A 72,089-nucleotide genomic window follows, 5' to 3' on the forward strand; every position below is an offset into this window, starting at 1 on the left:
GTGGATTGACACAGTGGCTGCAACAATGAGCTCAAGCATAACAACGATTGTAAGGATGGTTCAGGACCGGGCAGTGTTTCATTCTGTTGTGCATAGGGTCGCTATGAATCGGAACCGACTCAATGCCACCTAACAACAAACAACAGGAGGACTAAGATTAAAAAAAAAAAAAAAAACAGTGAATAACAAATGTTGTTGAGGATGTGAAGAAATTAGAACCTTTATAATCCACTGCTGGTGGGAATGCACAATGGTACAACTGGTGTGGAAAACTGCAGCAGTTGCTCCAAAAATTAAAAATATAACTACTGTATGATGCAGTAATTCCATTCCAAGGCGTATACCCAAAAGACTTGAAAGCAGAGACTCAAACAGAGATTTGTACACCAGTTTATTGCATATGGAGTACTGAGTTTCAATTTACGGTAATGGAAAAATAGCATTGATTAAGAAAGGTAGGGTTGCACAGCAAATTATTTTAAGTGCTGTTAATAAGTTGTACACCTGTAAAAAGCTGAATTGGCAAAAGTAGTGTGATAGATACTGTCTTAGTTATTTAGTGCTGCTATAACAGAAATACGACAAGTAGATGACTTTAACAAGCAGAAATTTATTCTCTCATGGTTTAAGAGGCTAGAAGTCCAAATTCAGGGCGTCAGGTGCAGGGGAAGTCTTTCTCTGTCATTTCTGGAGGAAGGTCCTTCTCATCAACTTTCCCCTGGTCTAGGAGCTTCTCAGCACAGAGACCCCAGGTCCAGAGGATGTCTTCTGCTCCTGGCACTACTTTATTGGTGGTATGATGTCCTTCTGTCTCTCTGCTTGATTCTGTCTTTTATATCTCAAAAGAGATTGACTCAAGATACAACCTAACCTTGTAGACTGAGTCCTGCCTCATTAACATAACTGCCTCTAATCCTGCCTCATTAACATTATAGAGGTAGGATTTACAATACACGGGAAAATCACGTCGGATTTCAAAATGGTGTACAATCACACAATATGGGGAATCATGGCCTAGCCAAGTTGATACACATTTTTTGTGGACACAATTCAGCCCATAATAGACATATTTACAACAATGAAAAAAAAAGAGTAGCTGTTGGGGGCCATTTATTTTTCTCCTAGTTTGTTGCATAGTGCTTGGAGTCTTTAAAAGCTTGCAAGCAGCCATCCAAGGCACAACAATTGGTCTCTGTTCTCCTGGAGTAACAGAGGAAAAAGGAGAGTCAGGAATAGGAAGAGAATATGGACTATGTGGCTGTGATCATGAAGGGTGTGTGTCACTTTGGCTGGGCCATGGTTCTCAGTGGTTTGGCAGCTTATGATGTAGTTTGGCAGTCATATAATGATGTGATCACCTCCATGATGGGGTTTGATACAATGTGATCACCTCCATGATAGGATCTGCTGTGAGTAGCTAATGAGTTTAAAGGGAGTTTCCTTGGGGGTGTGGCCTGCATCCAATATAGGTAGACTTTCTGGAAAAGCTTGCTGGCTTTTGCTGTGCTCTGGATCCTGCATTCGGCTCATCAGCATCTGACCTCCAATTCCTGGGACTTGAGCCAGCAGCCTGCTCTTACCTGCCAACCTTAGATTTATCAACTTCCGCAGCCTGTGAGCCAGCAGCCTGCCGTCTGAGCTGTCGATCTTAGGTTCATCAGCCCGTGCAGCTACATGAGTCAGGAGAAGCCTCCAGCCTGACACCTGACCCAAAGTCTTGGGACTTTCCAACCTCTTCAACCATGTGAGCCATTTCCTTGATACAAATCTCTCTCTCTGTATAAACCAAAAAACCAAACCGGACTCATAGCGACCCTATAGGACAGAGTTGAACTGCCCCATAGAATTTCCAAGGAGCACCTGGCGGATTCGAACTGCTGACCTCTTAGTTAGCAGCCATAGCACTTAACCACTATGCCACCAGGGTTTCCTGATGTATATTTATTCTATATATGTATATATATAAAATAAGTGGGAAAGTTAAAAAGTGTAGGTATATTTGACGTCCGCCTCATAGGAAACAGGTTTGTGCTGATTCGTACAGTCAAAGTTAGTTACAAAGTTATTCAAGAAGTCATCACGTCAACATGCTCAGGTACTAACCAAAAGATTGGAGGTTCAATCCACCCAGAGGCACCCTGGAAGAAAGGCCTGGCGATCTGCTTTCGAATTATTAGCCATTGAAAACCCGATGGAGCACAGTTCTATTCTGACACATGTGAGATCGCCATGTGTCTGAATCACCTCCATGAAAACTGGGTAAGGTCTGACAGGCTCTTCAAGTCGGGGGAGGATTGGGAGGAACTCCCTCCCAGCAGGAGACGTTCCAAAGGCAAGTGGTGTAGGGGTGGGGGCAATCAGAGGGGGTAGAGGGCAAAGAAATTCCCAGGGAAGAGGGGAAGCAGAGACGGGGATTACTCTGTCTAGGTGATTCCCCTCAGACTCAGGAAGCAGCTTGGGGTCTGTAGAACTACAGGGTTTTATCTCGTCTATGTGGTTTTTTTTTATGGCTAGCAAATGTTGGGTGCAGTTTCACATGGCATGCAAAGCAGGCAGGTTATAAATGTCTAAAAACATGATTATTTGGGCTACATTTAAAGCAATCGGATCTTTAAAATTTGAGTTTGGTGCTGGCAGGCTTTTGGTTAATGGGCCTCAACCTGCTGTGAAGAAACAAACAACCTGGGGCCAATACCCAGAGGCCATCTTCGACTCACATAACCGTTTATCCCGTGGCCCCATATTGTTTTATAATCTAAGGTGTATCTTATTTTGTAATGTCTGAGTTTGGAAACAAGCAACAGAGCATCTTTAAGACCCTGAATTCTGTAAGAGCACAAACTAAGATTGTACAGCCCATTCACAGCCAGCCTGCCCAATTAGTGGAGGAGAGCCAAGAGAATAGATCAGAAAAGGAGAGAATTTTGATTTATTCAGTCTGTTTAGTCAATATTATGGTTCCTTCGGTGCATGTCTCTAGCTATCTGTAAAAACTGGTGTGTGTTATCTTCTCACATGCAGCAAAGTATGTTGACAAGTACACAGATCCCTCCTTCAATAGCCAGTAAGTAATTTAGAGCTATGTGGTTGTCTAACATCGTGGACTCTACAGTGAGATTTTGCTAAGAGTTCCAGTCCTTGGGATGTTTGTTTAATTTGTTAACTTTTTTGACATAGCTATTTGCAGATTTTAATTGTTGTGTGGTGTCCTGCGCGTATGTTGTTTCTACTGCCCCCAAAATTAGCAGTCCTAAAGTGGCTAGTGCTGGGGGGACATTTGGGAAAGCTCATTTGTGTCATTGGAGAGTTACAGTTAGTCATGGGGGCAAGTACTTCCAACTACTGGAATTTTGAGCCAAACTCAAGTACAGGAAATACTGTCCAGGTTTGGACGAGGAGAAGCTTGTGATAGCAGGAGACATTTGATCCCTTTACAGGCCCACCAGGCTGCCTCTGCTGCCTTTATTCTCTGTGTTGTTTCTACAGAGGTAAGTTTGTGTGAATTAGTGCAATTCCAGGTGGTGTTATTAAAAAGATACAATGTTATAGTCAGGAGATCCTGGGTGGTACAAATGGTTAATGAACATATTTGGCTGCTCTACCCAAAGGTTGGCTGTTTAAGTGCACCCAGTGGCATCTTGGAAGAAGGCTCTAGTGATCTACTTCTGAAAAGTCAGCCCTTGAAAACCTGTGGATCACAGTTCTACTCTGAACACGGGGCCGCCATGGGTCAGAGTTGATTTAACTGCAACTGGTAATAAATAAGCTTGTGTGTTACCCATCTTGCATTCAGCACCTATATACAGGTTTGGTTTATGAGCAATTTATGTTCCTTTTTGCTCAGTGGTTCAAAAGAAAGTTGTTAGTTTAGCAACACACCAAACTGGACCCTGAACTATAGGGCACTCACATATGGAATCCTCAATGGTGGGCCAAGTTATTTCAAAAATAGACATCAGTTGTATTATACACTGGACCCATTTCTATCCCTGTTTATTACAACACTGCTGTGTTTCAGTGGGAGACCACCTGCTCCATTGCTTCCATTCTAGGGGAGACTTCCAGGGCAGCATTTGTCCAGCTTTAATAACCTCAGGGATGGCCCTCTTGCGAGGTGGCAGTGTGACCACACCAATCAGTATCACTCTGTGAAACTGTGTTTTGCACTGTGTGGTGCAAGTATTCCTTTATTTAGTGACATATGTTGACATTATGTCTTTTAAAGAGATGGGGTTGCGATTGATTCAGTATAGTGTATCTCCATAAAACACTGTGTTTTGCTTTGCAGTCCATGTATTTGCTTATTGCTATAAGTTGAGAATATGTTCTTAAAAAGATTAAAATATGTTCTTAAAAAGATTAGTGGGTGTAATATTTTGAAAATGATCAAGGAAAAATTACCACAAGATGGCAGTGTTGTTACCGTTAGTCGTCATTCAGACAATTCCAACTCGTGGCGACCCAAGTGTTACTGAGTAGAACTGCTCCATAGGGTTTTCTTGGCTATGCTCTTAATGGAAGAGTATTTCCCCAGGTCTTTTTTTCCGCAGTACCACTGGGTAACTTTGAACCATTACCTTTATGTTGACAGCCAAGCACAAGCCATTTGTGCCACGTAGGAGCCCTGGTGGCATAGAGGTTAAGAGCTCAGCTGATAATCAGAAGGTCAGCAGTTCGATCCCTCCAGCTGTTCTTTGGAAACCCTATGGGGTAGTTTTACCCTGTCTTATAGGGTCACTATGAGTTGGAATTGACTCGACAGCAATGGTTTCTCCCCCCGCCCCCCGCCCCGGGACCTTATAATTAAGAACAGTAGGTAGCATTTTCATCTTAACTATATTGTCTTCCAATCCATGAACTTGGAATGTCCTTCCATTTATTTAAGTCTTTTTCAATTTCTTTCAACAATGTTGCTCAGTTTTCAGTGTAGGAGTCTTTCATTCCTGTCTTTAAATGTATTCCTAGGTATTATTTTAGATGCTATTGTAAATGAAATTGTCTCCTTAATTCCTTTTCAGAATGCTCATTGCTAATGTATAGAAACATGACTAATTTTTGTGTGTTGAATTGACCTTGTGCCCTGCCCCATTGCTGAATTTGTTTATTAATTCTTATAGCTCTTTTGTGGAATCTTTGCAATTTTCTATATAAAGGATGATATCTGTGAAAAGGAATAGTTTTACTTCTTTCTTCCCTATTTGTATACCTTTTATTTCTCTTTCTTGCCTAGTTGCTCTGATTAGAACTTCCAGTACAATATTGAACAGCAGCGATGAGAACAGGCATCTTTGTCTTGTTCCTGATCTTAGGGAAAAAATTCTCAATCTTTCTCCATTGAGTATGGTGTTAGCTGTAGGTTTTTGGTAAATGTCCATTGTCAGATTGAAGAATTTCCATTCTATTCCTAGCCTATTGAATGTCCATGGATTAGAAGACTTAATATACTTAAGATGTCAGTACAACCCAAAGCAATCTATAAATTCAATGTGCAAAACGATACCCCTGGTGGCACACTGGTTAAGAGCTCAGCTGTTAACCAAAAGGTCAGCAGTTCAAATCCACCAGCCATTCCTTGGAAATACTATGGGCAGTTCTACTCTGTCCTATAGGGTTGCTATAAGTCAAAATCAGTGCAATGGCAAAGAGTTCAGGTTTTTTTTTTTTTTTTTTTCACTAGCCATGGTTTCTTAACTCACACAAAATGATTGGGTGGGACTCCACAAATAAAAACAAAAACCCATTGCTGTCAAGTCAGTTTTGACTCATAGTGACCCTACAAGGTGTGTAAAACTCTTGCTGGGACTGACTGGGATGTGCAAATAAGGTGCTTGTGGCCCACCAAGGGGATTGGTCAGTTTTGCCATCCTGCTAGACTTAAAAACAGCCAGTCCCACAGGTTGAGGGGATACCTCACTACCATCAAGAAGAGCTGGGAGTGGAGTGCTTCCTTTGGACCAAGGTCCCTGCTCTGAGAACCTCCTCGACCCACAGAGAGCTGTAACACTGGAAAGCTACAACATTGGAGGCAGTAGTAGCATGGAACTGGCAGACGGCTGCAGTGGGCTCGCCAACCCACAGAGCAAGAGAGCTGAGCACTTTCAGGCACTTACTGCAGAGGTAAAGAGCTGTAACACTTGCCTGATCAGGGCAGAGGCTAGGTCCAAGGTGGGCCCAGTGGCAGAGGCCTGTCTGTGAGCATGGGTGAGAAGCTGTTCTGACTGAAGAACTATATCCCAAGTTGTTCCTGTTACTTCCAAGTTGATCCTGAATTGTAACCTGTTACTTCCTCGATAAACTACTTAACTGTAAGTATAATCTGTGAATTCTGTGTGGCCATTGAAACGAATCGTCAAACCCAGCAGAGAAGTAGAGAGTGCAGTGGGAGGTATGTCTGGTGTCAGAATAGGTAAAAAGGTTGAAGAATGGAAGTATATCTGACCTCCACCTCATAGGAATCATCTTTGGGATGATAATAATGGTGATTCTCTCTCCTCTCCCTGAAGTTAGACATGGTCTGATGATGCTTCCATTTTACACAATGTAATCCCCATCAAAATTTGAACAGCCTGTTTTGTAGAAATGAAAAAGCCAATCCTCACATTTATTTAAACTCAAAGGGTCCAGCATGCCAAAGCAATTATGAGAAAGAAAAAAGCAGGAGCATGCACATTTATTGATCACAAAACATACCATAAAAGTATATTAATCAAAACAGTCTGGTACTGGCATAACAATAGACATATAAAGCAATGGAATAAAATTGAGCATCTGGAAATAAACCCATACATCTACATCTATGGTCAATTGATTTTTTGACATGAATACTAAGCCCAATCAATGGGGAAAGAGTGGCCTCTTCAATAAATGGTGCTAAGACAACTGGATTTCTACTTGCAAAAGAACAAAGTTGGGCCCTTAACTCACACTGCATGCAAAAATTAACTCAAAGTGGATCAAGGACCTAAATGTAAGAACTAAAACCATAAAACTTTCAGAAGAAAACATAGGGGTAATGCTTTGGGACCTAGTTTTTAACAACGGATTTCTAGATATAACACCAAAAGCACAAGCAACAATGGACAAAATAAATTGGGCATGATCAAAATTAAAAACTTTTGTTCATCAAAAGACTTTACCAACAAGTTGAAGCGACAACATACAAATCTGGATGAAATTTGGGGGGAACCACTTATCTGATAAGAGACTAATACCCAGAATATATAAAGAACTCCTACAACTTAACAACAATAAGACAACCCAATCAAAAAATGTATAAAAGCCTGGAATAAACATTTCACCAAAGAAGAAATACGAATGGTCAGTAAGCACATAAAAGATGCTCGATGTCATTAGTCATTTGATAGATAAACAGGCAGACAGACAGACAGATAGATAGATATCATTGAGTTGACTCCAACTCATGATAGGCTTATGTCCAACAGAATGAAATGTTGCCCAGTCCTGTGTCGTCTTCATGATTACTGGCATGTTTAAGTCCGTTGTTGCAGCTATTGTGCCAGTCCAAGTCTTCGAGGGTTTCCCTACTCTCTACTTTACCAAACATGATGTCTTCCTCTAGCTATTGATCCCTCCTGATGACATGCCCAAAGCACTCAAGTTGACAATATTCTGTTGTGATCCATAAGGTCTTCATTGACTTATTTTTTTACACAAATATGGGTCTCTTCCAGTTGGTTGGCCAGGCAGCTGTCCTCCAAATTTCTTGGCATGGAAGAGTGAGCACCCCCAGTGTGGCATCCATTCATTGAAACATCTCAGTTGGTAATCTGTCAATTCCTGGAGCCTTGTTTTTTGCCAATGCCTTTAGTGCACCTTAGACTTCTTCCTTCAGTATCACTGGTTCTTTTTTGTTGTTGTTAATTTTTATGGTGCTTTAAGTGAAAGTTTACAAATCAAGTCAGCCTCTCATACAAAAATTTATACACATCTTGCTATATACTTCTAATTGCTCTCCCTCTAATGAGACAGCATACCCCTTTCTGCCACTCTCTCTTTTCGTGTCCATTCGGCCAGCTTCTGACCCCCTCCGCCCTCCCTTCTCTCCTCCAGACAGGAGATGCCAACATTTAGCCTCGTATGTCTGCTTGATCCAAGAAGCTCACTCTTCACCAGTATCGTTTTCTATCCCAATGTCCAAGTCCAATCCCCATCTGACAGGTTGGCTTTGGGAATGGTTCCTGTCTTGGTCTATCAGAAGACCTGGGGACCATGACCACCAGGGTCCTTCCAGTCTCAGTCAGACCATTAAGTCTGGTCTTTTTACTAGAATATGGGGTCTGCATCCAACTGCTCTCCTGCTCCCTCAGGGGCTCTCTGTTGTGTTCCCTGTCAGAGCAGTCATCGGTTATAGCTGGGCACTGTCTAGTTCCTCTGGTCTCAGGCTGATGTAGTCTCTGGTTTACGTGGCCCTTTCTGTCTCTTGGGCTCATAATTACTTTGTGTCTTTGCTGTTCATCGTTCTCCTTTGCTCCAGGTGGGTTGAAACCAATTGATGCATCTTAGATGGCCGCTTGCTAGCATCTAAGACCCCAGACGCCACTCTCCAATGTGGGATGCAGAATGTTATCTTAATAGATTTTATTATGCTAATTGACCTAGATGTCTCCTGAAACCTTGGTCCCCAAAATCCCTCCTCTGCTTCACTGGACTTCGAAGCGTTCAGTTTATTCAGGAGACTTCTTTGCTTTTGGTTTAGTCCAGTTGTACCGAACTCTCCTGTATTGTGTGTTGCCTTTCCTTCACCTGAAATAGTTATTAGCTACTATCTAATTAGTGAAAACCACTCTTCATCCTGCCTTCCTTCCCTGCCCTCTCTCGTAACCATCAAAGAATATTTTCTTCCCTGTTTAAACTGTTTCTCCAGTTCTTATAACAGTGGTCTTATACGATATTTGTCCTTTTGCAACTGACTAATTTCATTTAGCATAATGCCTTCCAGATTCCTCCGTGTCATGAAATGCTTTATGGATTCATCATTGTTCTTCATCGATGCATAGTATTCCATTGTGTGAATATACCACAATTTATCCATTCATCCGTTGATGGGAACTTTAGTTGCTTCCATATTTTTGCTATTGTAAACAGTGCTGCAATGAACATGGCTGTGCATATATCTGTTAGTGTAAAGGCTTTTATTTCTCTAGGATGTATTCCAAGGAGTGGGATTGCTGGACCGTATGGTAGTTCTGGAAACCCTGGTGGCTTGGTGGTTAAGTGCTACAGCTGCTAACGAAGAGGTCAGCGGTTCGAATCTGCCAGGTGCTCCTTGGAAATTCTATGGGGCATTTCTACTCTGTCCTATAGGGTTGCTATGAGTCAGAATCGACTCAACGGCAGTGGGTTTGGGTTTTTTGGGTTTATGGTAGTTCTATTTCTAGCTTTTAAGGAAGCACCAAATCAATTTCCAAAGTGGTTGTACCGTTTTACATTCCCACCAGCTGTGTATAAGTGTTCCAGTCTTTCCACAACCTCTCCAACATTTATTATTTTGTGTGTTTTGGAATAATGCCAGCCTTGTTGGAATGAGATGGAATCTCATTGTAGTTTTGATCTGCATTTCCGTAATGGCTAATGATCCTGAGCATTTCCTCATGTATCTGTTCGTGGCCTGAATGTCTTCTTTAGTGAAGTGCATGTTCGTATCTTTAGCCCATTTTTTATTGGGTTATTTGTCTTTTTGTAGTTGACTTTTTGCAGTATCATGTAGATTTTAGAGATCAGGTGCTGATCAGAAATGTCATAGCTAGACTTTTTTCCAGTCTGTAGGTAATCCTTTGACTCTTTTGGTGAAGTCTTTGGATGAGCATAGGCATTTGATTTTTAGGAGCTCCCAATTATCTGGTTTCTCTTCTGCATTGTTAGTAATGTTATATATACTGTTTATGCCATGTGCTGGGACTCCTAGCGTTGTCCCTATTTTTTCTTCCATGTTTTCTTCTTTATTGTTTTAGATTTTATATTTAGGTCTTTGATCCATTTTGAGTTAGTTTTTGTGCATGCTGTAATGTATGGGTCTTCTTTCATTTTTTTTGCAGATGGATATCCAGTTATGCCAGCACCATTTGTTAAAAAGACTGTCTTTTCCCCATTTAACTGACTTTGGGCCTTTGCCAAATATCATCTGCTTATATGTGGATGGATTTATGTCTGTATTCTCAATTCTGTTCCATTGGTCTATGTATCTGTTGTTGTACAAGTACCACACTGTTTTGACTACTGTGGCAGTATAAGAGGTTCTCAAATCAGGCAGAGTGAGGCCTCCAACTTTGTTCTTCTTTTTCAGTAATGCTTTACTTATCTGGGGCCCCTTTCCCTTCCATATGAAGTTGGTGATTTGTTTCTCCATCTCATTAAAAAATGTCGTTGAAATTTGGATTGGAATCGCATTGTATCTATAGATGGCTTTTGGTAGAATAGACATTTTTATAATGTTAAGTCTTCCTATCTGTGAGCAAGGTATGTTTTTCCACTTATGTAGGTCTCTTTTGGTTTCTTGCAGTAGTGTCTTCTAGTTTTCTTTGTATATGTCTTTTACATCTCTGGTAAGATTTATTCCTAAGTATTTTATCTTCTTGGGGACTACTGTAAACAGTATTGATTTGGTGATTTCCTCTTCGATGCTCTTTTTGTTGATGTAGAGGAATCCAACTGATTTTTGTGTTCATCTTTTATCCTGATGCTCTGCTGAACTCTTCTATTAGTTTCGGTAGTTTTCTTGAGGATTCTTCAAGTTTTTCTGTGTACAAGATCATGTCATCTGCAAATAGAGATACTTCGACACGTTCCTTACCAATCTGGATGCCCTTTATTTCTTTATCTAGCCTAATTGCTCTGGCTAGGACCTCCAGCACAATGTTGAATAAGAGTGGTGATAAAGGGCATCCTTGTTCCCAATCTCAAGGGGAATGCTTTCAGACTCTCTCCATTTAAGATGATGTTGGCTATTGGCTTTATATAAAAAAAATAAATGCCCTTTATTCTGTTGAGGAATTTTCTTCTATTCCTATTTTGCTGAGAGTTTTTATCATGAATGAGTGTTGAACTTCGTCAAATGCCTTTTCTGCAACAATTGATACAATCATGTGATTCTTGTCTTTAGTTTTATTAATGTAATGGATTACATTAATTGTTTTTCTAATGTTGAACTAACCCTGCATACCTGGTATGAATTCCACTTAGTCATGGTGAATTTTTTTTTTTTGATATGTTATTGAATTCTATTGGCTAGAATTTTGTTGAGGACTTTCGCATCTAAGTTCCTCAGGGATATAGGTCTGTAATTTTCTTTTGTTGTGGTGTCTTTACCTAGTTTTGGTATCAGGGATATGCTGGCTTCATAGAATAAGTTTGGGAGTATTCCGTCCTTTTCTATGCTCTGAAATACCTTTAGTAGTAGTGGTGTTAAGTCTTCTCTGAAAGTTTGGTGGAACTCTGCAGTGAAGCCGTCCGGGCCAGGGGTTTTTCTGTTGGGAGTTTTTTAACTACCTTTTCAGTCTCTTCTTTTGTTATGGGTTTATTTAGTTGTTCTACCTCTGTTTCAGAAACCCTGGTGGTGGAGTGGTTAAGTGCTACAGCTGCTACCCAAAGGGTGGGCAGTTCAAATCTGCCAGGTGCTCTTTGGAAACTCTATGGGGCAGTTCTACCCTTCCTATAGGGTTGCTATGAGTTGGAAACGACTCGACAGCACTGGGTTTGGTTTTGGTTTTTGGCCTCTATTTGTGTTAGTTTAGGTAGGTAGTGTGTTTCTAGAAATTCATCCATTTCTTCTAGGTTTTCTATTGAAATTTGTTAGAGTACAATTTTTTGTAGTAATCTGGTATGATTCTTTTAATTTCCTTTGGGTCTGTTGTGATATCGCCCACCTCATTTCTTATTTGGGTTATTTGCTTCCTCTCCTGTTTTTCTTTTGTCAGTTTGGCTAATGGCTTATCAATTTTATTAATTTTTTCAAAGAACCAGCTTTTGGTCTTGTTAACTTTTTCAATTGTTTTTCTGTTTTCTATTTCATTTAATTCTGCTCTAATTTTTATTATTTGCTTTCTTCTGGTGCCTGAGGGTTTCTTTTGTTGCTCTCTTTCTATTTGTTCAAGTTGTAGGGATAATTCTTTGATTTTCGTCCTTTCTTCTCTTTGTATGTGTGCATTTATTGATATAAATTGACCTCTGAGCACTGCTTTCGCTGTGTCCCAAAGGTTCTGATAGGAAGTGTTTTCATTCTCATTGGATTCTATGAATTTCTTTATTCCATCCTTAATGTCTTCTGTAATCCAGTCGTTTTTGAGCAGAGCATTGTTCAGTTTCCAAGTGTTTGATTTGTTTTCCCTGCTTTTTCTGTTACTGATTTCTACTTTTATGGCCTTATGGTCAGAGAAGATGCTTTGTAATGTTTTGATGTTTTGGATTCTGTGAAGTCTTGCTTTATGACCTAATGTGTGGTCTATTCTACAGAATATTCCATGTGCACTAGAAAAGAAATTATACTTGGCTGCTGTTGGGTGGAGTGTTCTGTATATGTCTATCAGTTCCAGTTGGTTGATTATGACATTTTGGTCTTCCTTGTCTTTATTGAGCTTCTTTCTGGATGTTCTGTCCTTAACCGAAAGTGTCGTGTTGAAGTCTCCTACTATAACGAGGGAGCTATCTATCTCAATGTTCAATGCTGTTAGAGTTGTTTTATGTATCTTGCAGCCCTGTCATTGGGTACGTAAATATTTAATATGGTTATATTCTCCTGGCATATTGTCCCTTTAATCATTATATAGAGTCCTTCCTTGTCCTTTGTGGTGGATTTAACTTTAAAGTCTATTCTGCCAGAAATTAATATTGCCACCCTTGCTCTTTTTTGATTGTTGTTTGCTTGATATATTTTTTCATCCTTTGAAATTTAGTTTGTTTGTGTCCTCAAGTCTGAGGTGTATCTCTTGTAGACAGCATATAGACAGATCATGTTTTTTAATCCATTCTGCCACTCTCTGTCCATTTACTGGTGCATTTAGTTCATTTACATTTGGCGTAATCGTGGATAGGTATGAGTTTAGTGCTGTCATTCTGATGTCTTTTTTTGTGTGTTGTTGACAGTTTCTTTTTCCCACTTAATTTTTTGTGCTGAGTAGCTTATCTTTATATATTGTCTTTTCCTCTTATTTGATTTTGTTTGTTTCTGCTGAGTCTCTATTTTTTTCTTGTATTTTATTTTGATGAGTAGGATTGTTAGTCTCCTTGTGGTTACCATAATATTTACCCCTGTTTTTCTAAGTTTAAACCCAACTTTTATTTCTTTATATCTCCTTGTCTTCCTCTCCATATGAAAGACGTATGACTACATTTCTTAGTTCCTCTGTATTGTTTCGGTGTTGTCTTCTTTTACATAATGACATTTCTGTTTTCTTGTTTTGAGTGTTTTTTTTAATCTTTATTTTTTGTGATTTCCCTGTCTGGGTTGACATCTGCTTGCTTTGTCCTGTGTTTTAGTCTTGGGTTGATATCTGATATTATTGATCCTCTAACCAGAGAACTCCCTTTAGTATTTCTTGTAGTTTGGGTTTGGTTTTCACAAATTCTCTAATATTTTGTTTATCTGGAAATGCCCTAATTTAGCCTTCATATTTGAGAGACAGTTTTGCTGGGTATATCATTCTTGGCTGGCAAGTTTTCTCCTTCAGTGCTTTATATAAGTCACCCCATTGCCTTCTTGCCTGCATGGTTTCTACCAAGTAGTCCAAGCTTATTCTTATTGGCTCTCCTTTGTAGGTGACTTTTTGTTTATCCCTAGCTGCTCTTACAATTCTCTCTTTATCTTTGGTTTTGGCAGGTTTGACTGTAATATGTCTGGGTGACTTTGTTTTAAGATCTACCTTATGTGGTGTTTGATGAGCATCTTGGATAGATATCTTCTCATCTTTCATGACATCAGGAAAGTTTTCTGCCAAGAAATCTTCAACAATTCTCTCTGTATTTTCTTTTAACCCTCCCTGCTCTGGTACTCCAATCACTCATAGGTTATTTCTCTTGATAGAGTCCCACATGATTCTTAGGGTTTCTTCATTTTTTTTTAATTCTATTATCTGATTTTTCTTCAAATGTTTTGGTGCCAAGTGCTTTTTCTTCAGTCTCACCAGCTCTGCCTTCCACTTGCTCAATTCTGCTCCTCTGACTTTCTATTGAGTTGTCTAATTTTGTAATTTTATTTTTAGTCTTCTGAATTTCAGCTTGCTGTCTATGGATTATTGCAGCTTATTAAATTTTTCATTATATTCTTGAAAAACCTTTTTAATTTCTTCAACTGTTCTATCTGTGTGTTCCTTGGCTTGTTCTGCATATTGCCTGATCTCCTTCCTGATATCTTGAGGGTTCTATATATTAATCTTTTGTATTCTGCATCAGTTAATTCCAGGAAGGCACTTTCATCAAGAAGATCCCTTGATTCTTTGTTTTGAGAGCTTGTTGAAGCGATCATGGTCTGTTCCTTTATGTGATTTGATATTGACTGTTATCTCTGAGCCATCTATAAGTTATTGTATTAGTTTATTTTATGTTTGTTTACTGTATCCTAGCTTCTTTGTTTTGTTTTGATATGCCAAATGGGTTGCTTGAGTAAGCTAGCTTGATTATTTTCACCTTTGAAGCTCTGATGTCCTGTCACTAGGTGGTTAGAGCTGTTATCAGGTCTATCAGTCTAGGAGTCCATTCACTTTTCTTGAATGAATTCAGCTCAGGTGTCCAGGTAGCTGGTCATCAAGTGTGTGGTACGGGCTCTGTCCTACAGTCTTAGAGGGGCAGCAGTGATTGGTGTAGGTACGGGTATCTGATTGCAGCAGGGGATCATGCTCTGAAGAAGGCAGGGGGCTGAGAATTGTCCCCCAGGTGACTGAGGTAAGCACATCCCTCTTCCTTAGAGAGTACAAGTGGGTGGGTTTGCAGACAGACCATGGACACCAAATATTTTTGGTTGTAAGGACTGGGAGGTACCAGTTATCCTTGGACCCCTGTCACAGGTGGCTGGGTGACCTGAGTGGAGCCACCAGTTCTTGGGCCCCTCATGCATGTAGGTGAGGACCCTGTTTAATAGGCAAAGCGGCGTCAATCATTAAACATCCACCTCTCCACTGCACATCTGAAACAATTGCAGTCTGCCAACAAGGGCCTATTCTCCTGAAATAGGCCCGCACAGGTCCATGCAGGGGGGAAAGGTATTCAAAGTCCACAGACTGTTTATGCCTGGACAGGAGCCACTTCTGTCTGGAGCTCCCCAGGTTAGTGGAGCTGGCAAATTATATTTTCTCCCAATTGCCAATTTATTCCTTCTCCAAGGCCTGGAGATTGGCTCCAGGCACTCAACAGGACCTGTCTCGGGCCCAGGGAAATCAACAGCCTCTGAAGCTGGCTTGGGGGTGGGGAGACGTGGTAATAGATACACAAGTATTTAGCTTTTGCTGAGAGCACTGTTCTTCTCTTGCTTGAGTAGGCTGTACAGCTGGCTGCTTCTCCCTGAGGAAACTGAGGCCGAACACTACTACCAACCTGCCACAGCTGCTCCTGGGAACGGTGCCTGAGGGATCTCAGTGATTCAGGTCCGGCAACTCCTCTCCACTTCTGAACCGTCTCTCCCTCCCCCTGCTGCTCAGTCCATTTTCTAACTTTGCCTTTGATGTTCAGGGCTCCTAGCTTGTCATAAATATAATCACTTCACATGTTTTTTGGGGTCTTTGTTGTAAGAAGGGTCAACGGAAGCAGCTGGCTATTCCGCCACCTGGGCCTCACCTCCCCATTGGTTCTTGATCATATGGTACCTCCTGAAATGGCTGACCATCTGTCAATTCTTTTCCTTGGAAAACAAATCCTGTGTATTACTTCCATCTTCCTGTGTCATTCAATATTTTCCCCATAGAATCCTTTGATATTGCAACTGGGGCTTGAAATTTTTTTTTTTTTTTCAGTTTTTTCAGCTTGAGAAATGCCAAATGTGTTCTACCTTTTTGGTTTTCTAACTCCAGGTGTTTGCACATTTCATTATAACACTTTGTCTTCTCTAGCTGCCCTTTGCTTCTTCGCTTCAGCTATTTTATTTCATGATTTCTTCCTTTGGCTTTAACTATTCTATGTTCAAGAGCAAGTTTCAGAGTCTCTTTTGACATCCACTTTGGTCTTTTCTTTCTTTCCAATCTTCTTAATGACCTCTTGCTATCTTTATATATGATGTCCTTGATGTCATTCCACCACTCATCTGGTCTTTGGTCAATGTTTCAAATCTACTCCTGAGATGACCTCCAAATTCAGGTGGGATATATTCAAGGTTGTATTTTGGCTCTTGTGAACTCGTTTTAATTTTCTTCAGCTTCAACTTGAATTTGTACATGAGCAATTGATGGTCTGTTTCACAGTCGGCCCCTGGCATTGTTCCAACTGATGATATTGAACTTCTCCATCATCTCTTTCCACAGATGTAGTTGATTGGATTCCTGTGTATTCTATCTGGTGAGGTCCACATGTACAGTTGCCGTTTGTGTTGTTGAAAAAGGTATTTGCAATGAAGAAGTTGTTGGTCTTGCAAAATTCTATCATGTGATCTCTAGCATCATTTGTATCACCAAGGGCATGTTTTCCAGCTATTGATCCTTCTTTGTTTCCAACTTTTGCATTCCAATCACCAGTAATTATTAATGCATCGTTATTGCATGTTTGATCAATTTCAGACTGCAAAAATTGGCATAAATCTTCAATTTCTTCATCTTTGGCCTTAGCAGTTGGAGCACAAATTTGAATAATAGTCATATTAACTGGTCTTCCATATAGGCATATGGATGTTATCCTATCACTGATAGCATTGTACATCAGGATAGATCTTGAGATGTTCTTTTTGACAATGAATGCAACGCCATTCCTCTTCAATTTTTCATTCCCGGCATAGTAGTCCTATGATTGTCAGATTCAAAATGGCCAATGCCAGTCCATTTCAGCTCACTAATGCCTAGGATATCGATCTTTATGCATTCCATTTCATCTTTGATGATCCCACATTCTGACTATTAATGGATGTTTGCAGCTGTTTCTTCTCATTTTGAGTCTTGCCACATCAGCAAATGAAGTTCCTGAGAACTTGACTCTACCCACATCCTTAAGATCGACTGTACTCTGTGGAGGCATCTCTTCCCCAGTTGTATTTTGAGTGCCTTCCAGCCTGAGGGGCTCATTTTTCAGCACTATATCAGACAATATTCTGCTGGTATTCATAAGGTTTTCACTGTCTAATTCTTTTCAGAAGTAGACCACCAGGTCCTTCTCCTGGTCTGTCTTAGTCTGGAAACTCCACTGAAACTGCCCACTAAGGGTGAACCTGCTGATATTTGAAATATCAGTGGCAAAGCTTCCAGTATTACAGCAATGCACAAGCCTATATAGAATGAGAAATTGACAGACACATGGTGAATAAGAATCTGGTGTTCCAAATATATCCGGAATTCTTGCAACTCAACAACAAAAAGATAACCCTATTAAAAAATGGACAAGGGACTTTGATAGACATTTCTTCAAAGAAGATATACAAACAGCCAATAAGCAATGAAAAAATACTAAACAGCATTAGTCATTAAAAAAAATTGCTGCCAAGTTTATTCTGACTTATAGCGACCCTGTAGGAAAGAGTAACCCATAGGGTTTCCAAGGAGTGGCTGGTGGATTCAAACTGCCAACCTTTTGATTATCAGCTGTAGTGCTCAACCACCACTCCACCAAGGCTCCAAACCACAATGAGAAACCACTTCATTCCCACTAGGATGTAGATTATCCAAAAAAAAAGGAAAATAACAAATTTTGACAGGAACATGAAGAAATTGGAGCCATAGTACATTGCTGGTGGGAATGTGAAATAGTGGAACCACTGTGAAAACAGTTTGGTGGTTCCTCAAAGAGTTAAACAATTACTTATGACCCAGCAATTCCACTCCCAATTATATGCTCAAAAGAATTGGAAGCAGGTGTTCAAACAAAAACTTGTATACACATGTTCATAGCAGCATTATTCACAATCTCCAAATAGTGAAAATAACCACATGCCCATCAGCTGATGTATGGATAAACAAAATGTGGTATATTCATTCAATGGAATATTATTCAGGAATGAATGAAGGAATGAAGTACTGATACGTGTTACCACATATCAAAAATATTATGCTAAGTGAAAGAAACCAAACACAAAAGGTGACATATTGTATGATTACACTTATATGGAATATCCAGAATAGGTAAATTCATGGAGACAAGAAGGCACATTAGTGGTTGCCAGGAGGTGAAGGGAGGGGGTGATAAGAAATGACTGCATAATGGGTACAGTGTTTCCCTTTGGTGTGGTGAAAATATTTCGGAACTAGAGAGGAATGGTGTTTGCACAACATTGTACTAATGGTACTTAATGCCACTGAATTGTACACTTTAAAATGATTAATTTTTTGTAATGTGAATTTTACCTCTATTTTTAAAAATATGCAAAGAATTTCAATAGACATTTCTCAAAAGAAGAAGTACAAATGGTAGGTAAGCACATAGAAAGATGGTCAACATCATTAGTCATCAGAGAAATGAAAAATCAAAAACACAATGAGATACCACTTCATACCTACTAGGATGGCTATAATCAAGAAAACAGATAATAACAAATATTGGCTAGGATGAGGAGAAATCAGAACCCTCACATACTGCCAGTAGAAACGATGGAGTCACTGCAGAAAACAGTCTGACAGTCCCTCAAATTAGTAAACATAAATTTACCATAAGACATAGCAAATCCACTCCTAGGTGTATGTTATGAATTGAATTTGTCCCCCAAAAATATGTGTTGTAAATCCTAACCTCTCTGCCTGTGGTTATAATCTCATTTGGGAATGGATTGTCTTTGTTACGTTAATGAGCCAGGATTAGTGTATGGTGTGTCTTGAGTCAATCTCTTTTGAGATATAAAAGAAATTAAGTAAGTGAGCAGAAGCAGAGATGGGGGAAGACTGATGCCAAGGCACATGGAGATCTCCAACGAACCAGGAAACAGAAACTGAAGTGACAAAGACCCTCTCGCAGAACTGAGAGAATGCCTTCCCCTAGATCCACTGCCCTGAGATCGGACCTCTACCCTCCTAAACTGTGAGAAAATAAATTTCTGTTTGTTAAAGTCATCCATTTGTGGTATTTCTGTTACAGCAGCTCTAGATAACTAAGACAGTATATACACAAGAGAAATGAAAACATATGCCCACAAAAAAATTTACATGAATGTTTATAGCAGCATTATTCATAATAACCAGAAGGTAGAAACCCAAATGTCCATCAACTGATGATTGGATAAACAAAATGTGGTATACTTTTTGTCTTAGTTTCTTAGTGCTTCTATAACAGAAATAGCTCAAGCAGATGGCTTTAAAAAACAGAACTTTATTTCCTCTCAGCTTGGGAGGGCTAGAAGTTTGAATTCAGGGTATTCACTCTAGAGGAAGGCTTTCTCTCTGTCCATTCTTGGGGAAAATAGTTGTCTCTTTAAGCTTCTCCAGTTCCTTGGTGATTTCCACTTGGCATCAATCTATCTCCATTTGTGATTTCTTGCTTCTGTGCCTAATCTGCTCTTTTATATCTCAAGAAGTGATTGGCTGAAGACACACCCTACACTGATACAGCTTCATTAACATAACAAAAAATCCCCATTCCCAAATAAGATTATGTCCACAGGTAATTTGGGGGAAGGGGGGCAACAAAATTCAATCTATAATGTCATATAATGGAATATTATTTGGCAGTAAAAAATGAAGTGCTGATACATGCTACGATGTATATGAACCTCAAAAACATAATGTAATTGAAAACACTTTGCTAAGTGAAATAAGTCAGACGCAAAAGGACAAGTAATTTGATTCCACTTATATGACATATATACCAAAAAAAAAAAAAAAAACAAATCCACTGCCGTCGAGTCGATTCCAACTCATAGCGATCCTATAGAGTAGGTAAATGCATAGATACCAAAGTTTTTTGGTGGTTACCAGGGACTGGGAGGGAGAGGAATGGAGAATTATTGCTGAAGAGGTATTGTGTTTCCATTTGGGGTGATGAAAAACTTTTGGAGATAGTGGTAATGGTTGCACAGCATGGCAAATGTAATTACCGTCACTAAATTCTACACTTAAAAAATGATTGTAATGGCAAATTCTTTGTTATATATATTTTACCACAATAAATTTTTCTTATTTCAAATGAAAGAAAACTATCACAATGGACCACATGTTATATGTTTCCATATATATGAAATGTCCGGAATAGATAAATCTAGGTCTAGGGGCAATGGGGTGATTAGAGGTAGAAGCTAAGGAGAGCAGATTTCTCTGAGGGTAATGAAAATATTAGAAAATTGTGATTATGGAGGCATAAGTCTGTGAATATAGTAATACCCACTGGACTGCAAACTTTTAATGGGTATATTTATGTATTATGTGTATGTGCATATGTATGTATGCACTGTATAGTATGTGAATTATATCTCATTAAGCTGCTTAAAAAACTATACAAAGAGATAGAATAAAAAACAATCTTAATAACATGATCTTATCAACTGACGTAGAAAAAGCATTTGACAAAGTCCAACACCCATTCCTGAAAAAAAGCTCTCAGCAAAATAGGAATAGAAGGAAATCCCCAGAATTTATACAAAGCCAGCAGCCAACATCATTCTAAATGGAGAGAGGCTGAAAATATTCCTCTTGAGAACAGGAACAAGACAAGGGTGCCCTTTATCACCATTCTTATTCAGCATTGTGCTGGAGATCCCAGCAAGAGCAATAAGGCAAGAAAAAGAAATAAAGGACACCCAAATTGGTAAGGAAGAGGTAAAATTATCCCTATTTGCAGATGATATGATCTTATACACAGTAAACCCCAATCAATCCACAAGACAGATACTGGAAGTAATAGAAGATTTCAACAAAGTAGCAGGGTACAAGATTAACATATATAAATCAGTAGGATTCCTCTACACCAACAAAGAGAACTTCAAAAAGGAAATCACCAAATCAATATTATTTACAATAGCCCCCAAGAAGATAAAAGTACTTAAGAATAAATCTAGCCAGGGACGTAAAAGACCTATACAAAGAAAACTACAAAACACTACTGCAAGAAACCAAAACAGACCCACATAAGTGGAAGAACATACCATGCTTATAGATAGGAAGACCCAACATTGTGAAAATGTCAATTCTACCCAAAGGGATTTACAGATACAATTGAACCCTGATTCAAATTCCAACAGCATTTTTTAACAAGATGGAGAAACAAATCACCAACTTTATACAACCCTGGATAAGTAAAGCATTACTGAAGAAGAAGAACAAAGTGGGAGGCCTCACACTACCTGATTTTAGAAGCTATTATACTACCAAGGTAGTCAAAACAGCTTGGTACTGGTATAAATACAGACATATAGATCAATGGAACAGAAAAATAATCCAATGAAAAAATTTTGCAAAGTATATGAACAGACACTTCACCAAAGAAGACATTCAGGCAGCTAACAGTCACATGAGGAAATGGTTATGAATATTAGCCATTAGAGAAGTGCAAATCAAAACTACATTGAGATACCATCTCACTCTGACAATATTGGCACTAGCCCAAAAAACATGAAATAACAAATATTGGAGAGTTGTGGGGAGCTTGGAACACTTATGCACTGCTGGTAGAAATGTAAAACGGTATAGCCACTTTGGAAAATGATACGGTGCTTCCTTAAAAAGCTAGAAATAGAATTACTATACGATTCAGCAATTCTACTCCTAGGAACATACCTTAGAGAAGTATGAGCCATCACACAAATAGACATATGCATATCCATGTTCATTACATTACTATTCACGGTAGCAAAAAGAGGGAGCCCTAATACATGGCATAAATAGGATAAAAACAATAACTAACAATGCACAAACACCAGAAGAGAAACTTAGAGCTCCTAAAAATCAAACACGTTCATCAAAAAACTTCACCAAGAGACTAAAAAGAGAACCTATAAACTAGGAAAAAAAATTTGGCTACAATATATCTGATATATATATATCTGATAACCTAAATTCCCATCTACAGATGAATGAATAAATAAATTATGGCACATACACACAATGAAATACTATGCAACAGTAAAGAACAGTGATGAATCCACGAAACATCTCACAACATGAATGAACCTGGAGGGCATTATGCTGAGTGAAATAAGTCAGTCACAAAAGGGCAAATAATTGTAAGAGACCACTATTATAAGAGCCCAAGAAAAGATTGACACATAGAAAAAAGCATTCTTCGAGGGTTATGAGGGTGGCTAGGGAGGGGGAGTAGAAATCACTAACCACGCAGTAGAAAAGTGTCAACTTTGGTGAAGGGAAGGACAACACAATACAGGGGAAGTCAGCACAAATGGTCTAAAGCAAAAGCATAGAAATTTCCTAGACACACCCAAACACCTTGAGGGACTGAGTAGCTGGGGCTGAGGCCTGGTGACCATAGTCTCCGGAGAGACCTAGGTCAATTGGCATAAAAAAAAGTTCATAGAGAAAGTGTTCTACATCCCACTTTGGTGAGTAGTGTCTGGGATCTTAAAAGCTTGCAAGCAGTCCCATCCCACCCGGAGTAAAGGAGAATGAAGAAGACCAAAGACACAAAGAAAATACTAGCCCAAAGAACTAAAGGACCACATGAACCAGAGACTCCACCAGCCTGAAACCAGAAGAGTTAGATGGCGCCTGGCTACCACCAATGACCACCCTGACAGGGAACACCACGGAAAGTCCTGGACAGAGCAGGAGAAAAATGTAGGACAGAATTCAAATTCGCGTGAAAAGACCAGACTTAATTGTCTGACAGAGACTGGAGGAACCCCCAAAACTATGGCTCCCCGACAATCTGCTAACACAAAACTAAAACCGTTCCCGAAGCCCACTTTTTTAAAATTAATAAACTTTTTTATTGTGCTTTAGGTGAAAGTTTACAGCTCAAGTTAATTTCTAATACAAAAAGTTATACATCCATAGTTATGTGACACTAATTGCAGTCCCTATAATGTGACAGCACAGTCCCACTTTCCAACCTGGGTTTCCTGTGTCCATCCAACCAGCTCCTGTCCCTTTCTGCATTCTCATCTGGCCTCCGAACAGGAGCCACCCATTTGGTCTCATGTATGTGCTTGAACCTTGCAAGAAGTACACTCTTCATAAATATTATTTTATGTTTTATAGTCCAGCCTAATCTTTGTCTGAAGAATGGGCTTCGGGAATGGTTTTAGTTCTGAGTTAACAAAGCAGCCGGGGCCACGGCTTCAAGAGTTTCTCCAGTCTCAGACCATAAGTTTGGTCTTTTTACTTGAATTTGAGTTCTGCATCACACTTTTCTCCTCCTCCATCAGGGACTGTCTGTAGTGTTCCCTGTCAGGGCAGTCACTGTTGGTGGCCAGGCATCATCTAGTTCTTCTGGTCTCAGGCTGATGGAGTCTCTGGTTTATGCGGCCCTTTTGTCTCTTGAGCTAATATTTTCCTTGTGTCTTTGGTGTTCTTCATTCTCCTTTGCTCCAAGTGGGTTGGCACCAATTGATGCATCTTAGATGGCTGCTCTCGAGGCTTTAAGACCCCAGACACCACTCACCAAAGTGGGATGCAGAACATTTTCTTAATAAATTTATTATGCCAATTGACCTAGATATCCCCTGAAACCATGGTCCCCAGACCCCAGCCCCTGCTACTCTGTTCCTATAAGTATTTAGTTATGTTCAGGAAGTTTGTTAGCTTTTGGTTTAGCCCAGTTGTGCTGACTTCCTCTGTATTATGTGTTGTCATTCCCTTTGCCTAAGACGATTCTTGTCTACTATCTAGTTAGTGAATTCCCCTCTCCCCACCCTCATACCATCAAAGAAAACTTCCTTCTATGTTTAAACCTTTTCTTGGGCTCTTATAATAGCAGACTCATACAATTTTTGTCCTTTTGGGACTGACTAATTTCACTCAGCATAACGCCTTCCAGATAGTCATGTTGTGATATGTTTCAAGGATTCATCATTGTTCTTTATCATTGCGTAGTATTCCATTGTGTGTATGTACCATAATTTTTTTACCATTCGTCTGTTGATGGGCACCTAGGTTGCTTCCATCTTTTTGCTATTTTGAACAGTGCTGTAATGAACATGAATGTACATGTCTTTATTCATGTGACAGCTCTTATTTCTCTTGGATGTATCCCAAGGAGTGGGATTGCTGAATCATATGGTACTTCTATTTCTAGCTTTCTAAGGAAGCTCCAAATCGATTTCCAAAGTGGTTGTACCATTTTACCTTCCCACCAGCAGTGTATAAGTGTTCCAGTCTCTGCACAATCTCTCCAACATTTATTATTTTGTGTTTTCTGGATTAATGCCAGCCTTTTTTTTTTGTTGGGGTGAGATGGTATCTCATTGTAGTTTTGGTTTGCATTTCTCTAATGGCTAATGATCGTGAGCTACCCGAAGGTCCTCTTTGGTGAAGTGTCTGTTCATATCCTTTACATGTTTTTTAACAGGGTTTTTTGTCTTTTTGTTGTTGAGGTTTTGCAGTATCTTGTAGATTTTAGAGATTAGGCACTGATCGGATATGTCATAGCTAAAAATTTTTTCCCAGTCTGTACGTTGTCTTTTTACTCTTTTGATGAGCATAAGTGTTTGATTTTTAGGAGCTCCCAATTATTCTGGTGTTTGTGTGTTGTTAGTTATGGTATGTATTCTGTTTGTGCCATGTATTAGGGCTCCTAGTGCTTCCCTATTTTTTCTTCCATGATCTTTATCATTTTAGATTTTATATTTAGGTCTTTGGTCCATTTTGAGTTAGTTTTTGAACATGGTGTGAGGTATGGGTCTTGTTTCATTTTTCATTTTTTTGCAGATGGGTATTCAGTTATCCCAGCACCATTTGTTAAAGAGCCTATCTTTTCTGCTTTTAACAGACTTTGGGCCTTTGTCAAATATTAGCTGCTCATAAGTGGATGAATTTATGTCTGAATTCTCAATTCTGTTCCATTGGTCTATGTGTCTGTTGTTGTACCAGGCTGTTTTGACTACTGTGGCAGTATAATAAGTTCTAAACTCAGGTAGTTGAGGCCTCCCACTTTGTTCTTCTTCTTCAGTGAAGTTGGTGATATGTTTTTCCATTTTGTTTAAAAATGTAGTTGGAATTTGGATCAGGATTCCATTGTATCAGTAGATCGCTTTGGGCACAATTGAATTTTCACAGTGTTGAGTCTTCCTGTCCATAAGCGAGGTATGTTTTTCCACTTATGTAAGTCTCTTTTGGTTTCTTGCAGTACTGTCTTGTAGTTTTCTTTGTATAGGCCTCTTACGTCTCTGGTTAGATTTATTTCTAAGTAATTTATCTTCTTGGGGGCTAGTGTAAATGGTATTGATTTGGTGATTTCCTCTTTGAAGTTCTCTTTGTTGGTGTAGAAGAATCCTACTGATTTTTGTATGTTTATCTTGTATCTTACCACTTTGCTGAAATATTCTATTAGTTCCAGCAGTTTTCTTGTGGATTCTTTGGGGTTTTGTGTGTATAAGATCATGTCATCTGCAAATAGAGATACTCTGGCTTCTTCATTACCAATTTGGATGCCTTTTGCTTTCTTGCCTTATTGCTCTGGCTAGGACCTCCAGCAAAATGTTAAATAAGAGTGGTGATAAAGGACATCCTTGTCTGATTCCCGTTCTCAAGGGGAATGCTTTCAGACTCTGTCCATTAAGGATGATGTTGGTTTTGTATAAATGCCCATTATTATTTTGAGGAATTTCCCTTCTATTCCTATTTTGCTGAGAGTTTTTATCATGAATGGGTGTTGGAGTTTGTCAAATGCCTTCTCTGCCTCAATTGATAAGATCATGTGGTTCTGTCTTTTGTTTTATTTATGCGATGGATTACATTGTTTTTCTAATGTTGAACCATCCCTGCATACCTGGTATGAATCCCACTTGGTCATGGTGAATTATTTTTTTTGATATGTTATTGAATTCTATTGGCTAGAATTTTGTTGCGGACTTTTGCATCTAAGTTCCTTAGGGATATTTTCTTTTGTTGTGGTGTCTTTACCTAGTTTTGGTATCAGGGATATGCTGGCTTCATAGAATAAGTTTGGGAGTATTCCATCCTTTTCTATGCTCTGAAATACATTTAGTAGTAGTGGTGTTAACTCTTCTCTGAAAGTTTGGTAGAACCCTGCAGTGAAGCCGTCCGGGCCAGTGGTTTTTCTGTTGGGAGTTTTTTAATTACTTTTTCAGTCTCTTCTTTTGTTATAGGTTTATTTAGTTTTTCTACCTTGATTTGTGTTAGTTTATGTAGGTAGCGTTTTTCTAGAAATTTGTTCATTTCCTCTAGCTTTTCAAATTTGTTGGAGTACAATTTTTCATAGTATTCTGTTATGATTCTTTTAATTTCAGTTGGGTCTGTTGTGATATTGCCCATCTCATTTCTTATTTGGGTTATTTGCTTCCTCTCCTGTTTTTCTTTTGTCAGTTTGGCCAATGGTTTATCGATTTTGTTGATCTTTTCAGAGAACCAGATTTTGGTCTTGTTAATTTCTTCAATTGTTTTTCTCTTCTCTATTTCATTTATTTCTGCTCTAATTTTTATTACCTGCTTTCTTCTGGTGCCCAAGGGCTTCTTTGCTGCTCTCTTTCTATTTGTTCCGGTCGTAGGGTTAAAGTTTTGATTTTGGCCTTTTTTTCTTTTTGGATGTGTGCATTTATTGCTATAAATTGTCCTCTGAGCACTGCTTTTGCTGTGTCCCAAAGGGTCTGGTAAGATATGTTTTCATTGTCATTTGACTGTATGAATTTCTTTATTCCTTCTTCTATAACCCAGTAGTTTTTGAGCAAGGTGTTGTTCAGTTTCCTTGCATTTGATTTTTTTTTCTTTCTTTTTCTGTTACTGATTTCTATTTTTATAGTCAGAAAAGATGCTTTGTAATATTTTAGTGTTTTGGATTCTAGTAGTCTTGCTTTGTGGCCTAATATGTGGTCTATTCTGGAGAATGTTCCTATGCATTGGAAAAGAAAGAATAATTGGCTGCTGTTAGGTGGAGTGTTCTGTATATGTATGTCTCTGAGATCAAGTTGGTTGATTGTGGCATTTATATCTTCCATGTCTTTATTGAGCTTCTTTCTAGATGTTCTGTCCTTCACCAGAAGTGGTGTGTTGACGTCTCCTACTACTATTATGGAGCTGTCTATTTCTGTTTTCAATGTAGTTCGAGTTGGTTTTATGTATTTTGGAGCTCTGTCATTGGGTCCGTATATATTTATTACGGTTATGTTCTACTGGCATATTGACCTTTTAATCATTGTATAGTGTCCTTCCTCATCCTTTGTGGTGGATCTTGCTTTAAAGTCTATTTTGTCAGAGATTAATATTGGCACTGCTGCTCTTTTTTGATTGCTGGTTGCTTGATTTTTTTTTTTTCATCCTTTGAGTTTTAGTTTGTTGTGTCTTTGAGTCTAAAGTGTGTCTCTTGTAGGAAGCATATAGATGGATCATGTTTTTTTAATCCATTCTGCCACTCTGCCTCTTTATTGGTGCATTTAGTCCATTTACATTCAGTGTAATTATTAGTGCTGTCATTTTGATTTTTTTTTTTGTGTGTATGTGTTGTTGACAGTTTCTTTGTTCCACTTAATTTTTTGTGCTGAGTCATATTTATGTATTTTCTTTTCATCTTTTTCATTGTTGTTGATATTGTATTTGCTGAGTCTGTGTTTTTCTTCTTTTTTATTTTGATGTGTAGGATTGTTAGTTTCCTTTGAAGTTACCTTAAAACTTACCTCTGTTTTTCTAAGTTTAAATCAATCTTTTATTGCTTGATGTTGCCTTAACTTCCTTTCCAGGTGAAAGTTCTATGACTACACTATTTAGTCCCTCTTTTGTGTTTTAATGTTGTCATTGTTTATATATTGTCTCTTTTTCCTTATTTTCAGTGTTTTAGCTTTGACTTATTTTTGTGACTTCCTTGTCTAGGTTGATATTTGGTTATTCTGTCCTGTGTTCTAGTCTTGGGTTGTTATCTGATACTATTGATTCTTTAACCAGAGCACTGCCTTTAGTATTTCTTGTAATTTTGGTTTTTACAAATTTCTTTGACTCCTATTTTTCTGGAAATGCCCTAATTTCACCATCATATTTGAGAGTTTTGCTGGATATATAATTCTTGGCTGACAACTTTTTTTTCCTTCATGGCTTTTAATATGTCATCCCATTGCTTTCTTGCCTTCATGGTTTCTGCTGAGTAATCAGAGCCTAGCCTTATTGGCTATCCTTTGTAGGTGACTTTTCATTTATCCCTAGCTTCTCGTAAAATTCTCTCTTTATCTTTGGTGTGGCGGGTTTGATTATAATATGTCTTGGTGACTTTCTTTTGGGATCTATCCTGAGTGGGGTTCAATGAGCTTCTTGGATAGAAATCTTCTCATCTTTCACAATATCAGGGAAGTTTTCTGCCAACAAATCTTCAACAATTCTCTCTCTGTATTTTCTGTAACCCCTCTTCCCCCCCGCCTTCTAGTACTCCAGTCACTCGTAGGTTATTCCTCTTGATAGAGTCCCACATAATTCTTAGGGTTTCTTCATTTTGTTAAATTCTTTTATCTGATTTTTCCTTAAATAAATCAGTGTCAAGTGTTTTATCTTCAGTCTCACTAATTCTGATTTCCATTGCCTCAATCCTGCTCCTATGACTTTCTAGTGAGTTGTCTAATTCTGAAATTTTCTTGTTTATCTTTTGGATTTCTATTTGCTATCTCCCTGTGGATTCTTGCAGCCTGTTAAATTGGTCATTTTGCTTTTGTATAACCTTCTATTGTTTTGTCTGTGTGTTCCTTGGCTTGCTCTGCATTTTGCCTGATCTCCTTCCTGATCTTTTGAAGAGCTCTTTATGTTCATCTTTTGAATTCTACCTCAAGTAATTCCACAGTCTTCTCTTCCTCTGGGAGGTTTTCTAGTTCTTTGTTTTGGCCTTTTGCTGAAGCCATCATGGTCTGCCTCTTTATGTGATTTGATATTGACTGTTGTGTCCGAGCCATCAAAAAGTTATTATATGTATTTATTTTATGTTTGCTTACTGTGTTTTAGCTTCTTGTTTGGTTTTGTTTTGATGTGCCCAAATAGGCTGGTCATGTGTGCTATTTTGGTTATTGGCATCTTTGAAGCTCTCACGTCCTGTCATCAGTTGGTTAGAGCTGCTACTAGATATGTAAGGCCGGGAGTCTGTTTAATTTTCTTGTGTGGATTCAGCTCAGGTGTCCAGGTCATTGGCCACTGAGTGTGTGGTGCAGGCTCTCACCTACAGTCCTAGGCGGGCGGGGTTACATAGGGGTGATTGGAACAGACACAAGTATCTGGCTGCAGTACGGGGTTATGTACTGAGCAAGGTGTGGCGCTGACGGCTATGCCTGAGTGCCTGGGTGGAAGGCGTGTCCCTGTTCCCTACAGCATGTATGTGGGTGGGTTTTCCAGTTCAACCTTGGGCACCCAATACTGTTGGCTGTAAGAACTGGGAAGCACCGCTTATTCTCAGGCCCTTGTTATGGGTTGCTGGGTGGAGTGGGTGGAGCTACCAGTCCTTAGACCCCTGATGTAGGTAGGTGAGGACCTGCTTAACAGGCAGAGTGGTGTCAAATGTCATGAATCTGCCACTCCTCTTTAGCTGTTGCAGTTGAAAATAGGCTTCAGGTATATACCCTGTTGTACTATGCTAATGAGGGTCTATGCTGTTAAAACGGGCCCACATAGATCTAGGCAGGGGGGAAAGGGATTTGAAGTCCATGGACCCCTTATGCCTGTGCCTGGGCAAAGGGGCAATCCTGCCCTGAGGTCCCAGCTTAGGGGAGCTGGCAGATTATTTTTTCCTGTTTGTTATTTGTTTATTTATTCCCTCTCCAAAGCCGGAAGACTGGCTCAGACTTGTGTGACAGGTCCCACTTTCGTCCCAGGGGCTTGGCAATTGCTGAAGATGGACCGGTACAGGAGCAGAGCAGGGAGGGGGCAGGTGAAGGGAAGAGAGGCACTTCCCAGGGGGGAAGGGTTATTTTGGTCCCACATGGTAGATTAGACGCTTGCAGTTAACTTTCACAGATTCAGTGCCAATTACTCCTGGCTCCTTAGGCTTGTGAAGACTCTCTGCCACTCGATTTCTCTCAATGTGGAAAATGAATCGCAAGTGCTACTTCTTGCCTCAGCCTATTCACGCCAGCTGATCCAGCCTGAAGGGTGCTGGCTAGGTCAGGTCTGGCAAATCCTGGCTTGCCTCTGAACTGTATCTCCCTCCCCTGCCACTCAATCCAACTCCTCAGTTTTGTCTTTGAGGTTCAGGGCTCCTAGATTGTCATATATAATTGATTCACCTTTTTGGGGGGATCTTTGTTGTAAGAGAGACCACAGGAAGTGCCTATACAGCCATCTTGGCCCCACCTTCCTGAATTGCCCTGAAGCCCACTTTTCAGACAAAGATTAGACAGGCACATAAAACAAAAAATAATACATGTGAGGAATATGCTTCTTAGTTCAATCAAATATGAGACCAAATGGGCCGCTCCTGTCCAAAAGCAAGACAAAAAGGAAGGAAAGGACAGGAACTGGATGAATGGATACAGAGAACTTGGGGTGGACAGGTGGAGTATGTTGTCACATTGTGGGCATTGCAACCAATGTCACAAAACAATATGTGTATAAATTTTTGAGAAATCAACTTGAGCTATAAACTTTCATCTAAAGCACAACAAAAAATTATTAAACTAAGGTAAAATCATAAAAACTTTTCAATTAATCTGTAGAAAGATTAAAAAAAGAAACAGAGGATAGAAAACCAAAGACCAAAGAAAGTTACTAGAGACAAAGAGGGACATTACCTAGTGATAAAAGAATTAACCTGGCACAACGCAATGAACTAGGAGGTAGAACTAAAGCACTAAATACAATATTAGGCCAATTGACTGGGATGTCCCATGAAACCACAACCTAAACCTCTAAACCAAGAAACCAAATCCCAGGAGGTATTTGGTTGTACGTAAGCAGCCTTAGTAACTACTCTTTTATTTATTTATTTATTTATTTTTGTTTATATATATATACATATACACACATATATATATGGATACATCACACAACATTTGCCAATTCAACTTTATACAGGTGTACAGTTTAGTGACATCAATTACAGCTATCTCCAAGTTCATCGCATAGTGCCTGGGGTCTTCAAAGCTTGCAAGCAGCCACCGAGGTACAACAATTGATCTCTACTTGCCTGGAGCAACAGACGAAGGTAAAAAGTCAGGAATAGGAGGAAGGATTTGTTTGTGTGGTTGATTGCCCCCATGAACAACTGCCTCCTTTGCAATGAGACCAGAACTGGATGGTGCCCAGCCTCCATTACTGAACATGTTGATCAAAGATTCTATAGAAGAATCCTGATCGTAAGTGGGGAAATGCAGAAGAGAATTTAAAATTTTCATGGAATTTAGACCAGGCTGGAGGACCCCCCCAAAAAGATTGTTGTTTTGGGGTGCCACAGAGTTAATTTTTGACTCACAGAGACCCCATGTGACAGAGTAGAACTACCCCATAGGGTTTTCTAGGCTGCAATCTTTATGGGATCGGATCACCAGGTCTATCTCCTGTGAAGTGACTGTGTGGCTTTGAACCACCAAGTTTGCAGTTAACGGCTTAGTACTTAACCATTGAGCCACCAGGGCTCCTTCCAAAACTATTGCCCGAGGGAATCTTTAATCCTTAAACCAAAAATATCCCCTGAAATCTTCTTTAAACCAAGCAATGGTTTAGCTTAATTTGTAAAGATTGCCTGCCTTGAGCATTTTAAAGAACTGTCTATATGGGATCGAATTGATAACAGCAACTCCAAAGTTTAGATAGGAAGCTTAGGGGATAGTAAGTTTATGTCAATGAGGGAAGAACAATTTGGAAAAGGAGGGTGAGAATGATTGCACAACTTGAAGAATGTAATCAACGTCACTGAATTATACATGTAGGAGTTGGTGTATGCTTTGCTGTGTATATTTTTGACAGCAACAACAAAAAAAGAATCAACCTGCCAGGAAGACGTAATGATCCTTAATGTGTGCTCAACAGAGGCTCAAACACACATGAAGAAAAAACTGATAGAGCTCAAAAGAGAGACTGACAATCCAGTTACAGCTGGGGATTAATGCCTCCTTTTTCTCGGCAACTGACTACAAAACAGAAAGTCAGCCAAGATATGGAAGACCTGAACAACACAGTCAACAAATAGAGTTTGATTAACATGTATAGAACGCTATACCTGACAACTAAAGAATTTACATTTGTTTTAAGTGTTCATGAAACATTCCCAAGACAGACCATGTCCTGGGTTATAAAACAAATCTTAACAAACTTAAAAGAATTGAAATCACACAGTATGTGCCCTCTGATCATAATGGATGCAAAATAGTACTCAGTAACAGAAACACAACTGGAGCATCTCCAAAAACACTGGCAAATAATCCATTTTCAAAAAGTAAGTCTCAAAGGAAATTGAAAAATTACTAGAACTGAAGGAAGACAAAAATACAGCACATCAAAATTTGTGGGACATAGCTAAAGCAGTACTGAGAGAGAACTTTATAACACAAAATGCTAACACTAGAAATGAGGAAAGGCCTCAGATCAATTCCATAAGTTCCTCCTTCAAGAAGGAAGAAAAAGAAAAAGAAAAGCGAAAGAAAACCAAAGCAAGCAGAAGGACATCCATGGACAGAGTGTGTTTGTACTTGTACATGGAGTGGGGGCGGGACGAGTGAGAGAGCTGTCCCACAGAAGCCTTCCCCAATTGTTTACCACCTCATGAATTTTGTATGGGTTGGATTAGAACACTTGAAACTGAAGACTTTTTTTTAGCCATTATCCAGAATTCTATGTGTGTTCTTGAGTGGCAAATAGCCAGCCTATGTCACAGTGGACCCTACATATCTTTATTTTATGATGACTGCAAAATGCTAGGATTGCAGAACAAAATGGAATGGTTTTATCTTTCCACCTGTGTCTGAGAAGATCGCAAAGATTATTTTTATCTTCTTTTGGTGTTGTTGAAGACAAATTGTACAGCTTTCTTGAACTCTTGGTTTGCCATCCCCTAGCATCTATGTTTCCTGGGCTGTGTTTCAATAAACATGCTTGAAATTGTAGAGAGGTTGAATTGGGGGAAATGGGTACATCTTAATATCATAAAAACCCAGAAGTAATGAGATATGGGAAACTTGCTATAGAATTTGGGGGTAAAATTAATACGAAAGGCATTCCAAATCTATCAAACGGCAGTTCAAATTTTCAGTCTTTATAGGAACACCCTGGATTCTAAAATAAACAATATGAAAAAATAAGAGTCTGGTGAAGCATCCAGCTGCCTGTGTGAGGAAGCATGGTAATTATGCTGAGGCATTCATTATCACTTGTCAGAGTGCCAAGCCAATGAGACAAGTTTACTCTCAGCAACAGTTTTTACAATAATTTTTGGAGGATTTAGATGTTGATGTTGACATACAACATGACACAGAAGCTTGGCAATATTTTGTTACAAGCATAGAGTCAGGATTCCAATTATTACAGTGAGGAAACTAATTTCCTGGTGCAGGATAAGGTTTTAATAGGTACCTGGGGCTCTTTGGGCTCCTCCAGCATGGCATATTAAAGGAATTCTTTTGATAAGGAAAACAGGAAGAATCATAAATAAACCCCTGGCTTTAAAGATTGCCTTTCTGGTGGCCAGTATCCTTAAGCAAACAAGTGTCTGAGAGATCATGCTTTAGAACAGTGACATGAAAGACCAAGAGTGTGGAGAGTCTGAATCCTCAGTGATGTCCTTCTCGCTGCCAAATTAGATCAAAGGGGCCCTTTGGTAAATCTAGCTAATCATCATGATTTCCGAGCAATTCCTTCTTTCTTCTTCTTCTTTCTTCCCTTCTTGCCTTCTTTTCTTCCCTCCTCCTTTCTTCCTTTTCCCCTCCCTCCCTCTCTCCCTTTCTTCGCCTTTTTTCCTTGCCTCTCTTCGTTCATTTTTTCTTCCTTCCTTCCATCCCTCTTTCCTTCTCTCATCTTTCCTTCATTTCTGTCCTTCCTGTCTATCTTCTTCTTCTTTTGCATCTCCTTCTGAAAAAGGCTGCCATGAACCTCCCCTGGGGTAAAAGCAATCAAGTAGCTTGAATCACAGAAATGAAGGGGGACTCTCACTATTGCTAGAATACATGCCCTACAAGGACAATGATCTTCATATGTTTTGTTAATTGATTTAGATGAGTTCCTGGCACAGAGTAGGTGCTCAATACTTATTCGTTTATGTGTAACCATCTTACACTATTGAAATAATGGCGTCTCCCGATAAGGAAGTAACATGGAATAATAATTACTGAATAATAATAGGAGGAAGAAGAATAACATCCTGGGTGGTGCAAATGATTAACACACTCAGCTGCTAACCAAAAGGTTGGTAGTTCGAGCCCACCCACAGACACCTGGTGATCTGCTTCCAAAACATCAGCCATTGAAAACTTATGGAGCACAGCTCTGCTCTGACACACATGGGGTCACCATGAGTCAGAGTCAACTTGATAGCCACTAGTATTGGTGGTAAGAATAATAGCAGCCAACATTCATTCTAATATGCAGAAGGGGGATGGCCATCCTCCTCAGTGACTTTTTTAGCCAAAGCAGCATGAGATGAATAGTATCAAACACCACTGCCTGGACACAGTACAAGTATTTAACTAATGTTAGTATCTTTTTTCTCTGTACCTGCCCTGTGTAGATAAATAAACAGCTCTCTTCTTATGCCACTAAGACAAATGGTCTAGTAGTTATATAGGCCATATATGTGTATGGGTAGGTACAGGTGAGTACATATGTGTGCACAGGTAGGAGTATCTATATGTACAAGTACGTACAGATATGTGTACAAATTTTCAAATGGGAACCTAATTTGCTGTTTAAACTTTCACCAAAAACAGTGAGTTTATGTTAGTGGGGCAGGAACAATTTGGAAAAGGAGGGTGAGAATGCCTGCACAACTTGAAGAATGTAATCAAAGCCACTGAATTATACGTGTAGAAATTGTTGAATTGGTTATGTTTTGTTGCATATATTTTCACGGCAATATAAAAAAATGCAAAAAAAAAAAAAACTCTTCACCAGCTCTTGGTGCTGAAAAATTTCTGTTTTATCTTCTAAAAATGTTACAGTTTTGCTTTTAAATATATGATTGATTTTTTACTTAATTTTTGTATAAGGCATGAGGTTTAAGTTGAGGGTCATTATTTTGCTTATAAAATTCCAATTACTTCATCACCATTTGTTGAAAGGGCCACCCTTAGTTCAGTGAATTACTTTTGCACTTTTGTCAAAGGTGTTTAGGCCTATTGAGACCATTTATGCATTCTCCCTTCTGTTCCATTGCTCTATGTATCTATCACTCTGCTAATACCACAATCTTCATTATTTTCTTGAAAATGATAAAGGAATTCCTCCACTTACTCTCCTTTTTCAGAATTGTTTTTAGCTATCCTAGTACTTTTGCCTTTCTACATAAATTTTACACTGATCTTGTCTAAAGCTACAAAATCTCTTACTGGACTTGTCATAAGAATTGCATTAAACCTGTATATCAATTTGGGGAGAATTTACATGTTAACGATGTCTTAAGTATGCCCCCTATATACACTGAGACTTTTCCTAGTATTAAGTACTTTAGAATTTAGAAATTTAGACAGTTTTCTAAATTTAGACAATTTAGAAAATTCAAAAGGAGAAGAAAAGTCTATTGTATTTGCCCGTATATTTTTTCTGTCCATGTTCCTCCAAGATTTCCTCTTTCATCTTCTGTTTAGGAAGCTTCCTTAAGCCATTTGTTTAGGGTATGTCTGGTGGAGACAAACTCTTAGTTTTCCTTCATATGAGAATATCTTGATTTCTTCTTTATTCCTGAAAGGTGGCTTTGCTAGATATAGAATTGTTACTGCTCAGACTTGAAAAATGTTGCACCATTTTCTTTTTCCCTCCATGGTTTATGATGAGAAATCCATTTGGATTTGAAATATTTTTCCCATGTAGGTAAGTGGATTGTTTCTCTTGTTGCTTTCAAAATTTTTTCTTTGTCTTAATTTTCAAATGGTTGACTATAATGTGCCTTGGCACCCACTTCTTTGGGCTCATCTTGCATAGAGTTCACTCTGCTTTTAGAATTTGTAGTTTTACATCCTTTGCCAAATTTGGGAAATATGTCCAGGCATTATTTCTTTTAATACTTTTCAGCCCCTACGTTTTTCTGCTTACCTTCTGGTAACTCCAGTGCTACAAAATTAGATCATAACTCGACCCTGACTCACACTCAACCATGACCATTATGCTGACATTCAGCCTGAACTTCACTCTAACCATGGTCTCACTCACCCTCACCCTGCCCTGACATTTGTCTTCACTGCCATGCAATGTGCAGGAACTTGTGGGGTTTCCCAAGTTGTTTTCTACCCATGATGGTTGGTTACTTTTGTATGGTCTGGCTAGAAAAAAAAAAAATTTTTTTTTTTTAGGGAACCTACTAATTGACAAGACCTGAGTTGATTGACATTTCCTGGATAACTGAGGATTGGTTGGGCTCTGGTCTTGCTGGGGTGGGGGTGGGGAGGCTTGTATTTAACAAGGAGCATGAGGACTGGTTTATATAAAGGGCCAAAACACAGAGGTTTTGGGGGGACAGCTTCTTGGCTGCCAGCTGAGAGAGACTGGCCCAACTGTTAAAACATAGAAGCCCTGCACCAAAAACACTCCCAGACCTGGGTAAAAGCTGTAACATGCTTAGGGCTGTACATGGCAGCAACAGCTGCAATGGTGCCAGAAGCAGTGAGACAGCCAGCAGGCCCAGACAGCAGCAGCAGAGTCTAAAAGCCAAACCCCAGCTAGAGGTATTAACCCTCTAATAGGTCTGGTCACTGGAGTGGGCAAGCCAAGTAGTGCACCTGTAGCAGAAACAACAGCTAAGAGAGCAGACTGAGCTGAACCAGCCTGAAGAAAAATGGCCTGCAACAGGCCTCCTGGAGTGCAGGGGCGGCCAGAGAGCAGGGGGCCTCCCCTAGAGCAGCCTCAGAGTGCCTCGAGACCTCAGCAGCACTTAGGGAAGCCCAGCAGGCACCAGCTGAAAATTCAGTAGAGCTGTCCAAGGTGCTGATTTTAGAGCTAAGAAGCAGAGAGCTGTCTGAGGTTCTGATTCAAGAAATGATGCTGGCTGAAAGACGCCATAGTAGAGATGTTGAGAGGAGCCAGCCCGCCGAGTGACATCATAGAGCATTTCCCTGTTGGAAAGTGTCCTGACCGGTGAAAGTGAACATCTGTTCTCAGGAGCGGGAGCGCATTCCTTTTGGAATGCTTTGCGCTGGGACCGCTCCCAGACCTCACTCTATGATTTCTTCATTTATATCATTTTTTGTTTGTATTCTTATCTGTTATATTAAAGTTGTTATCACAGATATGGTATTCTGTGATATCTGTGAGACATAGCAATGAATTTTCGAATCCAGTAGAAAGAGACTGTCATGGGAGGATGACTGGTGTCAGAAATAACGTTAGAAAGCAGGGAAATATTTGACATCTACCTTATACCCATTGCCATCAGGTAGAACTGCCCCTTAGGGTTTCCAAGGAGCGGCTGGTGGATTTGAACCACTGACCTTTTGGTTAGCAGCTGAACGCTTAACCGCTGTGCCAGCAGGGCTCCTCTGCCTCATAAGAACCAGCTTTTTGCTGATCCTTATTCACGAGGTTATACATTTACATACCATGACAATGATACTCATCATGTCTCTGACCTTCACACTGACACTAAACCTGACTCTGAATATTACCCTCACCTGAAACTGAACATGATTCTTCTGCTTCACTCCAACCATGCACTGAACCATGACCATAAACCTGAACCTTATTTTTTACTTACCCAGACACTGACACTGACCCCTGACACTGCAACTGATGCTGAACCTCATCCTCAACCTGACCTTTGCTTGACACTCACTTTGGCCCTGACCTTTACACACCCTCACAGTGATACTGGCCCAACTCACAACCTGACCCTGCCTCTAATCCTGATCTGACCCTCAGCTTAACCCTGACCCTTATCCTCATCTTGACTATGACATTTATATCTGCCCTGGCCCAAAACCAGACTCTGACCCTCAAGCTTACACTGAACCTGACCATTGATCCACACCATGTCCCTGGCCAAGACCATGACCATCCCTTGCACATTGACCCTGACCCTGACCCAGAACCTCATCTTCACACTCACATTGATATTTAAAATTTTATTGTGGTAAAATATATACAGCATAAAACTTTCCATTTTAACCACTTTATGTGTACAATTAAGTGGTATTAATTACATTCACCATGTTATAAAACCATTACCACTATTGCTGAAACTTTTTCACCCCAAACAGAAACTCAGTGCCTATTAACCAATAACTCTCCATTTCTTCCTCCCCCAACCTTGGTAACCACTAATCAACTTTTTACATGTGCAATTCAGTGAAATTGGTTATGGTCATTGTATTGTGCAACCATCACCATTATCCATTTCAAAAGTATTCCCACCACAACAGAAACTCAGTACATTACCCTGGTAGTGGCCCTCACCCTCAACTTTACTGTGTCCCAGACCCTCACCCTCACTCTTGCCATGTCCATGACTCTGCATTTCACACTGGCCTTTGCCCTTTGACCCTGAATTGTAACTGACTGTTAGGGAAAAGCCCCCCACCCTCCATCTGGCTACTGCACCCTCAGGTTGACCTTAAACCTGTCCTTGACCCTCAATCTTACCCTGACCATTGATTACCCTGATCCTGACCCTCACTTTTGATCTATCCCTGATCCTAAAGCTGAACTTGACCCTGACTTCACCCTGACAGTTACACTGACCCTTACTTTCACCATGACGCACCCTGTCCCCAACCCTTACCTGAATTCTGAATCCAACACACTCTGATTCTTTACTTTCATACACATTTTGACCCTGACCCTCTCCCTGTCCATGGACCTTACCTTGACCCTAACCTTGAGCCTGATCATCACTTCAGTCTTGATCCTGACCCTGAAGGTGACTTGACACTGACCTGGCCTTCACCCCAACCCTTACCATAATTCTGAACTTCACCACTACCGTGACCTGAATTGGACCCTGAACCTGACCCTACCCCTGATCCTGACCTCATCCTCACCCTCTCCATTATACTTGCCCTCAAACTGATTCCAACGTTAACATTACCCAGATACTGCCTCTGACCTCCCCACACCTTGAACCTTACCCTACACTTTGACACTCAGCCTGACTGACCATCACCCTCAGCCTGACCAATACCCTGACTTTGACCTTGACCCTGAAGCTTACCCTGACACTACCCTCAACTTGAACCTGACCTTCACTCTACCCTGATTTTCACCATGACCTTCATCATACCTTTACTCTTACTTCACTTTGAATAGCCTTTGGCCACTATCACAGCTGGAATCTTCAGTTCATGTGCAGTAGCCAGATGGAGGGTGGGGGGCTTTTCCCCAACAGTCAGTTATAAGTCAGGGCCAAAGGGATTATAGCTGGTGTTTCCTAGCAACAGTGAGCCCTGACCAGAGCTCTATACAGGGGGTTCAGGGAATGTGAGTCCCTTCTACAAACTTTGCCAAGAGTGGCAGGAACTGCATGCCAAGCATGTGTTGGGGAGCAGAGGGAAGGCCAAAAGAATTCTCTGGGATCAAAAAAATTATGTTGCAAAAGGACATTGGGTGCATTAAAATGCAATCCATCACTGAGTCACTGGTAAATGAGATGGGCTTAGGGTAGAAATAGAGATCTGTTGCAACCCCCTTTCTTTTGCCAAGGAGGAATAAGCCAGAGACAGATTCAGTCCCCTGGTAGATGATAGGGTCCAACAATGTGTCTGTAAAAAAAATTTCCCCCTTGCAGAATAAGAAGATAATCCATAGATCTCAGGGTTGGGGGGGTTGATCTTATAGAGATTAAAGCTAATGGTAATACTTTCACCCATGGTAGGTACAGAGGGTACTGAGGGGGGCTGTCCAAGTTCAGCAATGAGACCTAGGGCGTGCCCCAGGTCTGCGAATGCCCCTGCCCCACATGGAGGGTAAGCCCACCCTGAGCTAGCTTAGCCTGGCCAGATGTCCTGTGAAGCTGCAGTGCTGGTCACAGCACTTGGAGCCTTGCCCTGCAAGCTGCAAGCCAGGAGCCATAATTGAACCACTGTGGGCTGTGGCAGGGCACCCTGCCCTTCCCCGTTGCCTAGACAGTGCAGCCCAGTTCATGCCAGGGAAAAAGTGATGTGGACCATGGGCAGTGGGTGGGGCCGAGTGCAGACAATGGTGTCCTTGGCATCCATGGCCCTCTTAGGGGACCTGAATTAGTCTGGTGCCCTGGGGAAATTTGCATTTCCAACTCCCAAATCCTGAACTATAGTTGGAATAATTTATGATAGTAATGAAAAAGAATAGTAACAGCCACCGTTTGTTATTTTCTGGCCTCCCCTCATTCTTCACACCAGCCTCCTCTGAGACAGAATGTTCCCACTTTTGCATATGGAGAAACTGAGCAGTAGTGAATGGGACAAAGGTGCACAGCTGGTAAGTGACCAAGCCAGAGACCTGGCTGAACCTATTCCACAGCCCCTGTGCCCACGTGTACATTAAGCTTCTCAATGCCCTACAGTTGTAGAACACCAGGAGTGAAAACATAACTGACATCATTGGGCTTGTTACTGGTTGGAATGAGGGAGAGTGCCAACCAGTCACAACTGGGAACTCTGAGGCATCTCAGTAAGAGGGTGGAGCAAGAACCTACTTTAGGGTTTGGGGGTTCGTTGGGTGATTTGGTGGAAGGTCTAAGGAAGTAGGGGGTTTACTCTAAATTGGGCACTATTAGAAAGAACGGGGAAGTCTGCGTGGGTGGCACAGTGACCTTTGTCTGTTCTTAGACAAAATTATGCAGTGGACTTATTTGTTTCATCTTACCATGGTCTTAGAGTGCCTTGCTGATGGTTGATAGTCTGAGATTTTCTATGTCCAACAGAACAAAGTGGCCTGGCTGGGAACCTCATCCCGGCATGAAGTCAACATTGTGTCTAACTGGGAACACACATCAGTTCCAGATATCACGGGCTGTTTTTTCCTTCATTGGTTCCTCTTTTGGCCAAGAACAGATGATCTCAAGCCATAGGACTGATTAATATTCATGCCACCCAGATTTTTACTCTTGTCAAAATTGTATGGATTAAGACCAGAAGGACGTCTCTTGAACATAATCTGTAGTTGCGCTAGGGTGAGTCTTTTTCTTTCTGCTGTAGAATGAGTTGTTGAGCCATCTAATGTGACAATGACCAGCAGTGAAATTTAAGACTCAGGACAGGGCATAGTAGCCAGTTGCAATGTAGGCAATTTCCAGAAACAAAATGACTATTAGTACTTTTAATAGATCTCAAAGCCTATAGGTGTCAGAGTTGAGATGAGTCTGCTTTAGAGAGTCAGTTGCCTTTTCCTTTTAGACTAGTCACAGATTGTTCTATTTGCTCTGTAATATTTATATAAAACCAAAAAAACAAACCTGTTGCTGTCGAGTCGATTCTGACTCATAACAACCCTATAGGACAGAGTAGAACTGCCGCCTAGAGTTTCCAAGGAGTGGCCAGTGGGTTTGAACTCTTAACATGTTGGTTAGCAGCTGAGCTCTTAACCACTGCGCCACCAGGGCTCCAATATTTATATAGGTATTTTTTATGCTTTATAAATGAGGATTCCGTGGGTGGTGCAAACCGTTAATCCACTTGCCTGCTAACCAAAAGGCTGGAGGTCTGAATCCACCCAAAGGCACTTCAGAAGAAGGCCTGACGATCTATCTCCAGAAAAATCAGCCATTGAAAACCCTATGAAGCACAGTTCTACTCTGACACACATGGGATCACTATGAGTTGGAATCGACTCAACAGCAACCCAACCCAGACTCAGTGCTGAACAGGGTCATATAAATGAGATGAAGATAGCCCCTGTGGATTGGCCCCAGACTGTTCACTTCTTAGCAAGCTGAAGCCTGTTAACCCAAAATATCTATAGGGGTCAAACTCAAAATCTGACACAATCGTTTTACGAATACCCCCAAATAAGCAGATTTTTAGCCACTTAGAGCCTGCCTACTTTACATACTCCCAAAACTTTGCCCAATATTTGCTAGCCATTAAAAAAAAAAATAGGATAAACCCTGTGGTTATAAAGATCCTAAGTTGCTGCTGCCATTTGGAGCTTTCTAACCCAGACTCCCCACCTTGCAACATGAGGGAATACTACGTAGGCACTTAAGCCCTCTCTTCTCTCTTCCCCTCCCCTGAGAGTCCCTTTACCCTCTTCCCCTTCTGGAAGGTCCTTGCCTCTGCAAAATCTCCTGCGTGGGGTGTCACCACCCCACAAGCTGCCATCAAAAAAGAACGTCAGGCCCCAGTAAATAGCTGGTTGTGCAACACTGCCATCTTGTGGTCATATATTTTTCCTTGATCAGCCCCTAACTCCCCCAAACTCATCACAATGTGTAACAATTGTTTACTATAGCATTAACTCACCCTCCTTGACTGGCTAAGGACGAATCAAAGCTTGTAAATTGAAAACGGACATTTTAGTTGAGGCATTTAGACTAGATTTTTGAGCCTTCAGCATACAAGCAGTATCATGTATGACTTTTGTGAAGGCTGGAGACAGATTTGAGCCACCTTTTCTATCTGTTTTATTCCTCTTGTGGGAATGAACTGTACTTTGTAGAGTATGCATAAAAAGGAAATTGAATATCCCTTCTGGAAGTTTTTTGGTTTTTAAATAATTCATGTTTATTTTTAGAGGCTTCTGAATATTCTTTTTTTTTTTTAGGAAATACATTTTACTGGAGGGTTGCTACTTTTAAATACCTGGATATCCTCAGAATACACAGGCTAAGTTACAGTATGACAGAAAACTCTAAGCCTGGTATCCATGTGAGAAGTGATATTCTAGTGGAGTCTAGATTATATTTGGAGTATAAATATCACTAATTATAATAGGAATGAATCCATTGGATGTGATTCTGTAGATTTATGGTGCCATGAGGCTTCGCTGATACCATACAATATTTCAAATTGGTCTTTTGCTTAGGCTTTTTCACTCTGAAATTTGATTTAGAACACATAAGCTGAACAATTATTGGCACTCACACAGGGCTGGGAAGAGATCTCTTTCTCACCAGTCAGAGTGGAAAGCCCTATAATATATGGTGCTAGATACTGTATTCCTTAAAAGGCTGTTGTACTTTGTTTTGGGACATAGCTAACTTACTAAGGATCAGCTTGATCCCTTTGAACTGTTTGTCAGAAGATAATCCAGCAGTCTTTAAATAAACTCAACAATATCTTGGCCCCAACAATGTAAAATTCCACAATGCCTAGCATCCTATTAAAAATTAATAAGCATGACAAGTGCCACGACCCCAAGCAGCCCCAACACAGTCCCCCGGACCCCGTCCTGTACTCCCTGCACCCACACCTAATTGGCCCTGTTCCTGCCACAAACTACCCATCCCTGCCCCTCCACCCCCACTGGACACACCCTGCTGCATCATAGCTGAGTAACCAGCCCTGCCCACTTGGATGAGGTGGTGGGAAGTATCATGCTCACGGATGAGCAAGAAACAAAACACACCCAGCCCACCAGCACAGACATAACAAAATAAAACAGAAAAGCAGGACAAAACAAACAAATAAATCTTGAATGTCTTGGAGACCACAGACAATATCAAAATATATTAAAAATAACAGGACAGGATGGCTCCAGAAAGCGACAAAAATAAAACACCAAATGACCTTCCAGTAGAAGAAAAGGCACTGGGACTACCTGACAGGGAATTCAAAACTCTAATATTCTGGGTTTACCAATAAATGAAGGAAAATGCAGACAAAAATAAGGAAAACATAGACAAAATCATGGAAAATACAAACAAAATAAGGCAAAACACAGACAAAGCATTGGAAGAAAATGTCAAAATAAATAACTAGAAATCATACAAAAACAGCAGTTAGAAATTCAAAAGATAAACAACAAGATTTCAGAAACTGACAATGCAGTAGAAAGTTTTAGGATCAAATTTGAAACAATGAAATATGGAATCAGTGAAATTGAAGACAAATACTTGGATACCACTTTATCTGAGGAAAAATCAGAGAAAAGAATGAAGAAAAATGAAGAAACCCTGGCTACAATCAAAAACAAAAACCTGCATGTGACCAGAGTTCCAGAACAAGGGGAGAAAACAGAGAGGATCATTGAAGGTTTGCTGACAGAAAGCTTCCCTAATATCATGAAAGACGAAAAGCTGCCCATCCAAGAAGCTCAACGAACCCCATATGGAATAGACTCCAAAAGAAAAACACCAAGACATATCATAGTCACAATCACTAAAACCAAAGATAAAGAAGGGGTCCTGAAAGTAATTTGATAAAAACAAAAAGTAACATACAAAAGGGAAACAATAACACTAAGCTTAAAAAAAAAACAGAAATCATGCAGGCAAGAAGGCAATGGGATGACATATATAAAACCTTGAAAGAAAAAAACTGCCATTCAAGAATAATATATCCTGCAAAATCCTCTCTCAAATATTAGGACATTTCCAGATAAACAGAAATTAAGGGAATATGTAAAAACCAAACCAAACTTAAAAGAATTATTAAAAGGAGTCCTTCACTTAGAGAACCAATAACATCAGACAAAAACCTGAATCTAGGATACATGACAGCATCAGCCAGGTTTCAACCTAGGTAATGAACTCTTAAGGGTAAAACAAAACTAAAAAATTTACAACAGGAAACCAGAGAGGTCAATTGGTAAACAACAACAACATCAGAACAATAAAAGAGGGAATAAATGGTGTAGGTATAGAACTTTCAAATGGAGAGGAAGTCAAGGCATTATAAAGTAATAAAAGACTGGTTTAAACTTAGGAAGGTAGGGTTAAATTTCAAGGCAACCACAAAGAAAGTTAACAAACCTACTCATCAAAATAAAGAAGAAAAACTTAAAGTCTTAGTAAACACAAAATCTACAAAAACAAAAGAAACAAGAACAAAATCCACAAACAAAAGGAATTCAGCACAGAACAGTAAGAGGAACAAAAAAAAAGTCAGTACCACAAAAAACAGTACAAAAGACAGCAATAAAATCACACCTATCAATAATCACACTGAACGTAAATGGCTTAAATGCACCCATAAAAAAAAATAGAAAGTGACAGAATGGATAAAAAAAAAGATCCATCAATATGCTGTCTACAAGAGACACACCTTAGAAACAAAGACATAAATATATTAAAAATCAAAGGATGGAAAAAATATATCAAGCAAACAGCAACCAAAAAAGACCAGGAGTGGCAATACTAATCTCAGATAAAATAGACTTTAAAACAAAATCCACCGTAAAAGACAAGGCCCCAAGCCCAAGCCCGTAGCCATCGAGTCAATTGTGACTCATAGCAACCCTATAGGACAGGTTGAATTGCCCCATAAGGTTTCCAAGGAGCGGCTGGCAAACTCAAACAGCTGACGTTTTGGTTAGCAGCTGAGCTCTTAATCACTGCACCACGAGGGCTCCAAAAGACAAGGAAGGACACTACATAATGATTAAAGGAATAATCCACATGAGGGCATAACCATAATAAATATCTACACACTGAATTACAGGGCTCTAAAACACAAAACAAACTCTAATAGCACTAAAAAGAGAAATCGACAGTACTGCAATAATAGTAGGAGACTTCAACATGCCACTCCTGGTAAAGGACAGAACATCTAGAAAGAAACTCAAAAAAGATACAGATCTAAAGGCCACAATCAACCAATGACCTCATATACATATATAGAAGACTCCACCCAACAGCAGCAAAGTACACGTTCTTTTCCAACACGCGTGGAACATTCTCCAGAATAGACTGCATCCTCAACTGCAAAGCAACCTTCAATAAAATCCAAAACATTCAGATAGCACAAAGCATCATCTCTGATCACGATGCCATAAAAGTAGAAATTAATAACAGGAAAAGCAAGAAAAAAATCAAATACAGGGAAACTGAATAATACCTTGTTTAAAAACCACTAGGTAATAGAAATCAAAGATGCAATAAAAAAAAAAATTCCTATAATCAAATGAGGATGAAAACACATCATACCAAAACCTTGGGACACAGCAAAAGCAGTGATTGATCAGAGGTCAATTTATACCAATAGGTGCACACGTCAAAAAAGAAGAAAGGGATAAAATCATAACATTAGATATACAACTTGAACAAATTGAAAGAGAATGGCAAAAGAAGCCCACAGACACCAGAAGAAAGGAATAGTAAAAATCAGAGCAGAAATAAATGAAATACAGAATAGGAAAACTGTAGAAAGAATCAACAAAACCAAAAGTTGGTTCTTTGAAAAGATCAACAAAATCAACAAATCTTTGGGCAAATTACAAAAGAAAAACTGGAGAGGACACAAATAACCCAAGTGAGAAATGAAATGTGGAATATTACAACAGACTCAACTGAAATTAAAAGGATCATAACAGAGGACTATGAAAAACTATACTCCAAACAAATTTGAAAACCTAGAGGAAATGGACAAATTTCTAGAAAAACACTACCTACTTAAACTAACACAAGCTGAGGTCGAAAATCTAAACATACCAATAACAAGAGAAGAAATTGAAAAGGTAATTAAAAAAAAAAAGTTCTGGCCCAGATATCTTCACTGGAGAATTCTACCAAACATTCAGAGAAGAGTTTGCACCAGTACTACTCAAACTGTTTCAGAACATAGAAAAAGGAAGGGATACTTCCTAAATTCATTCTCTGAAGCCAGCATAATATTGATACCAAAACCAGGCAAAGACACCACAAAAAAAGAAAATTACAGACCAATATCTCTCATGAATATACCAAAAAAAAAAAATCAAACCCATTGCCATCGAGTCGGTTCCAACTCATAGTGACCCTATAAGACAGAGTAGAACTGCCCCATAGGGTTTCCAAGGAGCACCTGGTAGATTTGAACTGCTGACCTTTTGGTTAAGAGCTGTAGCTGTTAACCACTATGCCACCAGGGTTTCCCTCATGAATATAGATGCAAAAATTCTAAGCAAAATTCTAGCCAATAGAATTCAGCACCATATAAAAAATAATAATAATACACCACAACCAAGTGGAATTCATACCAGATATGCAAGGATGGTCCGACATGAGAAAAATCAGTACATGTAATCCACCACATAAATAAACAAAAGAACCACGTGATTATCTCAATTTACTCAGAGAAGGCATCTGACAAAGTCCAACACCCATTCCTGACAAAACACTCAATAAATAGGTATAGAAGGAAAATTCCTCAACATAATAAAAGGCATCTGTACAAAACCAACAGCCAACATCATTCTTAATGGAGAGAGGCTGAAAACATCTGCCCTGAGAACAGGAACAGGACAAGGATGCCCTTTATCACCACTTTTATTTAGTATTGTTCTGGAAGTCCTCACTAGAGCAGTAAGGGAAAAAAAAGAAATAAAGGGCATCCAAATTGGTAAGGAAGAAGTAAAACTATACCTATTTACAGATGATAAGAGAACCCAAAGAACTCCACAAGAAATCTACTGGAACTAATAGAAAGATTCAGCAGTGTGCAAGATACAAGATAAACATACAAAAATCAGTTGGATTCCTATACACCAATAAAGGGAACTACAAAAAGGAAATCAGGAAAGCAATATCGTTTACAACAGCCCCCCAAAAATGAAATACTTAGGAATAAATCTTACCAGGGCTGTAAAAGACTTATACAAAAGAAACTACAAAACATTACTTCAATAAACCAAATGAGACCTACATAAATGGAAGAACATACCATGCTCATGGATAGGTAGATTCAACATTGAGAAAATGTCAATTCTACTCAAGGCAATCTATAAATATAACGCAATCCTGATCCAAATACCAACACCAAACCAAAAAAAAAAAAACACCATTCTTTAAAAAGGTGAAAAAACTAGTCATTAAATTTATATGGAAAGAGAAGAGGCCCTGGGTAAGTAAAGCACTATTGAAGAAAAAGAATAAAGTAAGAGAACTCATACTACCTGACTTCAGAACCTCCAATATAGCTATGGTAGTCAAAACAGCCTGGTACTGGTACAATGACAGACATATTGACTAATGGAACAGAATCGAGAATCCAAACATAAATCCATCCGTCTATTATAAGCAGCTGATATTTGATAAAGGCCCAAAGTCCACCAAGTGAGGAAAAGACAGTCTTTTTAACAAATGGTACTGGAAAAACTGGATGTCCATCTTTTAAAAGTGAAACGGAACACCTACCTCACACCATACACAAAAATCAATTCAAAATGGACCAAAGACCTAAATATAAAACCAAAAACTGTAAAAATCACAGAAGAAAAAAATAAGGGCAACATTAGAGACCCCAATACAAAGCATAAATAGGATACAAATCATAACTAACAATACACAAACACCAAAAGATAAATTAGATAACTGTGATCTTCTAAAAATTAAACACTTTTGCTCATCAAAAGTCTACACCAAAAAAGTAAAAAGAAAACCTACAAACTGGAAAAACTTTTTTGGCTATGACAAATCTGAGAAAAACATACACGAATCAAAACAACAGAAAATAACAAATGTTGGAGAGGCTGCAGGGAGTTTGGAACTCTTATGCATTGCTGGTGGGAATGTAAAATCATACAACCATTTTGGAAAACAATATGGCGCTTCCTTTAAAAGCTATATAGAAACGGAGAAAATGTGGAACAGAACTTCAAATTTTCAAAAAATGCAAACTTACTAGGGGATTCGTCCTGTCTTAATTGGTCCAGTAAGCTTGCATTTTTTGAAAATTAAGTCTTGAGCCAAAACTATTCCCTTAAGTCACCTTTTAGCTAAATAGCAGTTTAGTTCATAAAGTAACGAATATCATCTCTGAATACTGTGCTCTTTTAAAAAATAATTTGTATGATAAAGGAGCTCTAAATTTTAGAGGCACTTGACTAAAAGTAAAATGGCTGATTTAAAGTCAGGACCCAACCCCATCTTTGACTCCAGTTCTAACTACAGAAGCAGTTCACCTTTGTAACAGAAGCTAGATCTGCTTACTAAGTTGTTTTTCTCTGTGATCAGCACATAGGGCTGGCATACACTGTCCTTGGGGTTATTGACACATATGTGTATCAAGTAAATAAATATACATTTTAAGAAAGTGAGTTCTCCCTATATTTGTTTTGTGTTGTGTAATATTGTATATGCCTGGTTTTCAGCTGGCCTCACAGACCAATGATTTGTGTGTATTTCTGTGTGTGTTTTCTGTTTCATTTGTGTCTAAATGTCTGCTTTGTACCAAATTAAAAGCCCTGGCTGATAATTATTATTTTAATTGATGTTTTAAAGCCTTAAAAAGACAGCAGGATAGGGGAGGCGGGGGGCCAAGATATCGGAGTAGTCAGACACATCCGGTGATCTCTCTTACAACAAAGACCAAAAAAAAAAAAGTGAAACTATTATATTTATGACAAGCGAGGAGCCTAGAACATCAAAGGCAAACTTTGGAAGTGGACTGAGTAGCAGGGGAAGAGAGAGATGGTTCAGAAGTGGAGACGAGTTGCTGGACCTGAATTGCCGGGAACCCTCAGGCACCATTCCCGGGAGCTAATGCAGCGTGCTGCTGGTAGTGTTCAGCCACAGATTCCTCAGGAAGAAACAGCCAGCTGCACAGCCTACTCACACCTCTGGAACCAGAGAAGAATATTGCTCTTGGCAAAACCTAAGTATTTGCATATATTTTACCACACCCCCAGCCCCCCAAGTCAGCTTCAGTGGCTATTGATTTCCCTGAGCGTTCTGAGCCATTCTCCTGGCTGTAGAGAAAGAATAAATTCACAACTGGGGGGAAAGATAATCTGCCAGCTCCACTAACCTGGGGAGCTCAGGACAGAAGTGGCTCCTGTCCAGGCATAAAATGTCCATGGACTTTAAATACCTTTTCCCCCTGCATGGACCTGTGTGGACCTATTTCAGAAGAATAGGCCCTTGCTGGCAGACGGCAGCCGTTTCAGCTGTGTGGTGGAAAGATGGGTGTTTAATGTTTGACACCACTTTGTCTATTACACAGAGTCCTCACCTAAACACACGAGAAGCCTAAGGACTGGTGGCTCTACTCAAGTCACCCAGCCACCTGTGACAGGGGTCAAAGGATAACTGATACCTCCAGTCTTTACAACCAAAAGCACTGGGAGACCATAGTCCGTCTGCAGAACCCACCCACCTGTGCACTCTAGGGAACATGGAGGTGCTTTCTTCACACTCGGGAGATAGTTGTCAGCACCCTGCCATGTTCAGAGGGTGACCCCATGCTGCAACCAGATAGCTGTACCTACACCAATCACTCCTGCCCCTCTAAGATTGTAGGACAGAGCCTATACCACACACCTGACGACCAACTACCTGGACACCTGAACTGAATCCATACAAGAAAAGTGAATGGAATCCTAGACTCATATACCTGATAACAACTCTTGCCATCTGGTGACAGGAAAGGTGAAAATGATCAAGCTAGCTCACTCAGGCAACCCATTTGGCATATCAAAACAAAACAAAGCAAAAAGCTAGGATACAGTAAGCAACCATAAAATAAACTAATACAATAACTTATAGATGACTTGGAGACAACAGTCAATATCAAACACATAAAGAAGGAAACTATGATGGCTTCAGCAAGCTCTCAAAACAAAGAATCAAGGGATCTTCTAGATGAAGATGCCTTCCTGAAATTACCAGATGCAGAATACAAAAGATTAATTATGCAAAACTCTTCAAAACATCAGGAACGAGAACAGGAGAAGATCAGGGAACAAACAGAGTAAGCCAAGGAACACATGGATAAAGCAGTTGAAGAAATTAAAAACATTGTTCAAGAATATAATGAAAAATATAATAAGCTGCCAGAATCCCTAGAGAGACAGCAAGCAGAAATTCAGAAGATTAACAATAAAATTACAGAATTAGACATCTCAATAGAAAGTCAGAGGAGCAGAACTGATCAAGTGGAAGGCAGAATTGGTGAGACTGAAGATAAAGCACTTGGCACCAAAACATTTGAAGAAAAATCAGATAAAAGAATTTAAAAAATGAAGGAACCCTAAGAATCATGTGGGACTCTATCAAGAGAAATAACCTACAAGCGATTGGAGTACCAGAACAGGGAGGGATAACAGAAAATACAGAGAGAATTGTTGAAGATTTGTTGGTAGAAAACTTCCCTGATATTGTGAAAGATGAGAAGATATCTATCCAAGATGCTCATTAAATTCCACATAAGGTAGATCTTAAAAGAAAGTCACCAAGGCATGTTATAATCAAACTTGCCAAAACCAAAGATAAAGAGAGACTTTTAAGAGCAGCTAGGAATAAACAAAAAGGAGAGCCAATAAGAATAAGCTCGGACTATTCGGTAGAAACCTTGCAGGCAAGAAGACAATGGGATGACTTATAAAAAGTATTGAAGGAGAAAAACTGCCAGCCAAGAATGATGTATCCAGCAAAACTGTCTCTCAAATGTGAAGGCAAAATTAGGACATTTCCAGATAAACAGAATTTTAGGGAATTTGTAAAAACCAAACTGAAACTACAAGAAATACTAAAGGGAGTTCTCTGGCAAGAAAATAAATAATATTAGATATCAACCCAAGACTAAAACACAGGACAAAGCAACCAGATGTCAACCCAGATAGGGAAATCACAAAAATAAATCAAGATTTAAAAAAAAACGCTCAAAGCAAGAAAACAGCAATGTCACTATGTAAAAGAAGACAACATTAAAACAATAAAGGGGGAATAAGAAATGTAGTCATACATCTTTCATATGGAGAGGAAGACAAGGAGATAGAAAGAAATAAAAGTTAGGTTTAAACTTAGAAAAATAGGGGTAAATATTAAGGTAACCACAAAGGAAACTAACAATCCTACTCATCAAAATAAAATACAAGAAAAAAATAGAGACTCAGCAGAAACAAAATCAACAACAACAAATAAGAGGAAAGAACAATAAATAATCTACTCAGCACAAAAAATTAGGTGGGAAAAAGAAATTGTCAACAACACACACAAAAAAAGACATCAAAATGACAGTACTAAACTCGTACCTATCCATAATTACACCGAATGTAAATGAACTAAATGCACCAATAAACAGAGTGGCAGAATGGATTAAAAAACACGATCCGTCTATATGCTGTCTACAAGAGACACACCTCAGACTTAGAGACACAAACAAACTAAAATTCAAAGGATGAAAAAATTTATCAAGCAAACAACAATCAAAAAAAACCAGGAGTGGCAATATTAATTTCTGGCAGGATAGACTTTAAAGTTAGATCCACCACAAAGGACAAGGAAGGACACTATATAATGATTGAAGGGACAATACACCAGGAGAATATAACCATATTAAATATTTACGCACCCAATGACAGGGCTGCAAGATACATAAAACAACTCTAACAGCATTGAAAAGTGAGATAGACAGCTCCACAATTATAGTGGAGACTTCAATACAACACTTTCGGTTAAGGACTGAACATCCAGAAAGTAGCTCAATAAAGACACAGAAGATCAAAATGCCAAAATCAACCAACTAGAACCCATAGACATATACAGAACACTCCACCCAACAGCAGCCAAGTATACTTTCTTTTCTAGTGCACATGGAATATTCTGTAGAATAGACACACATTAGGTCATAAAGCAAGCCTTAGCAGAATCCAAAACATCGAAATATTACAAAACATCTTCTCTGACCATAAGGCCATAAAAGTAAAAATCAATAACAGAAAAAGCAGGGAAGAGAAATCAAACACTTGGAAACTGAACAATACCCTGCTCAAAAACAACTGGGCTATAGAAGACGTTAAGGATGGAATAAAGAAATTCATAGAATCCAATGAGAATGAAAACACTTCCTATCAGAACCTTTGGGACGTAGCGAAAGCAGTGGTGAGAGGTCACTTTATATCAATAAATACACACATACAAAGAGAAGAAAGGACCAAAATCAAAGAATTATCCTACAACTTGAACAAATAGAAAGAAAGCAACAAAAGAAACCCTCAGGCACCAGAAGAAAGCAAATAATAAATTAGAGCAGAATTAAATGAAATAGAAAACAGAAAACAATTGAGTTAACAAGAACCAAAAGCTGATTCTTTGGAAAAATTAACAGAACTGATAAACCATTGGCCAAACTGACAAAAGAAAAACAGAAGAGGAAGCAAATAACCCAAATAAGAAATGAGATGGGCAATATCACAACAGACTCAACTGCAATGAAAAGAGTCATGTCAGATTACTACTAGAAATTGTACTCTAACAAATTTGAAAACCTAGAAGAAATGGATGAATTTCTAGAAACACACTACCTACCTAAATTAACACAGAGGTAGAACAACTAAATAGACCCATAACAAAAGAAGAGATTGAAAAAGGTAATTTAAAAACTCCCAACAAAAAAAAACCCTGGCCGAGAGGGCTTCACTACAGAGTTCTACCAAACTTTCAGAGAAGAGTTAACACCACTACTACTGTATTTCAGAACATAGCAAAGGATGGAATACTCCCAAACTCATTCTATGAAGTCAGCATATCCCTGATACCAAAACTAGGTAAAGACTCCACAACAACAACAACAAAATTACAGACCTATATCCCTCATGAACTTAGATGCAAAAATCCTCAACAAAATTCTGGCCAATAGAATTCAGTAACATATCAAAAAAATAATTCACCATGACCAAGTGGGATTCATAGCAGGTGCAGGGATAGTTCAACATTAGAAAAACAATTAGTGTAATCCATCACATAAATAAAAGACAGAACCACATGATCTTATCAATTGTGCAGAAAAGGCATTTGAAAAAGTTCAGCACCCATTCATGATAAAAACCCTCAGCAAAATAGGAATAGAAGGAAAATTCCTCAACATAATAAAGGGCATTTATACAAACCCAACATCATCCTTAATGGACAGAGTCTGAAAGCATTCCCCTTGAGAATGGGAATCAGACAAGGATGCCCTTTATCACCACTCTTATTCAACATTGTGCTGGAGGTCCTAGCCAGAGCAATTAGGCTAGGTAAAGAAATAAAGGGCATCCAGATTGGTAATAAACAAGCCAAAGTATCTCTATTTGCAGGTGATGTGTTCTTATACACACAAAACCCTAAAGAATCCTCAAGAAAACTACTGAAACTAACAGAAGATTTCAGCAGCTAATTGGGATACAAGAAAAACATACAAAAATACACCAAAACATACACCAACAAAAAGAACATTGAAGAGGAAATCACCAACTCAATACCATTTACAGTAGCCCCCAAGAACATAAAATACTTAGGAATAAATCTCACCAGAGATGTAAAAGACCTATACAAAGAAAACTACAAGATGCTACTGCAAGCAACCAAAAGAGACCCACATAAGTGGAAAAACACACCATGCTCATGGATAGGAAGACTTAACATTGTAAAATGTCTATTCTACCAAAAGTCATCTATAGATACAGTGCAATTCCAATCCAAATTCCAATTACCAACTTCATATGGAAGGGAAAGAGGTCCCGGATAAGTAAAGCATTATTGAAAAAGAAGAACAAAGTGGGAGACCTCACTCTACCTGATTTTGGAACCTGTTATACGGCCACAGTCATCAAAACAGGCTGGTACTGGCACAACAGATACATGGACCAATGGTACAGAATTGAGAATCGATACATAAATTTTCCACATAGAAGCAGCTGATATTTGACAAAGGCCCAAAGTCTGTTAAATGGGGAAATGACGGTGTTTTTAACAAATGGTACTGGCATAACTAGATATCCATCCACAAAAAAATGAAACAAGACCCATACCTCACACCATGCACAAAAACTAACTCAAAATGGATCAAAGACCTAAATATAAAATCTAAAACGGTAAAGATTATGGAAGAAAAAATAGGGACAATGCTAGGAGTCCTAATACATGGCATGAACAGTATACAAAACATTACTAATGATGCACAAACACCAGAAAAGAAACTAGATAACTGGGAGCTCCTAAAAATCAAACAGCTATGCTCATCCGAAGACTTCACCAAAAGAGTAAAAAGATTACCTACAGACCGGGAAAAAGTTTTTACCTATGACATTTCCAATCAGAGTCTGATCTCTTAAATCTACACGATACTGCAAAAACTCAACTACAAAAAGACAACCCAATTAAAAAATGGGCAAAGGATGTGAACAGACACTTCACTAAAGAAGACATTCAGGTACCTAACAGATTCATGAGGAAGTGCTCACGATCATTAGCTGTTAGAGAAATGCAAATCAAAACTACAGTGAGATTCCATCTCACTCCAACAAGGCTTGCATTAATCCAAAAAACACAGAATAATAAATGTTGGAGAGGTTGTGGAGAGACTGGAGCACTTATACACAGCTGGTGGGAATGTAAAATGGTACAACCACTTTGGAAATCGATTTGGCGCTTCCTTAAAAACACTAGAAATAAAACTACCATACAATCCAGCAATCCCACTCCTTGGAATATATCCTAGAGAAATACGACCTTTTACATGAACAGATATATGCACACCCATGTTCGCTGCAGCACTGTTTACAATAGCAAAAAGATGGAAGCAACCAAGGTGCCCATCTACAGATGAATGGATAAATAAATTATGATATATTCACACAATGGAATACTACACATCAATAAAGAACAATGATGCATCTGTGAAACATTTCATAACATGGAGGAATTTTGGAAGACATTATGCTGAGTGAAATTAGTCAGTTGCAAAAAGACAAATATTGTATAAGACCACTATTATAAGAACTTGAAAAATAGTTTAAACGAAGAAGAAAATATTCTTTGATGGTTATGAGAGTGGGGAGAGAGGGAGGGAGGGGGCATTTACTAATCACATAACCCAGAAACCCAGTGCGTAGTAGACAAGAACTATTTTAGGTGAAGGGTAAGACAGCGCACCATACAGGAGAGGTCAGCACAACTGGACTAAACCAAAAGCAGTTTCTTGAATAAACTGAACGCTTTGAAGGCCAGTGTAGCAGGGGCGGGGTTTTGGGGACCATGGTTTCAGGGGATATCTAGGTCAATTGGCAAAATAAAATCTATTAAGAGAACATTCTGCATTCCACTTTGGAGAGTGGCATCTGGGGTCTTAAACGCTAGCAAGCGACCATCTAAGATGCAACAATTGGTCTCAACCCACCTGGAGCACAGGAGAATGAAGAACACCAAAGACACAAGATAATTATGAGCCCAAGAGACAGAAAGGGCAACATAAACCAGAGACTAAATCAGCCTGGCACCAGAAGAACTAGATGGTGCCTAGCTACAACTGATGATTGCCCCGACAGGGAACACAATAGAGAGCCCCTAAGGGAGCAGGAGAGAGGTGGGATGCCAATCTCAAATTCTCGTAAAAACACCAGACTTAATTGTCTGACTGAGACTAGAAAGACCCCAGAGGTCATTGTCTCCAGACTTTCTGTTAGCCAAAGACAGGAACAATTCCCAAAGCCAACTCTTTAGACAGGGATTGGACTGGACTATGGGATAGAAAATGATACTGGTGAAGAGTGAGCTGCTTGGATCAAGTAGGCACATGAGACTATGTGGGAAACTCCTGTCTGGAGGGGAGATGAGAGGGCAGAGAGGGTCAGAAGCTGGCAGAATGGGCATGAAAATAGAGAGTGGAGAGAAGGAGTGTGCTGTGTCATTAGGGGGAGAGCAACTAGAAGTATATAGCAAGGTGTATATATATTTTTGTACGAGAGACTGACTGGATTTGTAAACTTTCACTTATAGCACAATAAAAGTAAAAAAAAAAAAAGACAGCAGGATAATAAAATTGCCTCCTTACCTAATTAGCCTAAAAAACAAAAGAAATGGTAACTTAAATGAAAGTATAAACTATTTGTAAAAGCTTTATTTCAACAATAATTATGTTATATAACATGTAAGCTTGAATTAATTCCAGAATTTTTTATTAACTTGTTGGTATTAAATTAACAGATATTTATTATAATTGAGATTTACAAGTTCTTGCTTTTTATATCATAGGAAGAAGATATTTAACTATTTAAATTTGGTAATGGATGTGTTCATTTTTCTTGCTACTTGAAGGATTATGCTGTAGAAGTTATATGACAAGGACAAAGAAATTTAAAGGGTGCAGTGGGTTAGTGGGTTATTAAAGAAAAAATTACAGTTAGCCCAAACTCCAATTAAATACTTAAGACATATAATTTCAGCAAAAGGGATTACTATAGACCCAAAAAGAGAAGAAACAATCTTAGTTTATCCCATTCCTGTGTCTAAGAAACAGTTAAGGGGATTTTTAGGCTTTTGCAACTACTGTCACACATGGATATCAAATTTTTCCCTAATGGCTCAACCACTATATCAATACTTAAAAGCTTCTGAGCCAGATTCCTTTCAGTTTAATGGAATAAGTCATAAAGCCATTTTTTATTTGAAACAAAACCTACTAAACACCCCAGGTCTGATTTCCTAACTATAGCCTAGACTTTTCCTTGTTTGTACATGAGGTTGCAGGCAATGCATTAGGGGTCATCACCCAAACTCATGATGGGCAACAGAGACTTGTCAGCTACTACACCCTTCAATTAGACCCAGTAGCTTGCAGGCACCCTACTTGTCTCTTGACAGTGGCTGCCACAGCCCAACCAATGGATAGCACAGCAGACATAATATTAGGAAACTTTTTAGATGTTTATATATACCTTACATTGCATCTGCTGTTTTAAATTCAACTTTGACTCAACATATCTCAGCCAGCAGGCTAGCATCATATGAAGTTCTGCTTTTAGCTGACTCCAATATCTGGCTACCATTAATTCCTTAAACCCTGTCAGTTTATTGCCTTTACCTGATGATTCTACCCAAATACCACATGACTGTTTAGATTTAACTGATCAACTTCTGACAAGAAACACTTTTAGCTAATCTAGTTCTTTATGTGGATGGGTCATATTTAAGACCTGACCCTACTAGTTGCCATTACCAGGGAGAATATGCCTTCATGATCTCCACTGAAGTCCTTGAGAGCAGCACCTTTCCTAATGCTACTTCAGCCCAACAAGCTGAATTAATCACACTCATGAGGGCATGCAGCCTGGCTTCCGGACAGTCAGTAAGCATTTTTTTTTTTTTTATTCAAGGCATGCATTTAAAATTATTTGTGATTTTGGGATGCTATGGAAACAAAGGGACTTCCTAACTTCTTCTGGAACCCAGATTAAAAATGACCCCTTAGTATCTAACCTCTTAGAAGCCCTTTTACTACCCTTGGAGATTGCTGTCATAAAAATCCAGGCCCACCAGCCCAAAGGTGTACCTCAAACTGAGGAAATTAAAGGTAATGTTTTAGCTGATGTGTCCACTAAGCAGGCTCCCTCCCAAAATCTCATCCTTGCTCATGGCCAACCCCGTCTCAACCAGGATGAAAAGAACGAAAATGAAACATGATCAGCACTCTAACTTACCCACCAAAATTTTACCCCTATGATATTTTAACTACATTTTTGGAGTGCCAGCAGCTGGCCTCAGAGGAGGAAAAACAAGAGTGGTTAAAAAACCAACTCTCATCAGGACCCAACCAAGGGCCTCTGAATTGGCCCAAATAAAAAAACTTGTTTAACCCTGATGTGTTTCACATTCCTGTGGTAAAATATTGCCTCCACTATGATACAGATGCTAACAGTAATGAGCTACTTGCTGCTTTAGGACATTGTTTTTGGAGTAATTTCTTGGCTGGTGTGGGATATGTTACATCATAATTTTGCCCCACCTCCAGTAATTCAAGCCTTGTTACAAACAGCCCTTGTTGATTTTGTGTTAGTGAAGACTTTTATCATGATAGCTTTTTTATTGAAAATCATACACCCAATGGAAGCATTTGGTAAAACCTTGTGAGTCACCAGATTATGGCCCCTAAAGATGAAGAAAATTATGGGAACAGGAGAAATGAAGACCAAATTGGGATACCAGTTATTGGGAGGGTTCTAATCACAAACCAGTTCTCCTTAAGTCCTTACCTTTCCCTTTAATCTGGACCGTATGTGAGAATAATTATTTAGGAAGACATAAATTGATTGAAAAAAAATTTTTTTTCAATCAATTTATGTCTTACAGAAAACATTGGTAGGGACATTTTTTGAATGCTGCAGATCAGATAACAAAATAGTGCTCCATATATCCCCAGGAAAGCCAAATAGACCTCCTCCTGGGAGGTACCATTGCCTATAGGTCCTCTACTTGAATGGCAAATGCATCTCATTCAACTACCAACTTCCCGTGGTTCTAAGTGTGTGTTGGTGAGGATTTGCAGATTTGTGCATTGGGCGGAGGCTTTCCCCAGCTGTCATTCCACTGCCAGTTTTGTAGCTAAAAACTTTTGGAGAACACTATTCCCACCTGGGGAGTCCCTAAAACCCTTTGCAGTGACAAAAGTACTCACTTTACTGGACAAGAAATTAAAGATACTTGCAAAATTTTTCCAGTCTTTCAAAGATTCCACTATTCTTATCACCCTGAATCACATGGACCGGTGGAAAGGACAAATGGGATTGTTAAGACACAGCTTGCTAAGCTTTCCTTTTCATTGAATTTGTCTTGGGTCCAAGTTATCCCTCTTGTGTTAATGAATTTAAAAGATCCATGCCCTTTGGGTTGCATAAACTGGCCCCACATAAAATACTCACTGAACAACATGTGACTTTACCTGACAGGTTGGCTTTCACTGACTCTAATTTAATTCAAACTAGCATATTAAAGTACTGTCAAGCCTTGATCCAATATTCCAAAGATTGTGTGTCTTAGTCATCTAGTGCTGGTATAACAGACATACCACAAATGGATTGCTTTAATAAAGAGAAATTTATTTTCTCACAGTCTAGTAGGCTAAAGACCAAATTCAGGGTGTCACCTCCAGGGGAAGGCTTTCTCTCTCTGTTGACTCTGGAGGAAGGTCCTTCTCATCAATCTTCTCCCAGAGTAGGAGCTTCTCCACCCAGGAACTCCAGGTCCAAAGGACAAGCTGTGCTCCCGGTGCTTCTTTCTTGGTGGTATGAGGTCCCCCCAACTCTCTGCTTGCTTCCCTTTCCTTTCATCTTTTGTAAGATAGAAGGTGGTTCAGGCCACACCCCAGGGAAACTCCCTTTACATTGGATCAGGGATGTGACCTAAGCAAGGGTGTTACATCCCACCCTAATCCTCTTTAACCACAGGCAGAGATTATGATTTGTAACATAGGAAAATCACAAAATAGAGGACAACCACACAATACTGGGAATCATGGCTTAACCAAGTTGACACATATTTTGGCGGGGGGGCGGGGGCACAATTCAATCCATGACAGTATGCTTCCTTGATAAGGAGTGCTTTCGATTCCCAGAAATTGGACAGTTCTAAACTGCCTTCTATTTTGCTTGATTATGTTTATTAGAAAAGGTATCAATTGAAAGACTCTCCTGAATCCCAGTTGAAAGGACCTTATCAGGTCCTTCTCACAAATACTTGTTCTGACAAATTGCAGAGAGTCAAAACTTGAATTGATCTCTCCCAGGTAAAGACGGCAACCATTCCTGAATGGACTGTTCAACCAACTGAAGGACTTCAGCTAAAATTCAGTCACTTCCTGGAAGAGAAGCAGACAACATCTGAATACACCACTTGCATTCCCAAGACCCTGGACAAGGCCTGTACCCAAGGCTCATGCAGCCTGTTGAGGTCTTCGGACTTTTGCTGCTGATTGTTATTGTCCTTTTAATCATCATTGGTGGGTTGCAGACTTGGGGTATTTTCCTTTGTGTAAATGTATTATTTTTCTTTCCTTGAAAACCTAAGCCTATACTTTAAGTGAACTTGGAGTTTTTCCTCTGTGACAATGAGAACAAATGATCAACAAACACTCTAAAGCATAGATGAGAAGGTTGGGGGGTTGGGAGGCTAGGCTAATGGGAGGAGAACAACTAGAATGGAAATAATGAAAATGTTGATGCAAAGTGAAGAATGTAACCTGTGTCACTGAAAAATATCTAGGAAAAAAAGAAGAAATATTACCAGGGTTAAAGACTAACATTTCATAATGCTAACTTAGAAAGGAGGACATGACATTTCTAAATGTGTACACACCAAAATAACAGAACTTCAAAATATATGACACAAAAACTAACAGAACTGCAAGGAGAAATAGACAAATACACAATTTGAATTGGAAATTTCAACATTCGTCTCTCGATAATTGATAAGGCAACTAGATACAAACTCAGTTTAGATATAGATGACTCTGCAGTGCTACCCCCAACTGTTCCTTTTCCTCTGTGGTTCCCATGCAGATCAGCTCTCTGACTGAAGAGGATGTTTCCTTACTTTCTCCTGATTCTCTTGTAAACTCATTTGGGAGAGACATGCTGTGCAAATTAAAAGCTACCGTATTCTGTGCTCCAGAAGGAGCATCTGTGGAGTCCCTGGGAAAAAGGCACCTGATTTTGTTACTGAGTACCTTCTGAGGGAAAAGAGGAGTGGGAGAGACGGCTATCTCACATTGTACTGGAAAAGCATGTAGATCTGAAGCAGGTTGATGCATCACCTTGAACCTGAGGGAACAGTGATACTTGTTTAATAAAGATAACCAATAAAAAATAACTTACCAAAAGAAAAGCCATGGTCATGTGTAAAACAATATCCTTTGTCCAGAGATCAGTTAGAAAAAATCAAACCAGTTATAAAAAACATTAGGGATACTTTTTTAAAAGAACACTAAGTATGGTCCATTGTTGTTGTTAGGCACCATTGAGTCAGTTTGAATTAATGGCAACCCTATGTACAACAGAACAAAACACTGCCCAGTCCTGTGCCATCCTCACAATCATTCCTCTGTTTGAGTCCATTGTTGGAGTCATTGTGCCAATCTATCTCGTTGACGGTCTTCATCTTTTTCACTGACCCTCTACTTTACCACGCGTGATGTCCCTCTCTAGGGACTGGTCCCTCCTGATAACATGCCAAAGTATGTAAGACAAAGTCTCACCATCTTGTTTCTAAGGAGCATTCCGGCTGTACTTTTTCCAAGACAGATTTTTTCGCTCTCTGGCAGTCCATGGTATATACAATATTCTTTGCCAACACCATAATTCAAAGGCATCAGTTCTTCTTCAGTCTTCTTTATTTATTGTCCAGCTCTCGCATGCATATGAGATGATTAAAAATACCATGGCTTGGATCATACCTTCTGTCTTGGTCATCTAGTGCTGCCATAACAAAAATACCACAAGTGGATGGCTTTAACTAAAAAAGAGAAATTTATTTCCTCACAGTAAAGCAGGCTAAAAGTCCAAATTCAGGGTTTCACCTCCAGGGGATGGCTTTCATTCTCTGTCGGCTCTAGAGGAAGATTCCTTGTCCTCAAACTTCCCCTAGTCAAAGAACTCAGGCACAAGGACCCCGGGTCCAAAAGATGCGCTCTGCTCCCAGTGCTGCTTTCTTGGTGGTTTGAGGTCCCCAACTCTCTGCTTGCTTCCCTTTTCTTTTATCTCTTGAGATATAAAAGGTAGTGCAGGCCCACCCCAGGGAAACTCCCTTTACATTGGATTGGAAAGTGACCTGAGTAAGCGTGGTGTTACAATCCACCCTAATTCTCTTTAGCATAAAATTACAATCACATAATGGAGGACAACCACACAATACTGGGAATCATGGCCTAACCAAGTTGACATATATTTTGGGGGGTCCACAATTCAACCCATGACACCGTTATACTTCCAGTAAAAGAGCCCTTGTGGTGCAATGGTTAAGTGCTCAGCTGCTAACCAAACGGTTGATGGTTGGAACCCACACAGCAGCTCTGTAGGAGAGAGACCTGGTGATCTCCTCCCATAAAGATTATACCCTAGAAAACCCTATGGGGCTGTTCTACTCTGTTATAGGAATTCACTGTGAGTTGAAATCAGCTTGACAACAACACACCTTCAGGAAGCAAGAAATGTGAATGTGATGAAAATAGTTGAACACTATCTAGAATTGTACAAGATCTTGGAGAAATAAATGAATTTGTTGTTCCATTAACCCCTGTTGTTCCTAACCCTGCAATTATTCTGTAGTTGGTCAGTCTATGTTCTACTTTATTTTTTCTGTTCTTCTAGCTAAGGAGTCCAAATTCTTGTTTGCATTTATTTATGACGGAGCCCAGTATTTCCAGCAAAAGATTCATCAAGAGTTTCAGGACTCTCCTACTATTTTCTCCAGCCATTTTTACAGGAAATACTAGATAAATTTATCCCAGCAGAGGGATCTATAATTATTCACGATGTAGATAATTTTCCAATCACCTATCCATCAGTTTGTCATACTGCAGTGGCTTGTGTATTGCTATGATGCTAGAATCTCTGTCACTGGCATTTCGAGAGTCACCCGTGGTGGACAGGTTTCAGCAGAGCTTCCAGACTAAGACAGATTAGGAATAAAGGGCTGATAATCTACCTTTGAAAATTAGCCAACGAAAACCTTATGGATCGCAACAGTTCATTGTTGGACTCACTTGCTTTGGAAATGTCATCAGGAGGGATCAACTGCTAGAGGAAAGCATCATGTTTGGTGAAGTAGAGGTCAGGCGAGAGTGAGGGAGACCCTCGGTGAGACGGGTTGGCACAATAGCCACAACGATGAACTGGAACATGCTTGTGACAGAGGGTGATGCAGGACTGGGCAATGTTTCATTCCGTTGTATGTAAGGTTACCGTGAGTTGGAGTCAACTGGATGGCAGTTAACACCAAAATGATTTGCTGGTGGTCTTAGAAACTAAAGAACAATAAAAGCTGGTACTTTTTCTTTGTTACAATTTCTCACTTCACAGTCCTCACTAGACAAATTGCAATATTGCCAAACAGTGGTAAAATATTTGGGACATGCAGCTATTGTCAGCTGAAGGCCACAATGTGTTACCATCTAGGACTTAGCCAATTTTCCTGGTGAAATGGCCTATTACAAAAAACAGCATAGACAATCTGAAGGACTAGTAGGCTGTGTCCCACCGTGGATTCCAGCTTTTGCAGAGCAATTTTGTTGAGCAATTTCATAACAAGTCTCTAACTCCTTTGGTTTGGTTCCTAGAATCTAAAGAGAATTTTGAACAACTAAAATTGGCTATACTGTCTCCCCAAGTTATGAGGACTCCAAATTTTGAAAAATATTTCCGCTTGTTTTGTTATGAAAATAAAAGTGCTGCTAGCAGAATTTTAACTCAAAGCTTGGGATTAGACTATAGACCAATAGCTTATTTCTCAGTTCTTCTAGATGCCAAGGCACTGGGAATGCCTAGATGCCTCCGAGTTGTGACAGCAGCAGCCACACTTATTAAGAGGGCCCCCCATGCTGTGACAGTTATGTTACAAGTGAATAAGACCCAGCATTTTTCAGTGAGGTGTCAGACTAGCTATGGACAAACGTTATTATCCAAGTACAAATGGTTAACATGCTTGACTGTTAACCAAAAGACTGGCGTTCGATTCCACCCAGAGGCACCTTAGAAGAAAGGCATAGTGATCTACTTCTAAAAAATAGCCACAGAAAACCCTATGGAACACAGTTCTAACAATATAGTGTGTGTGTTATTGTGCTTGGGAGATGCAATCTCCTAAACCCTGCTACTCTTTTACCAAATCCTGATCAAATAGATGATCATGATCGTACAATGGTGATAGAAGAAGACACTAGGCCCCCAGCTGATTTAGTTGATATTCCGGTTCAAAATGCAGCTTTGATCATGGTTACTATGAAAACGGCCAATTTTTTTAGCCCTGGTGGCCCAGTGGTTAAGGGCTCGGCTCCAAAAGGTCGGCAGTTCAAATCCACCAGCTGCTCCTTGGAAACCTGTGGGGCAGTTCTACTCTGTCCTATAGGATCACTATGAGTCAGAATGGACTTAACGACAATGGGTTTTATGCTGTGGTGAATTATGAAATCTTGGAAGCTTATGTTTTGCTTGGAATTAAATTGGCACTAGCCTCAAAAAGGCCTGATGATCTGCTTCTGAAAAATCAGCCATTGAAAACTCTACAGAGCACAGTTCTACTCTGACACTCATGAGGCTACCATGAGTCTATGGTAACTGGTTAGCTAATAACATTTGCTAGGACTGCAAGGACTTAAAGTGAACATATATACTAATAGTCAATACCTGTTTGAGGTCTGTCATGCAACAGGGAAATTTTGGAAAAATGGGAGATTTTGTCCTTTGGTGGAAACTAAAATAACTCATGCAAAATGGGTAGCTGGCTTGTTAAAGGCTTTATAATTTATATACCAGTAATCCATTGTAGCATTCACGTATGGCAAAATGACAAAATTTCTAAAGGAGATAGTTTTGCTGACAGACTGCAAAAGCCACTGTTAAACATGGTAGACTCCAAACTTAGAAGTCCCACTTTTAATACAAAAATGAACTTTTGTTTATTTTCAAAACTATGCTTCACAAAATGAAATGGACAAATGGATTGAGAAAGGAGCTAAAACGAATTTGACTGGGCCATGAAAATTAGCTAGCAAAATAACTCTTATATCAAAGTCCCTATTTGCTTGATTAGTAAATCAACAACAGAAGGATTTTAAAGGCACTAGGCTCTTAACACAGAGTCCCAGAGTGGGGCAAATGGTTAAGCACTGGGCTACTAACTAAAAGGTTGGCAGTTTGAATCCACCCAGAGGCACCTCAGAAGAAAGGCCTAGAGATCTGATTCCAAAAAGCCACAGCCATAAAAACCCTACGGGATGCAGGTCTACTCTGAAACACATGGGGTCACCATGAGTCAGAATCCACTCAATGGCAGATGGCTAGACTCTTGTTATGCCTACTAAAGAGGCGAAATTATTCAGAATGCATTAGAGATGTGCTATTGGTCAGCAGAATTATTTACAGCACAGGAAGTTCTCCCTGACCCACTTTATTAGGGCCCTGTTGGCAGTTGCATTTTGTAGAATCAAGGCCTGTGGAAGGCCAGCGATTCTGTCTAGTTATGGTTTGTACGATGCGCAGACGCCCACTGTCATTCAGGAATTTTGCACATCGACCTACCATACTGCCGTTCTGTCCACTGGACAAGTAGATCAGATGAGTCATTGAACTCCAAAAAACTCCATTCAGTAACCAACTGAGACGAAATGGCCTAGAGCTTTACCACTAGCCCTGGTTAAAAAAAAAAAAAACTACTAGAGGCCCCTGCAAGCAAGTGTGGCATCTCTCACATGTTTAGCAGGCCTATGAATTTGGGTCTGAGACCATGTCTCGTGTCTGGTTTAACTGAACCCTCCTATAATCACCTTCAATACTTAAAAGGGTTTCTCTCTTCCCTAGAGGCCCTGAGAAGTAAAGTCATAAGGACCTGGAACGACCCACCAGAAGATATCTGCCACCCTATCAACCAGAAGACTTCATCTGCAGGTTGTCTCCCTGCTGAGAGGGAAACTTTCAAGTGCTCGTCAAAGTGAAGGGAAAAACCCACTGAATTCATGCTTCTTATGTGAAGCCAGCACCTCAGGGACCACAAGTCCTTGAAACTTAAGTTTTCTAGAATAAGTGATACTGGTACTGAACTCAGCTGAAAAGGCTATCTAGTGAACTTACTGTTATTATTATCCACAGCCTTGTCCATTGCACACTAATAATTATTTAAATTACTTCAACTCACAATTTACTAGAAAACAAACATGTTATTTGTTACACTGAGTTTCTCTCTGTGACCCCAGTAATGGTCCCCACAACCACATATTTCTGATCAGTTCCCTATTGTGCTCCCAGTGTAGACATGGTCTGGATATGGTCCAGCAATCTGATGATTGGCAGAGTGAAAGTGGGACCATCTTCATGAGTAATTTTTAATAGAGTTAAAGTAAAAGTAACTAATACACAGCTTGATACTCAAAGCCTAAATGTGACACAAAATATCTAAGGCTGATATCAATCTTCATAATCAGGATTGTGCTTATTAAGGGGCCACACAAAGGCAAAGAGAGACTTATTTTTTAGATAGAATTCTTAGAAGAAAAGGAGAAGGCAAGGTACAGCTAATGTTTTGTTATTGAGTCTGGGTGGTGCAGTTAATGCTATCACCTGCTAACTAAAACTCTGGAGGTTTGAGTCCACCCAGAGGTGCCTTGGAAGAAAGGCCTAGTGATAAGGCCTGGTGATTTACTTCTGAAGAAAATAGCCACTAAAAATCCCACAGAGCACAGTTTTACTCTGACACACATGGAGTCACCATGAGTCAGAATCAACTCCACGGCAACTGGTTTTGGTTTGAAATTAATACTTTGACTAATAAACTTAGTGCTTAGCAATAATTACAAAGACCTACAATACAATTTCAATGGAAATGGAGAGAAATTTGGAACTGAACTCCTGGGAATACTTTAACACTAGAACAAACCATCACCACAGGGTCTCAGTGACATTCAGTGATAAAACAGCTTAAGTTAGCTACAAAACAGTTCTGAGACATCATCACTAGTTCAGAATTACATAACTGTTATAATAATACAACTGTTGACTTGGACCGATGTGAAAAATGGCACCACAAGTTGGATTAGTCCTCAAGACTATAAAACTATTAGAGCTATGTATATTAATCACTAGAAATTCAATCTGTACCCTTCAAAGGGTGCCACCTAATAAAACTTTGATATTAGATAATGGCCATGGATGTCTTGATGTTTTGCATCTGGGGAATATTATTGAGGAAAGATAATAAAATTATCAAAGGGCCTAAATTATTGTGTAAATGTGATGTTACTTTTGCAGTTGATGTGAGCACAGGAGAAATTTATTGGGCTTTATAAGAAAAAACTATAAATTAAAAATTTAGGTTATCAGGCTCTGGAATTAAGATACTCCTTAGGCTTAGATGGAAACCCTGGTGGTGTTGTGGCTAAGTGCTACGGCTGCTAACCGAAAAGCTGACAGTTCAAATCCACCAGGTGCTCCTTGGAAACTCTATGGGGCAGTTCTACTCTGTCCTACAGGGTAGCTATGAGTCAGAATTGACGGCAACGGGTTTGGGGTTTTTTTTGTTTTGTTTTGTTTTAGGCTTAGATTGAGCAAGACATTGTAAGAAACTGCAGAATAATACTCAAAAGTTAATCATTGGAAAGTGCAAGCAGAAAAGAAAACACAACAGTTTGTAAAATTAATATCTTTTCCACATTGCTAATCAAGAATTTAACCCTTCACCACTGGTACAAAGTGTTAAAAGGTTTTCCCCTAAGTTGCATATTGCATTGAATTTTTTAATTCATTCCATTGTCATTCTGATAATTGCTTTTTTTTTTTTTATTTCTATGGCATGACCATTCTCCTCGTCCAGGTTTATTGTGATATAATTGACATACAGTAAAAAGCACACTTTTAGGTGTACAATACTATGAATTTTGAAAAACTTACATGGTCATATCAATACCAAAACAGATTCATGCCTTTGAATTATGGTGCTGGTGAAAAATATTAAATATACCATGGACTGCCAGAAGAACAAACAAATCTGTCTTGGAAGAAGTACAACCAGAATGTGCCTTAGAAGCAAGGATGGGAGCTCTTCTGACCAACACGATGCCCTAGACAGAAACACCACACCTTCCCTCCACAGAAAGACCCAAAAAACTAAGTAAAACACAGACATGTGATATTCCTGGAACCCAAAGTATCAAATGAAGAGATAAAGAACACAGCCAGACAGAGGACAGAGGGCAAGGAGAGATATGTGCTGAGGTTCTTTATCAGCTAAAGCAGCATGGATTCACCATCTTGGACTCTATTGGAGATTGGCTGACAGGGAACATGGGAAAGCAGCTCCAGGGAGCTCCCAGCAGGAGACAGAACACCTGGTAACCAGCTTTGTAAGCTTTCCCATCCCCCATCCTCTCCCACTGCTCTACCTCCAAGCTTCCTGGCTAGCTGTGGTGGCTCAGCAGGCCAGGAAGTGCAGCATCTGTGCAGCTTGGATTCGCCCCACCCACATCGCAGATTGGCGGACAGAGACTGTGGGAAAGCAGCTTCATGAAGTTCCCATCAGGAGACAGAGCACCCAGTAAGGAGCGACATATACTCTTTCCTAACCCTCATCCTTCTCCCCCTCCCACTTCAGCCTCCTCTGCTTCCCTTCAGGGGCAGCCTCTCAGCCAGGAGGCAACTGCTTCCGCCCCAGGCCGCTTGGATTCACCCCTCTGGCTGGATACCGGAACTGGTGGTGCTTCTTTCCATCTCTTGTTTTTTTCCGTGCCTCCCAAAACCTCCCCCTCCTGTCTCTCGAACACCTGGCTCCATGTGCCATCTTTGCTTCTCCCTGAAAGGCTGTGAAGCCCCACTGGACTGGGGAACCGCTCCCCCGGCCCATGACACCACGCTGGTGAGATCCCTGGGGCATTTTTTTTTTTTGCTTTGCTCTGGTCTTTTTTGTTTCTTTGTTTTCTTTTTCTTTTCATGGCTTTAGAGCCCCTTGTAGCTGGGCTGCACTGCTCGGCTTGGGAGCCACTCCTGCAATCTGCACAGCCACATAGGCGGGATCCCTGGGGACGTTTCTTTTTTTTCCCATTCTTTCTTTTTTTATTCTTTTTTCCTCTCTCTTTTTCATTGACTTTCTTTATTTCTCAGCTCTCGTTTGTCTATACTTACCTTCTTTTCCTGTCTGCTGCATGCCTGGTGCTGTGTGACATCTACACCTGCTCTAGCCAGGCTATACTACACAGCATGGGAGATGTCATGGTCTTCATGGCCACACCGGCGGGACCCCTGGAGGCTTTTCTTCCCTTTTTTTTTTCCAAATTTTTATCTAGTTATTTTTTTCTTTTCTTTTTTTTTCCTTTTTGCTTTTTTCCGTTTCTCAGTTTCTCATCTCTCCACTCCAATAGCAAGCTCCCTTTGCACTCTGTTTCTTTGTTTGTTTGTTTGTTTTGACTCCTGTTTCTCTCTCCTCCTTCCCATACCCATATTAGCACCATACGTCACAACCTCCCCCCTCTTTCCTGCCTACCTGCACCATGCGCTGAACATCACACCTCTGAGCAGCACAGGCACAGCCCACCAGAACCTGCCCTGCACTGATTCCTGGCCTGCACTGTCGGCCCTAGTATGTGCCACAAACAACCCACCCAGCCCCTCCGCTTCAGCTAGACCTGCCCTGCTGCACCATAGCTGAGTGACTGGCCCTGCCCATTGGACAAAGAGGTGAAAAGTATCACGACCACAGACAAGCAAAGAACAAAGAATGCACAGTGCACCTGCTCAGACATAACCAAATAAAACAAAAAACCAGATCAAAAAAAAAAAATCTACAATCAAGAATGAAGAAAATAACTACTGAATGTCCCGAAGACAGCAGACAGTATCAGAACATATTTAAAAAAAAAAAACCAGGATGGTTCCAGTAGGCATCCAAAATAAAACACCAGATGACTTTCCACTAGAAGAAAAGGCACTAGAACTACCTGGCAAGGAATTAAAATCTCTAATATTCAGAGCTTTCCAAAGTTTGAAGCAAAAATCAGGCAAAAATGGGGAAAAAATAGACAAATTTATGGAAAAGGCAGAGAAATATGTGGAAAATACAGACAAAAAATGGAAGAATTCAGGAAAATGTTACAGGAACAAAATGCCAAAATAAATTCACAACTAGAAATCACACAAAAACAACAATTAGAAATCCAAAAGATAAAGATTTCAGAAATGGACACTGTCATAGAAGGGCTGAGGAGGAGGTTTCAGATGATGGAAGACAGGATCAGTGAAACTGAAGACAAACACTTGGATACAATTCTGTTTGAGGAAAAATCAGAAAAAAAGAACTAAGAAAAATGAGGAAACCCTGAGACTTTTGTGGGATACAATCAAAAGCATAAATTTCCAAGTGATTGGAGCTCCCGAACAGGGAGAAAAAACAGAAAACACAGACAGAATCATTGAATTGCTGACAGAAAACTTCCCTAATATCATGAATGATGAAAAGCTGACCATCCACGAAGTTCAACGAACCCCATATAAGATAGACCTCAAAATAAAATGCCAAGGCATGTCATAATCACACTTGCTGAAACCAAAGACAAAGAAAAAAACCCGTGAGCAGCTCGAGAAAAACGAAAAGTCACATACAAGGAGAAACAACAAGACTTAGCCCTGATTATTTGGCAGAAACCATGCAGGCAAGAAGGCAACGGGATGACATATGTAAAACCTTGAAAGAAAAAAATTGCCAACCACAAATAATACATCCTGCAAAACTTTTGTTCAGATATAACGGTGGAATTAGGACATTTCCAGATAAATAGAAATTAAGGGAACATGTAAAAACCAAACTAAACCTACAAGAATTATTAAAGGGAGTCCTTAGGTGGGAGAACAAACAACATCAGAACACAGCCTGAATCTAGGATGCAAGATTGTAGCAGCCAGATACCAATATAGGAAATGAACTCTCAAGGACTATCCAAAACCAAAAGAGTTGCAACAGGGAACCAGAGAGGCTAATCTGTATATGACAATAACATCTGAACAATAAATGAGGGAATAAATAGCATAGGTATAGAACTTTCTAATGGAGAGGAAGGCAAGGTGATACCAAGTAATAATAGACTGGTTCAAACCTAGGAAGGTAATGGTAAATTTCAAGGTAACCACAAAGAAAGTTAACAAACCTACTCATCAAAATAAAGAAGAAAAACATAAAGTCTCAATAAAAACAAAAGAAATCCACATACAAAAGGAACTCAGCACAGGAGAGTAAGAGGAACAAAGAAAATGTTA

Source organism: Loxodonta africana, chromosome 2, assembly GCF_030014295.1.
Source record: "Loxodonta africana isolate mLoxAfr1 chromosome 2, mLoxAfr1.hap2, whole genome shotgun sequence".
In the NCBI taxonomy this organism is placed as follows: domain Eukaryota; kingdom Metazoa; phylum Chordata; class Mammalia; order Proboscidea; family Elephantidae; genus Loxodonta; species Loxodonta africana.